The sequence below is a fragment of the Cyprinodon tularosa genome, unplaced genomic scaffold, assembly GCF_016077235.1.
Source record: "Cyprinodon tularosa strain WSP-4 unplaced genomic scaffold, ASM1607723v1 ctg590, whole genome shotgun sequence".
Classification (NCBI taxonomy): Eukaryota; Metazoa; Chordata; class Actinopteri; order Cyprinodontiformes; family Cyprinodontidae; genus Cyprinodon; species Cyprinodon tularosa.
Genome location: NW_024039330.1, coordinates 269848 through 341936, shown reverse-complemented (window position 1 = coordinate 341936; position 72089 = coordinate 269848). Strand labels below are relative to the sequence as shown.

The window sequence follows — 72089 nt, the reverse complement described above, 5'->3', positions numbered from 1 at the left end:
GCAACAAAAATAAATTAATTTTCTTTGGAGAAACATGACATTGTTTTATCACAATCTTTTTTTTTTTTTTTCTCCTTTCTTCCCCAACAGCCACATGCTACTAGTACTTACGCATTCTGAAACAGGAACTAAATATCAATCCACAACCAAACCTAAAAAAGAAGTCACTGCCTACATTTCAGACTTGCTGAGCTGTTTTTATACACAGCTGGTGCTCCAACTCAGTCAGGTGATGACAATTTACAATTAGCCCAAAGATTTACTACCTAGGGTCATTACAGATGACCAGGTTTTACAATAGTATGAAAGCTGTAGAAGTTGTTACTTGTCCAGCAATGAACAATATTACAATATATTACATACATCAAAAATAAACTACAGACTATAAGTTACCTTAAAATAGATTTTTTTTTTTTTATATTTTAATGTGCTGAGCATTATTTATGCACTCTGTCAGACCTTGACTGATTCTGACTGACAGTATGACCTTTACTGTATAAAATGAATGTTGATTTCTTTCTTTAAAAAGAAAAAAAACTAAGAATGAAGCAGAATGATGACAAACTATCTTTTAGCACTGAGGTCTTCAACAGGGGGCCTGCGACCCCTAGGGGGTCTACAGAGGTACTGCATGGGGGTCGCGAAAATTTTGGTTGATTAGACTTTCTTTTATATTTCCCCCTGCAATTTTTTCCACTCATTGAAATGTCTTTAAATACACATTAACATGAATTCAACACACTGTAGTAAACTGATAAATGGAGGAAGATGTCTTTCAGTCATCAATGCACACATTCAGCGACACACAGGAGCTCTTTCAGGCTGGGCACCATTTCACTCACAACACCTGTCCCATCAACCAGGAATACGAATCTGAACCAGAAATAATCCAATAATCCCAGGAAAAAATTACTTTCGTTACATGACTCCATCTGTAATAAGGTGACTATAGGACCAGTTTGATATAACACAAATTCATACAATATATATAATTAGGGGGTCCCCGCTCCATCTCACCATCAGTTTTGGGGGTCCTTGGCTGAAAAACATGGAAGACCCCTGCTGTAGCAGCCTAAGCCTATAGCAGCATAAATATAGAAATAGCTCAGCATAACCTAACTATTTTGGATAAGGTATGAAATAGAGCCACAGTGAAACATCTATGTAATGAAATATATAACTTTGAAATTTAAATTTATAAAAACAGTAGCAACCCATTCCCTATTAGGGTTGTTTTTATTGAGAAAATTACCTCCATCCATCCATTTTCCGTCACGCTTATGCCAAGCATGATGCGAGCTGTGCTGGTGCCAATCTCCAGCTGTCTATGGGTGAGAGGCAGGGTACTGTACACCCTGGACAGGCGGCCAGTCCATAGCAGGGCAACACAGAGCCATCCACGCTCAAACTCACACCTAAAGAGGATTTAGAGAAGACAATTAACCTACAGTCATGTTTTTGGAATGTGGGAGGAAGCCGGAGTACCCGGAGAGAATGCTCAAGGAGGATATATGCAAACTCCATGCAGAAAGACCTGAATCAAACCAGGCCCGGGAATCGAACCTTTTGACTGCAAAGCAGCAGCACTACCCACTGCCCCACTGGGCAGCCTACAAAGAAGGTAAAAATTATCAAAACATTTTTTTTTTCTGTGGCAAACATTTCTTTATTAGTCTATATTAACAAAGTGTTGTTTGATTAAAGGCTATGGTTGGCAAGAACCATACAACCTTTCTTTTTGATATTTCAACATCTTGCAACTTTAATGTATATATTTACAACTCTAATTTCTGAGTAAAAGAGGAGTCCATAACTAAAATCCATCCTTCAACCAAGCATGCAGTGCCAATGACTGAGATTATTATTTTTTTTTAATACAGCCTTAACACTGCTAAACACAATTTTAAGCAGCAGTATAATTGTTGAAAAAAATCTATAAAGAGGTTGGAGCAGCATTTATGGAGATGCTGCATGAGAAAAAAACTTTTTTTCTGTTGTTGTTTTTTAACTTTCCCCTGTTCCTTTACTTTGTACATCAAGATGCTGAGTACATGGAGTTGGTGGAAATAATCATCTGATCCTGAAAGCAAAAAAAAACATGGAGATTATTTCAAATTTTAGAGGAGCCAGAAACATGGGAAACATTAACATCATAGAAGATGAAGTGGAGTGGAGTATACAGTTAATACCTCAGTGTTGACCTGGACAACGGATTACATTAGAGACACTACTGTGAGGCCGTTGACGAGAAAGGACAAAGCGGGCTACTTTTTTGAGGAAGCTTTGGTCCTGTTGTTTGCAGCAAGATGCTACATATCTCCTTTAGGTATGTTGTGAGAAGTGTGATCCTTTCTTACATCATGTGCTGGAATCATACCAGTTGAAGAAAGGAAACAGTTGAAAGATGTAGGATTGAGCTCCAAGCACAAGAGTGTGGCACCAATTCAAGAGAGTGACATAAAAAAATACATACTTGGAATATGATTCCTAGCAGTACCTTATACTGCAACAGCTACAATATTTAAATAGCTTTTTATACAGACGTATGCAAATTTGACATCAGAAATATGAAAACAAAAACTCTTTTTAACAAGAAGGAAATCTGTGACAGGCGAGGATCTCCAAAGCTAGTTTCTCCTAGTCCAGCTTTCATTAGCACCTTTCTACCACTAGATGGAGACTGTGCATATGTACTATTAATGCCACGGTGTTAATTTAATGGTGCAGGGCTTAATCACTGCCTGTATCCACAAAGATTAATAGCCATGCAGATGTTGAGATATCAATTCTATCTACACTCTAATGACAATCATCAATGCAAAGATGCAAATAACAACCTTTAAAAGATTAATGTTGCTGATCTAATCACCAGGATGACCCTTACATAAACAGTGATGCAAGATTTACTGCAAGACTTTTGGCTTTATGTCAACTGGGCCACCTGGCAGCCATACAAATAAAACTGGCGAGTCACAACAAAGCAAAGTTTTCACTTTAAACTAAAATCAATTTATCTATTTGTTGTTTAGCTTCAATAGTTCTTTGATTTCACCCTTATTCCCCTTTTAAATACCTAAAATTTACATAAGCTGTTTGATTCCTCTATATTCATCTGAACTGTGTTCACTTTGAAGCCTTATATGTCGCATACATTAAATGTATAATATTTGTTTTATTTTATAAGTCCTAGTTTTCTTATTTATTTATTTATTTGCTGTTCAGTATGTATCCCCAAAGTCCCTTTCTTATAAACTTGTTATTAAATTTATACAATTTCAGATGTAAAAGCAGAAAAAGTGTGAGAAGAAGCAAATTATGGAGACAAACACTCAGCACTGTATCCACTTCAAGTGACTCACTAAATTATATGATCTTGCAAAAATGAGTCCTTAGATAAGAAATTAATTATTAGCCGATACAGTGACTTTCTGAAAATGATTTGAGTTTTTATTTTTCCTAGCTACACCATAGACTGCTTTGCTTATTATAAAGAGAAAATGTCATGAATGTAACAGAAGTCACAATCGCAAGTTCATAATTGATGTATATAGTGTATATATATATATATATATATATATATATATATATATATATATATATATATATATATATATATATATGAAATACATTAATAACAGCAACTAAAATGTACATGACATAAAATGTTAAATCATAAGTTGATAAGTATGTTGCCAAATGCAGAGGAGAGCCTTATAATTTATTATCACTATCACATTCTGAACTGTTGGAGCAACCAGTAAACCCCATCTATTGAAAACAACAGGTCTGTGTTTTATATCAAAACATAAAAATGTAAAGCTTTTTATATGTCAGGAGAAGTATTATGATTTATATCCTCAATTTAAGCTACCCAGTGAAGGGAATCTAAAATAGGAGGAAAAAACTGTCTCATTCCAGTTTTTTTTTTTTATCATAACTCCAATTTTTAACTGAAGCAAGTTAATTGACTAATTCCTCTGCATCACTGAATTTTAGGAATATTCTAGACTTTAAACGTGTTAAAGCATAATTTACAAAGAATCTATTAAAGTATATGTAAAGATTTAAATTGTACTCATTCAGTATTTTTACAAAATTTTGGAGATAAACTGAAAAGTACCGTGTCACATGAATTGATGTTTAAATTATTAGATTATGTTTAGCGTCTATTTTGTCTCTTCATATCTTTAAAATGTGTTTTTTTTTTTTTTGTTTTTTTTTTTATTTAATGTCAAAATTATGGTGGTGCTGCTCTGTTTCTCTCAGGATAATAATTTACTCAGTGTGTCACTGAAGCCGGCTCTCCTAAGTCCAAACCCCTGCAGGCAACGTAATGAAGAGATGTTCACTGAACTGTGACTGTGCCTAAGAGTGAGACACTGCTTTGCTTTGTTAAGATAGTGTAGAATCCTGCATATTTTGATGTCACAACAAAGTATGTACCTATAAGACCACATCAACAATCACATGAATGCATTTTTCTTTTTTTCTTTTTTTACTTATCCAATCAAAGCAGGTATTGAAAGGATCCCCTGTAACATTAAACACTTGGATATAATCCCTAAATCATGCTAATGCAAATTTACCTTGCAGGTTGTTAGCATACAAAAATATATGTGGCTTCAGAGTCAGAAAAAATAAATTGCAGTCTTTCCTGAACAACTGTGGAACTTCAACTAAATCAAAATGACACTTATTTTTTTTACCTTTCAAGAAGATTCTGAATCATAACTGAGGGAACTCCTAAATGCATGGGTGCTATAAATATATTTAAAAAAGTATATATAAAACTAATGTTTTATATTGTTGGATAGATGATTATTCTAAATATTCACCTTACTAGGTAGACAAACACTAGAATAAAGAGAGAAACAGCAAACACACTTACATTGAGATCATAAGTCTTTTTTATTTAAAGCAAGGAAATTAAAATACAGTTTATACAGGTCACTACAGTTGACAGTTGAACCAGTTAAACTTACATGAGACATTAATAAATCTTTAAGTCATATTTACTATCATTTTTGTTCCCAATTCATCAGATTTTAATGTTATTATGAGGTAGTTACTCAGAGGAGCTCCAGTTTTATAAATATAGCTTCGTAAATTGATTTTATTTTGTATATATTTTGATTCCTTGCTAACTTTGAGGCAAGATATGTATGTTGTTTTTTTTTTATTTGAGATGGAAAGAATAAAATGCTTTATTATTAAATGCTCAAGTTAAATATTTTAGTAAAATATTTCTATTTTTTAATCAGTTATTGTATGTCCCACTTTCAGAAAATAGTTAATACTTTTGATTGAGAGCAGTACTTATGGTAAGACAAAATACCAAAAGGGGTACACAATTAAAAAAGTGTCTGCCTTATTGGTGAGTTTTCCTCCATCCTCTACACACTGAGCAGCCCTAGAGTGCCTCCAGTTTTTCTTTTTCTTTGGCCTCCCTGAGAGCATCCTGGAATCCTAAAGCCACTTAGTTACTAGTTCAGGCCATGTTAGTTAACCCTTTCTACAAAAACCCACCTCTGTATATAAAAACCCACCTTTTGTTGCTTTTTTCCCAACACACTGGGATTCACATACCTTACCTTACATTTAGTAAGACAATCTAATCTTAGCACTTAGCAATAATCTAATCCTTCACTTCTTATGGAAACTTCTTGCTCTGCTGCTGACAACCAACAGTTACCAAAGACATTTAAACATCACTTAGTTGTACAACTTATTTCTTTCTATTTGAGTTTGTGGTTCTTGGCTTAAAGTACTTTCATTATGACACAAACATGCTCAAAGATTTCTGAGGCTTTCATCCCCCTAATGTTACAGTTAACAGCTGATGATCCAATATCCCTAAATGGCAAATCTTATGAGATAAAATCACACTGCAGCTACTGTTGTATCCACTGAGAAATGATTGAGGGAGGTTGAAAAATGAAAGGATTGTGTTAAACATATTTTATTAGCTGTTTTTACACACTGGTCTAATAGAAGATGATATATGGGCTTCAATGGGAACAAATTTAGTTATAGATGCACCCCTTTTTAGAAACTCTGTGCAGATGATTTGTTCTTAGAGTATATACCCATGAAGTCAATAGTAAATGAAAATATGAGGCTTTCTCCTTTCAGACAGATGGTGTCTAGACTGAGACAGATGACAAGTTAAATTCAAAACTCCCCAGAGGGAAAAGAGGAGGGGAACACAAGGGGAGAAAATATTGAGTCTACAAACAACACATGCTTGTTAACACTACTGCTAAAGTTTTCCAAAAGTATTAATGATTATAATGAAATTTCATGCTGAAAATGTTCATAGAATCAGAGAGTTAAAAATAACACATTGAAAAAGTTTTTTTTTTATTGCCATTTTATTTTTTTAGTTACAAGCAGCTTATTGACATTAATTATCATTTGAAAAGACACAAAAAAGTGTTTCCGTAAAAGTTTTTAAAAAAACAATCCACTGGACTTGGTTTCCAAGATTGGAAGACGAGTCGGTTTCAATTTGCATGTTTTCAAGCAATACAAGGCCTTCTTTATATAAAGACTCAAATTCATTGCAGATCCAGACATTTGAATTGAGAAAGCTTCCTGGAAGGGAAGCGAAACGTCCTCAAATCTTGGAAACCAAGTCCAGTGGATTGTTTTTTTAAAAACTTTTACGGAGTGACTATGACCTGGATGACTGAGAATCTTCATCAACACACAAACAAGTGGTTTGGGGAGACAGTTGTTTGTGTCTTTGTGATGCAAAAGCTGTACCTGCTGTAGGCTACATGATGGAGTCATTTCTCAAAGAGCTCGTTATAAGGTCTGATGACATATTTTCCACTAGCTGTGATTTATTCCCAGTGATTATGTGTGGAATGATTTTCGCCCTTCAGAAAAGAGCTGATAAGCAAAGTTTATCAAAGCTTATTGGTTTTAGATATTATTTTTAAATCCTCAACTATTTAACTTTTGTTTTTTCTCGAAATTATCGAACAACAGCATGATTTCTTATAAAAGCCAAAGTTAAGAACATTTCAAATAATTATTAGATGTGGAATTATAAAGGCTTCATGTCAACTGATCTTTAACCAGTCAGTCCAATACATTTAAATTGTTTTTAAATGCCAGCATCTTGCCTGCATCCTATGAATTTCTCTGTCTGTGGCTCATGAGTAGAAATAGGTGTGTCTTAGTGAAAGTAGACAGATGAGGCTTTGGAAGCAAACAGATGCTCTTACTCAAGTGAAGGACGAAACAAGATGAGGATCAATGTTTACCAGGTCCTCAATTACACCTTAATCACAACTTTTTCTCTTAAAATAATTCACAGAGACAGCCTGAATCTTGGGGAAATATGTTTTGGTGTTCTCTGCCTCAACTTTTCTTCAACCATTTACTAGTGGATGCTTGAATGTGCAAGGTGAGTTCATTTAATAATTCATTTAATAATTGAATAGTTTGATTTAATCTTTTCCCAATAATGTTTTGTTCTTAAATTGTTTTGTTCCTACAATAAGAAAATGTGTAGATATAATACAAATAATAATCAGTATTATAATAACAGCCGGCTTTTTCCAGCAAGAAGGGTCTTGTTCAAATCCAAAACACAGATTATTTTCTTGTTAAGTTTGTATGTTCTCACGATTTATTAAGGGTCTATGCATTACTCAAGTTTGTTTCTGTACTCCAAAAATTAATTATTCAACTGGTTTATTTATTCCCCTGAATTCCCCTTAGGTATGAGTGTTTGCATGTGAGATTGTAAAACATGTGAGATTGTAAAACGGACTGGTGACCTACCTCAAACTTATAAAGACATGTAGGCATAGATAGATAGATAGATAGATAGATAGATAGATAGATAGATAGATAGATAGATAGATAGATAGATAGATAGATAGATAGATAGATAGATAGATAGATAGATAGATAGATAGATAGATAGATAGATAGATAGATAGATAGATAGATTCTTCATAAAATGTAACTCTTTCTGTTTTTGTTTTCCTCTTCTGCAAACATGAACCCTGTAGGGCAGTGATTTTCCGTGGGGGACGGAAAGATAAGGAGACATCTCTACTAATGTCCATGCCGGTGGACAGAGAGGACCGTGCATGCGCCAGAGAGGAGAGGAGGCGCAGGAGGCGTGCAACTGTCAAATATCGATCTGCTCATGCATCTAGGGAGCGTGTCCGTGTCGTGGCCTTTAATGTGGCCTTTGCAGAGCTAAGAGGACTCCTGCCGACTCTCCCACCTGATAAAAAGCTGTCCAAAATTGAAATCCTGCGACTTGCAGCCTGTTATATTTCCTATCTTAACAATGTGCTGGATGTTTGAGGGAAGATGGCACAAACGGCAAGTCACTAAATCTATAAGGAATTTCCAAGTAGGTTTATATTAACAAGAGTTTTCTTTAAATAAGACAATAGGCCACAGTGTCTGAGAAAAAAAAAGTGTAGGATTGGAGGGTTAAAGAATGGCCTTTTATGAACTATAAGTTTCTTAACAAAATGTTTCAATTGCATATTCTATTGTAATGGAGGCCAAAAAGTAAAGCAAATATTTTAAACAACTATTGATAATAGAAAGTGAAATTAATATTACAACAATATTTTTCTAATTTAAAAAAATGTGTCGTTATTAGATTGTTTTTGGAGAATAAATTATCAAATTACGATAATTTAACTTCTTTTTTTTTTTGCTCTCTTTATTGTCAGCAAAATAAATTAAACATCAGTGAGTGAGTTAACAGTTTTCTTCCCAAGAAGAACATGTCAAATTAAATGTACTTATGTTGCTGCAGATCTTAGTTTGTTTTGTAAGCAAATGTTGAAGTTAAACTTGTCTATTTTTGACATTGTTTTAAATAAATGTACTATAAGCTCAGTTTATTATGTTTACATTATTTTAACTCGACATTTAAACATATTTAAATAAAAAATATTTTTATTGATCCTTCTACTTTTCAACTCCCCACATTTGCCCTGAGGAAAAAACTTTTTTTTTTTTACTTTTCATATGATTTAATATATACATTTGATAGCTCTTGGTGGATCTGTTCACATTTTTGTTATTAGTAGATAAAAAAAAAAAGATTTGGAATCAAGATATCAAGGTTATGGATGCTCTACTACACAAATCTGCACACAGAAAAAACAAAAAATCAATACTTTGAAAAGAGACAAAGCCTTTTATCATCACAAAACGATGCTGCAAGAATGTAGATAAAGAATAGACAAAGAGCTGGCATCATACCGATTTTTACAATTTTTTTTTCACATTTACCAGGAAGTCCCTTGAGATAAAATCTCTTTTTCGAGGGAGACCTGGCCAAGAGGCAGCAGTACAGTAAGACATAGACGTAGATTTAAAGTATCTACATTTGCCAAAAGTCTCAGAATTGCTTTAGGTTTATCTTTCTTTAATTAAAACTACAAATGGTCTCAGACAATGTCTGTTAGGATTTTGTCCTGCAGGATCTCCAGGCCCCGCTATTCAGGACTGACTCTAACATAATTACAGATGAGTACAGAAATAAATGAATATTTAATAAATACATTAAATGGGCAAACAATACATCAAAAAATTTATGTAAACAGCAATTAAATTATGCAATAAGAAATACATATATATTTAATTACCTTATTAATTTATTCATCTTCATAAAAATTACCATATTTATTTAATATCATTATATTTTTCTGTGTTCATTTACTTTACTCCTATTTAACCATATAATTCTGGTATTATCTTTTACAGATTTTGATTAACCTTTCTCAGATTTGTGTTTCTTCTTATCAGGATTAAAACATTTTAAATGAAAATGATTTAAAATCTAAATCAATTATTTGGGGCAGATACATGTTTAACTCCCAGTAAGTGGAGCACTAGCGCTTGCCTGCTCTAGTTCTGTACTGTTTGCAAGCAAGTTTTGTTGTTGTTGTTGTTGTGATTATTTTAGTTTTGTTCATGTTCTCCACAGCACACTGAGCAAATATGGTGTTACTGTCAAATTGTTTGAAAGTTCGAAGCATGCCAGCACAGGCTGCTTCCAAGCATTAAAGAAAAAAAATAAAATTATAGATGAAGACATAGTAAAATGTGTTCAATAATGTTACGACATACTCCTATATAAATTTGTAAAGAGATTTTAACTGAATAAACCCATGTGTTTTTTCTTTATGCTTCACTAGTAGGCTTTGTGTCTTTCTCTAACATTCAATTTCAATAAAATATGTTCAGGGATGTGTTTCCATTGACTGAATGTGAAAAGGATCATTGTATGAACACTTTCTGCTTTTTATTTTAATTTTACAACCATGAGAAACTTAGTCACAATTTAATTCATGTCAAGTGAAAACGCTTTTATTTGAATTGAGCCTAAATGCATCAGAATGGGAGAGTTCAACCTAATCACAAAAAAAGACTTTAATTACAGTTAATATTTCAATCTGAAAAACTCACACAGAGAGAAAAGATAATTAGAAGAATTTATTGATAGAAAGTGTAGTCTTTGGCGCTCAGACCTCGGCAGGAACATTCATGCTGAATTATGCTTTAACATGCATGAGTAGATGAATGTGAATAGGGATGTTCTCCCCGGGCCTGAAACTGGTGGTGGTTTAATCCGAGCTGGTTGACAAGGTGATCTGCTGGGGAGAATTGTGGGACTAGAAGACTGAGGGAGCTGACGCCGGGGCATCATTCAGACTCGGGATATAGAGGTCCTGCTCGGTGATGCAGGTACCGTGAAGTGTCCATGATGAGCAAGCATGAAGCGACAGTGGAGAGGAAAAACTCCCCTTTGGGAAGAAACCTCTGGCAGAACCGGGCTCAACATGGTGGTCTTCTGCCGGACCAATGCGATGAGACGAGGGATGGTGACAACTGGGATTAATACTCTCTGATGAGGTTGAGGTGAAGTCGTGTCATGGAGGACGATTCAGCTGCGATGGCGGAGAAGGGGATGGAGGTGGGTGAATTGTCGTCTGGATCGAAATCCGACATTGCGATTGCAGGATAGCGGCTGTGGTGAGACTTGAGGGAGTTTATAAAGTGGAAGCAGGACGCTGATTGGGCTTCGTGGTGGAGTAGTTCAAAGCTGATTGGCTCGCTTCGGAGACGGATCGGCTTCTGATGATGTGAGGTAAGTCAGAGTTTCTTCAATTGAACTTTCGCTAGAGCTTCATTTCAATCTGAAAAACTCACACAGAGAGAAAAGATAATTAGAAGAATTTATTGATAAGAAAGTATAGTCTTTGGCGCTCAGACCTCGGCAGGAACATTCATGCTGAATTATGCTTTAACATGCATGAGTAGATGAATGTGAATAGGGATGTTCCCCCAAAAAGCCGAGGTCGAGGCCGGAGAGTCCGTATGCTCGTAGGGCATACACTAGGGACAGAATAAAGAATGCGTAATGAAATGCTGAGAAGGTTTGCAAACAACTTACCGAGCCAGGTTGTTGATGAGGATGGCGACCACGGTTGACGCCGAGAACTTACCCATGATGATGATGAGGATGGCGACCACGGTTGACGCCGAGAACTTACCCATGATGATGATGAGGATGGCGACCACGGTTGACGCCGAGAACTTACCCATGATGATGATGAGGATGGCGACCACGGTTGACGCCGAGAACTTACCCATGATGATGAGGATGGCGACCACGGTTGACGCCGAGAACTTACCCATGATGATGATGATGGCGACCACGGTTGACGCCGAGAACTTACCCATGATGATGATGATGGCGACCACGGTTGACGCCGAGAACTTACCCATGATGATGATGATGGCGACCACGGTTGACGCCGAGAACTTACCCATGATGATGATGATGGCGACCACGGTTGACGCCGAGAACTTACCCATGATGATGATGATGATGATGGCGACCACGGTTGACGCCGAGAACTTACCCATGATGATGATGATGATGATGGCGACCACGGTTGACGCCGAGAACTTACCCATGATGATGATGGCGACCACGGTTGACGCCGAGAACTTACCCATGATGATGATGGCGACCACGGTTGACGCCGAGAACTTACCCATGATGATGATGGCGACCACGGTTGACGCCGAGAACTTACCCATGATGATGATGGCGACCACGGTTGACGCCGAGAACTTACCCATGATGATGATGATGATGGCGACCACGGTTGACGCCGAGAACTTACCCATGATGATGATGATGATGGCGACCACGGTTGACGCCGAGAACTTACCCATGATGATGATGATGATGGCGACCACGGTTGACGCCGAGAACTTACCCATGATGGCGACCACGGTTGACGCCGAGAACTTACCCATGATGGCGACCACGGTTGACGCCGAGAATTTTCCCATGATGGCGACCACGGTTGACGCCGAGAACTTACCCATGATGGCGACCACGGTTGACGCCGAGAACTTACCCATGATGGCGACCACGGTTGACGCCGAGAACTTACCCATGATGGCGACCACGGTTGACGCCGAGAACTTACCCATGATGACGACCACGGTTGACGCCGAGAACTTACCCATGATGACGACGACGATGACGATGACGATGACGATGATCCCATGATGATGATGAAGATGATGATGATGATCCCATGATGATGATGATGATGATCCCATGATGGTGATGATGATGATGATCCCATGATGGTGATGATGATGATGATGATCCCATGATGATGATGACGATGATGATCCCATGATGATGATGACGATGATGATCCCATGACGATGATGATCCCATGATGATGATGACGATGATGATGAATCCTGCGGATGATGATGACGATGGTGCATCCCATTATGATGACGATAATGAATCTTGCGGATGAGTCTGATAATGAATCTTGCGGATGAGTCCATATAGAACATATAACATGACGGGATACAGACATGACGAGACGCAGACATGGTGCATATTGATGCATTGGAAATGCAAGCAAAATGGCGTAAGGGATGCATGACAAGACACGACGAGACACAGATAGGGAGCATGTGATGCATGGGGAATGAATCTTGCGGATGAGTCTGATAATGAATCTTGCGGATGAGTCTGATAATGAATCTTGCGGATGAGTCCATATAGAACATATAACATGACGGGATACAGACATGACGAGACGCAGACATGGTGCATATTGATGCATTGAAAATGCAAGCAAAATGGCGTAAGGGATGCATGACGGGACACGACGAGACACAGATAGGGAGCATGTGATGCATGGGGAATGAATCTTGCGGATGAGTCTGATAATGAATCTTGGGGATGAGTCTGATAATGAATCTTGCAGATGAGTCTGATAATGAATCTTGCGGATGAGTCTGATAATGAATCTTGCGGATGAGTCTGATAATGAATCTTGCGGATGAGTCTGATAATGAATCTTGCGGATGAGTCTGATAATGAATCTTGCGGATGAGTCTGATAATGAATCTTGCGGATGAGTCTGATAATGAATCTTGCGGATGAGTCTGATAATGAATCTTGCGGATGAGTCTGATAATGAATCTTGCGGATGAGTCTGATAATGAATCTTGCGGATGAGTCTGATAATGAATCTTGCGGATGATTCTTGCGGATGGTTACATATATGAAGAATTGATGCATTAGGGAATGCATGCTAAATGGTGTCAAGGATGCATGACGAGACACAGACCAGACGTGACGTGACACACAGGAGAATGCATATAATGCCTGTCATAAAGGTGAGATTGCATGAATGCGAGCCAGAATGAAGATAGCATGAATAGCCAGGAGACAGCATGGAAGACTGCATAAAGCAGGGAATAATGAAGAAAACTGATAAGGAGTGGGAGTAGAAAATGAGTTAGAGGATAGTCGTGATTAGGTCAGAAAATTATGAAAATGAGTTGAACCACCACCAGTATTTGAAATAGTGTTACCTAGAGGCAGAGAGCACTGAGCTGAGAATTGGTGATGTTCTGGGCGGATGAATGAGGTATAGGCTGGTGAGCCATCGGCCCAGAGCTGAGGGAAGCCTCAGAACCCCGCGAGTAGCTGCAATGCAGCTGCTCGGTCCAGAACGAATGCCCAGATTACCTACTAGAGGGAAGGCCACGTGATTCTAAGAGTATCCTAAGGTGGTGAAGAACCATGGTGGACGTAGGGTAATGCTTGGGCGAATAAAAGTGCTGAATGCCTAAACATAACGCACTGAGATGATGAAACGTTAGTGACTGCTGCCAGTGATGCTTCTGATGAAGGCATGAGAGACTGGGAGGAGTAGAGACTTATTAGTGGCTTCAACTACTACGAAGTTATCGCAGTGGGCGGACGCGATTCCTTCCCAAAGCCCCACGATGCAAGCTAGCTAGGGTTAGACCTCACACAAGCATAATGGGTGTGAATAAAAGAGGCCATGAACCACCTGTCCTGAAGAACCCCCCAAAACCTACGGATGCAGCATCCGAAAAATTTTGAAGCATGGCAGGAGATAGATAATTTCGACATAGAAAAGAAATTTGTTCCAATTAGAAGCAGTCAGACCAGGAGATCCGAACGGCAGCCTACGTTCAGTAATCTGACCAAGGAGAGGGACGGAAATTGCCGGATCAAGCAACTGGGAATGAAAGCGCGGCCTTGAGAAATAAGCGCATGGCAAATTAGCTGATCTAGCAAGGAGCGCAATTGGCATTTAGAAATGACTGATGTAGAACATCAGTTTGTGTTTTTTTTTTTTTTTTTTTGAAGAAGAAGAAGACAGAACGATAATCAGAAGTAATAATAAGGGGTGGTAAGATGACGGGCTGCTAAGACTGAGGTACGATATATATGAAGCGTGCACGGCGGGGACAGACTGATCGGATGGCCTCCTGCAGAAGCTCTGAGTAATCACGATAGATGCTGAATGCAGCCAAAATTTTGGCCAATAGAAAGATCTCTGGTAGACGGAGATCGGATGATTTAAGAAAAACGGTGACGTCACCTGCTGATCGACTTCAGGGGAGGGAAGAATAAGAGACTAAATTAAAATATTACCCTGAATAATTTAGAATGAGGCTAGGGAAAATATCAGCATGTGTGTAATATAAGTATGCCTGATAGAGGCAGACGAAGCATAAGAGCAAACTCAAATAGATAGAAAATTATGAATGAAAACATGGTTGAATACGTCTTACCCTAAGGCTGGCCCGGCGGGCGTTCCCTAATGTGAATGAGGGGAGGGGGAGGTCCGTCTGAGCAGACAGCGGCAGGGATGACGTGGCAGTGCAGGGATTCCCACGTTTGGAGCGTGCGGACAGCGTCGAAGGATTGAGTGAGAGAGTCCGGTGGAGCGGAGGGAGGCTGAGAGCTGTTAAACGCCAGAAGGACTAGACGGGGGAGCTGCTATGAATCAGGAAGCTGGAGAGGTCCAAGGCTGCATCGAAACGATGAGAAGGAGCGGGCGTAGTGGTGACTGCTGCTGGGACAGATCCGGGAGGCCTTCTGCGCCTGGCGAGGGGAGCGGAGGACTTGCATGACTTTTGCGGCCAGGAATCGGAGCGGATTGAAGCGGAAGGCGAGGGAGATGAATCACGAAGAGGTAGGAGAGAGGCTCGTTAAGACATCTGAGCAGAGTCTAGGTCGGAGCCTGGCAATATACCCTTGGAGTGTAACGCGGAAGAAGGAGATGAGAGCGGCTAGACGGGAGTTTCTCCGAGCGGGGAAAATTGAATTGTCGTCTGGATCGAAATCCGACATTGCGATTGCAGGATAGCGGCTGTGGTGAGATTTGAGGGAGTTTATAAAGTGGAAGCAGGACGCTGATTGGGCTTCGTGGTGGAGTAGTTCAAAGCTGATTGGCTCGCTTCGGAGACGGATCGGCTTCTGATGATGTGAGGTAAGTCAGAGTTTCTTCAATTGAACTTTCGCTAGAGCTTCATAACTTTAAAACATATTAACTGTAAAAGCTATAAATGGGAGCCATGTCTCTGTTTTTCCCTTTAGTTCTTCTCCATTTCTCCAATAAACTTTTTATGTGAGTTTTTTGTGAACCAGAGAGACTGAAGGACTGGTATTATGAAGCAACACTAGTGTTTCTTTTATTGTTAGAAGTAACACTGCCATCTCCTGGATGAGAATATTACAGGACTTCACTTAATCATTTAATCCAATAAGGTGTTTTTTTCTACTATTGGATTAAATGAATGTTTTTTTTTTATTTTGTATTTTTTATTTACATTCATGTTAATGTTTTGAGACCAATACTACACAATAAAAAAAATCCTGTTGTTTTAAAATCCTTTTTTGGGGATTTTTTTTTTTTACATTTATTTTAATGTTTTTAGACAAATCAAATTCTTGATTATTGTCAGAGACATATGCAGAGTAGGCTGTACAGTAATGCAACACAGGAGGTTTGCTACGTTGGTGTAGCTTCTAGCTCCTGAACAGCGGAGGGAGAGAGGCAGTGTCTGTGTCATGGGGGGCTCTGGTCCTTGTTGATAAGGCTGGTAGCAGATGAGAAGAAACTGTTCTTATGGCCAGAGGGAGGTGACTGAATTAGTTTGTGGCTGTGGCTGCACCTGCAGGTGTCTGAATCCACCTGCAGGTGAATTCAGACAGACTCAGGTGGAAGAGCTTCTCCTTAAGCAGAGCTGGGATGATTGTACTGAAGGCAGAGCTGAAATTCACAAACAGAATCCTGGTGTAGGTACCGGTACTGGAGGATGTAGTGAAGGGCCAAGCTGACAGCATTGTCTGCAGACCTATCCTGACCTATCCTGCTATCAGGACACATATATGTCTTTATGAATAAAACAATTTAAAGAAAAGTATATTTATTTTATTAACTGATGGAAATGCCAGGTTCAATTCCTCAAAATAAAAAATTCTAATGATTATATGAGGAATTTTACTAACCTGACGGCAGTCATTTACTCCTTATCCAAAAGTAATTCAGACAGATGCTGGTTCAGAATATTGTATCCTCACATATTAGTTCACAATTGCAGACTTAAGGTGATTATGAAACAAAGACTAATCAAAAGCATGGGGGCATTTAAGTAGGTGTGGACTGTTACTGGATTTACTGCTTCAAGAGCCTCCACTCACAGTATGACATGGCCAGAGGTAACATCTATTGTTCTGATTCATTTTTGAACCAGAGCCACAGGTATTTAACCTGAGCTGGGGGTAAAAAAAAAGACTCTATATAGCTTGAAAAGTATAATTTCTCACAAGGGCTCACAGTTTGCAATTCATTTAAAAACTAAACAAGGGCGAGCTTCAGTGGCAAAATGGTTAATCCGTACGACCGCTCTATGGAGGCCTTAGTCCTCGATGTGGCTGACCCAGGTTTGAATCTCACCTGTGGTCCTTTGCCACGCATCTCTCCCCCTCTCTCGTACCCCCTTTCAAAAAATTAGCCACTAGTGCCATAAAACCTTAATAAAAAATAAAAAAAAATCCTAACACAAAACAAAGCAGAGGCCACTATTAAAGCAACCAGGGCTTTACTTTTTCTAATTTTACATTTTAAATTCATTTCTAATTATAATTTGAATTATAAGTTGCATTTTATGATCAATAAAGGCAATTCCTTATTTTATTTCCATTTGATTTTTCACCTCACATTTCTGAATCTATTTTGCAGTTTATTATAATAATATTATTATTATTATTATTATTATTATTATTATTATTATTATTATTATTATTATTATTATTATTATTATTATTATTATTATTATTATTATTATTATTATTACTAACATTCTGGTCCCTGAGCACAAATTCAGTAAAATAGATCAACGTTGCTCCTCTGATTTTACCAGCTCTCTCATTGGTTAGACTGCCACACTTGGCTCACGAAATGACCAATAAGGGAGCTAGTTACTGTGGACCAACCATCATCTGTGGAGTGAGCACTTTTGGTTTAATGGGTTTTCAGTGTGCTCAGCTACCAAACACATAACTTTAAGGGTAAATGAAGAGGCTGAATGAAAAGAAAAACTACAGAAAGGATTTGACAGAAGGTGAAGAAGAAAATGGAAATAGGATGAGGAATACCCTTTCTAAAGGTGTGATTTATGATCAGATATAAGAAAATATGTTTTTTAAATATTAAAATATATTTTAGTCATTAATCATCTATTAATTAATGATGGATTAATAGATATAATTTGCTATTCCTATCTAATATTTCAATTTAACATGTTTATTTTGTGGAAAATATGTTTTTAAAACACTGAATTTTTAAAAGGTAAACTGGTTAGGGTGAAATCCATGTTAGGGTTATTTAAAAGTGAAGATTTTTTAAAGTTTTTTCTTTTTTCATGGAGGACATAATAAAAAAACGTTCTTTAAAAAAACGACCCCTTGTGGCCTGCTGTGAAATGAATCTCATTACGGTGCATTAGAGAGATTTGTACATCCATTCTGCCTGCTTCCCTGGTCCACCTCACTACAATAGCCAGGCTCTGCTCTGCAGGAGCGCCTCTGTCGGCTCAGACTGACGCGCCTTAAAGCAGCGCCACACGCATCTTTACCGCTACCGAGACGCGTAAAATCAGGAATATGGTGCAACTCTGAAGGTGAGTAAATATATATTGGTTATCGAAATGCTGTATTTATGGTAATGGGACTAGGGTGGAGGCTCGTTGCCAACAGACAGAGAGGAAAAACGACCTCATAGGAATTAAGTTCACTGCTGCAGCGACGAGGAAGGACGATTTAAAAATGTCCCTCTTACCAAACAGATGTTCCCTCCTAATCTCTTTTATTTTAAATATAGCTTCTAATCAGGGCAGCGCTATAAAAAAAACGCACCAATAATGACTGATCTAATGACTGCACATCACATAGGCCAATGAACCAGGTTGGCAATAACGCAGTAATAGATCAGTAACACCCTCCTCTCAATACACAGGCTGTTTGGAGACGAGGCAGCCTCTGCAGGGCATCGCCATCACCAGCAGCTGTCTGTAGGGCTGCACAGCTGGATGAGGCGCTGCTGTGTGTCTTCTCTGGTGCTGTCTCTCATGGAGGGATGCTGTGAAAAAGGGGCTACAGTTATTTATTATTGAGCAGTGCTGATAGGAGAGTCTGGACACTGTGAGAAGAGGGGAACTCCTGATTAGATGAGTCATATCAGCTCCTGCAACTAGAGATCAAAAGAAATGGGGTTGCTTTGCCTTTGTTCTCTTTAAAGCCAAGGTTTCTGACTGGCTGGGCAGGATGTAAGAAGAAACAGCATTACCTTAAGGCTAAAGTTCCGTCAATGTGATGCAAGATTATTTACAGTGGTCTACACAAAGATTTAAAAGCACTTTAATGAGGGCTGGATGGGGCTTCTGTTCTCCAGCGATGGCTCTTCCTGCTTCTTCTCTCTACTGTACTTTAACTTAGTTCCACATGAATGGATCGAAGGGGGGCTAAAGTTTGCATTCCTGAGAAATGTGTCAGATCTTAACTTTCTCCTTTTACTCTGTGGGTGTGTTTGGGAGGGGGCGTTGCAAAGTGAGGTAAGACAGGAGTCAATCAGAGGTCAAGGATTGGCTTTCTGCACATATTTAAGAAATATTTCTGCAGCCGGAATGTTCAACAATGGTTACTATATAGGATGTGAGGACAGGAGGAATCAGGAAGAAGGCTTGTTTAGGTTTGAATTGTAAAAGTATTAATATTTCCTAATCTCCACGTGTTATCACAATGAAGACATACATTCTAGTGTAATTTTCAGAATAATTGTGACAAACCTAGACATAGTATCACATGATTGTGAAGTGGAAGTGAAATGTGCAAGAGCTTTAAACATTCTTTCAAATAAAAATGTGATTTTTTATTTTTAGCAACATTTTCTCTGAAAGTCCTAGATACATCCCTCAGCCACTAAGTGCCTGGTGAAAAGTGTTGTAATTTATTCTCAGAAGAAGATCCAACCATTAATGGAAGGCATAATAGGTTTGTTAGAGAAAATGAAGGAATGCAACAGCAAACCTGCCAAGATATGATGCCTTTCCTAAACTGACAGGCCATTTAACCAGAAGTGGATTAGTTAGAAAAAATATTGCAACTCTTAGGAGCTGCTGAGGTCCCTATCCCAGGAAGGAGATTATTACAGTATGATGGTGGCAGCATCATGCTCTGGGGTTGCTTCTCTTTAGCAGGGAAGATAGTCAGAGTTCATAGAAAGCTATAGAGCCAAATACAGGACAACCATGGAAGAAAACCTGTTGGAGTCTACAAAAGACTTGAGACTGGAATTTACGTTCACCTTTCAGTGGCACAACAACCCTGGAATGGTTTAAAACAAAACATATTCATGTGTTAGAATGTTCTCAGTCGAAGTCCAGACCTAAACCAAATCATGAATATGTTGGAAGATCTGAAAGCTGCTGTTCACAAATGTTCTCCGTTTTATCTGACTGAGCTTGAGCTGTTTTGCAAAGAAAAAACAACAAAATTTGTAGTCAGTTGATCTGCAAAGCTGGTAGAGAGATATCCCAAAAGACTTGCAAATGTAATCATAGCAAAAGTTGCTTCCACAAAGCGTTGACTCAGGGAGGCTGATGCTTTTGCACAATGCCTCTTTAATTTTCTTTATTAGTATGAATTTCTCTGTTCTTCATAATTGTATAACACATTTTGTTTATTGTTTAATGTGCCAAAATGTGGGAATGTTCACTGGGTATGAATACTTTTCCAAGCCATTGTAAATAGTGGAAAAGGAAGGTAAAACACCTCTATAACAGCAAGAAACCTGAAGCAAAACCAGGCTGTTTGATGCTAAAAATCTGTTATGTGTGTAGCTGGAATATAATAAAAAAATATGTAAATACTGTAGAACAAAAACCTGTTTTACAATATTAAACCTGTCTATCATTTTCTTTTTCCTTTACATTTATAACAATGATTTTTGTGGCTTAATAGTGACAAAATTTGAAATAGAAAATCTCAAGGGGTTTTAATACTTTATCATAGCACAGTGTAATTTGTGTGCTTGAATTCCAGCAGGAGTGAAATCTGCTAATGAACAGGTGTCACTCTGGGTTAGCCAAAGTCCACAGAGGGATTGGAGATTGTATTTACAATAAATGCCACTGGCAAACCTCTACACATACACACAGAGAACATGTCAGCCTGTATTCGATTCAACAAACTCAACTATTGTTTTTTTCTTCTTTGTTTTTGCTGCATTTTTTTACAGAATAACACTAAAAAAAATCCAATAGGCAAAGGTAGTGATGCACTGCAGTATGAATTGTGTCTTTACAGATTGGGAATTTAGTCATTTGTTGACTGCTTAGGCTTCATGAAACAGTCAGCTGCTTCATCAGGCCGATTATGGTGTTGTAATACCACCAGAGCAGGGTGTGCATGAAGGAAGGAAGGAAGGCACAGTGGCTAATGGGTGTGAGAGGGAGGGCACAGATGCTATGGTAACCATGATTCTGCAGGAGCTATCAGCCATTTAGGGTGCCAAGACAGTGCTGGATACTTTGATGAAATCATTTTCTGTTTCACTCATCATCCTTACTGGATAACATCTTATATTTAGAGGCTAAAAAATTTATTTAATGGTCTGTTGCAGCTTTAATTTTGAAAGGGCATCGACGCATCAAGAGTCAAGTCTGGGTTTTTTTGGCAAAAGGAAGCCTGTAGCATCCCATCAGCCTGCATGTGGTTATTATATTAACTCCTGCTGTGCAGCAGGCCCCTTCCATTAAACAAACATATTAATGAATGTTTGTTTTACATTAGTGTCGGTTTCTGCCCTTGTGACTCCCTTAGTGCAGCCAAGCGGAACGATGTGCATCGATGCAACTTCAGTGCGCTTGAGGATATATTTTCTACACTGGATGAAATCCTAAATGAGCGCAGTTCTAAGAGTCAGTTTAAAAAAGTATGCTCACATGCAGATTTCATTTTTTTTTTCTTGCATATTTATTGTTATGTTTGACTTGTAATTGATAGTTTTTCTTAGCCTGTGGCTTCAATTCTTCCACATGCCCTGGTTCACATGCCTCCTCATCATTGTCTCGTGCATGAGTGGGCTTTTCACTGGTATCCTCTTGGCCCACATACGACAGCCACGCGCTCAGTGTTCAGCACTGAAGGGGTTAACAGCTTTGATTCAGGCTTATTCATTTAACCATATGGGTTCTAGAGGGGATGAAAGACTATTGTTTGCTGTTTGGGTCCTTTCCCTACGCCATCCCCCACTTAATAGAAATATATCAAAATAAATTCCTCTTGGCAGGAGAGATTGATTTGTGCTCTTAGAAGGGGCCTTGAGTGTTGGGAAGGCAATTGTGGACGCTGCAGATGTCAGTAGGAAAATTTGATTTGAGATTTTGTTTTGGAAAATTATGGCTGTTTCATAAGGTTTGTCTTCATCATTGACAAGCTGAAAGATATGCAGTTTTAACACTGTTTACCCTGCTTTTAGATTTAAAATGCACACAAAACTGAAACAGATGTGTTTTAGTTCTGAATAATAAAAGGAATAATACATTTTGGAGGGGAAAAGACCACAAATGTTCAGGTTGGTTTATTCGTCCTGCAGGACAATCCTTACATTTCAGTTTTCACAAACATTTTTCTAAATCAAATGACCAGAAATAATTTTTCAGCAATAGCTGGTTTCTCTTCATCACAGTGATCTCCTCCTGCTGTGTTTTATGAGCTAATTTAGATAAGCCATGCATCATTGGCTCTAGAGACAACCAATAGCTTGTAAATGATGTGCAGAATAATTCGAGTTATTAGAAGGAGGTGGTGCTGGTACTGACGGCTGGTTGTCAGGACAACAGCTGAGAGACAGACAGGGCGTAAATCTAAATGAATGGTCATGCATGGTGAGGCAGTAAGGTATCACGCTGCACCATTTCTGGGCCAAGAGTGTTCCAGATACAGCCCCCGCTTATTGGAAAATGTTGAAGGCATGATGGGAAGTCAGAATTGCTTTAATATTTCATTTAGTACAGAACATTCCATAATTTATTTGTTTTGGGAGAAACAAGACTTTTTTTCTGTTTGTTGTTTTATAAAAAAGCAATTTGTTTTAACCACCAGCAGGGAATTCAATGATGATTTTTTTTTTACAGTACTTTTTTTTTTCTTTCTTGTAAGCAGTTGTTTTAGTCTCAATACGAAAAAAGCAAATCGGATATTTCAGACCTGTAAAGAAAATATTTATTACAAACCTGAGGTTTAATTTGAATAAAACAATAGAAAAAAAATACATTTTTCAGATTTTTGTCCTGAAGTTTTAGTGTGATTATCTAAATAAATGTTATATGTTAACATAAGGCAGAATTTGATAATATATTTCATTAATTTTAACCAAATGCACTAAATACACAATTTCTTCTGTTTGCACAATATAATCAATAATCCATATTTATTTAAGCAAGTTGAATGCACAATCCCTCTATATTCTCTATATTTAGTCACTTTTCAGCCATTTGTGAATTAAATGTTGCTTTCATATGTCAAAATGTATATCCTAATGTTTGTTTGTTTGCTTGTGATGAATGAATTAATGAATGAATAAATACTTGAATAGATAAATGAATTAATAAATGCATTACAACTGAAGCATCCGATTAGATTAATAGATTATTGAAATAATCCTCAATTCATTCACCAATCAATAAATCCTTAACTGGAGTATACAGACTCTAAGACATGTGATTATCTGACAGAAAAACCTACTCAGAGCAGTAATTATGCCTTACACCTTTCAGGCCTCCATAACTATACGGCCAGAGCTACAATGAACCAGTTTAGGTCAAATGATATTTATTATTTGATGGGACCAATCAGAGTCCAGAACCAAATCCAGCTAAGTCTGTGGCAGGATTTTAAAAAATGATAATAAATCTGACTGTTCTTGAGCCAGTTTGCAGTGAACAATGAATGAGCAATACATCTGTAGATGGATATGTTCCTTAAACCAGCTGCAGCTCTACTCTTGAAAACCACATATAATTTCCCTTCCAGTTTACAGCTATGCACAGCCTTGTGATGTCTATCTGCCATACAAAGTCCCAATAAAACACATCACAAAAATATCAAAAGATGCAAACGTATTTGTATAGCACTGTTAGTATTTTTGAGAATAATTTTTAAGCAGTTTTATTTGTTCTTGTTTTCTTTATGGTTAAAGGTTTTGCAGAGAATTGTGTTTTTTATTTATCAAAGAAAATAAGCTTTAAACTTCTAGAGTGTTCAAAGCAGTCTTTGTTGTGGAACATTTCAAAGTGTCTGTTTTTAGGTCGGGTTTTAATAAGTCTTTCCACATAAAGTTTGTCTCATAAATCGTTCTTTGCTGAGTGTGCAAACTGAGAGTGGAAAAAAAGTCAGTATATACGCAACGCAAACATTACACCCAAAAAGACTGGTTGGAGTAAAAAGGTATTTTTAAACATAGATTTATTTAAAGTTACTAATATGTAATACAAGGAATCATAGATTGTATCTGAACTGTATTTGTTAGATGCTAATAGCGGGTTGGAAGCGCCCCTCAGACTACTCTGTGTTTATCTCTCAGGTTTATGTGGCATTTCGGCTCTTTGGGATAGCTCTCAGTCGCCGGGGATTTCTGAGGCCAGCCTTCAGAGACCGCATACCTCGTCTTCCCACTCCATCTCGCAATTCCTTTCACGTGACTAGCCGCTGCTCATACTCCTACCCCACTGCTGGCACTGAACTCTGCAGGGATGGACACTGAGTCGACCCACTCTGGCTACTCCAGTCGGTCTGGGAGGTCAAACCGCCACGGGTATGTTTCCTGTCTGTCTGTCTGACCTTCAGTTTCTCTGTTGGAATGTTTTTATTTGATCACAACAGAGCCTATATTAGATAAGCTTTTCTAGTTTGTTTTTTCATTTGTCGCCCAGCAGATGAGATTAGAGACTAAAATAGATATAAACTAAGCTGGAGATTGATATGTACAAAGCTTGAGGATTAGGGTTATCCCAGCTGTGTGGCCCAAAAATCTTTTTCATTAGTAGAATAAGTCTAGTTCTAAATGAAGGAATATTTTTTATCATTACTTTTACAGCCCAAGTCCATACTTAACTATGATAAGTTTATATATTTTACTAGACGCATTCTTGTATCTCTTTTAGAATAGAATAAAATGGAATAGAATAGACTTCATTGTATTGTCATTACACTGTCACAAGTACAAAGCAAAGAAATGTAGTTTGCATCTATCCAGAAGTGCTATAAAGATATGATTATTTATTTACATGTACACAGAGACTATGAATGTATTGACTATAAATGGTATGTATAAACAGAGAGTAACTGTAAGAGGCTATAAAATAAATAAACATGAAACTGTATACATCTTATACGGAAAAGTTAGGATATGGATGATAATATATGATGATGATTATAACCCCACTTATTATATATATATATATATATATATATATATATATATATATATATATATATATATATATATATATATATATATATATATATATATAAAAACCTAGATTTAAGTTTATACATATAGGGCCTAATCTTCAATGTTTCCAAATAAGAGCCGCTAACTTGTAATTTTTTTTTAGTATGTGCAATAAGTTGGTGTGGTGAAAGAATGTTGTGGTAATATTAAGACATGAAAAACAATTTGGTTCGTCCCATTGATGTAAGCAGACTGTTCGTTCTACAGGCATTTTGAGAGTGCTGATAAACTAAAAAAATAAGGTTGAAAGCCATAAAGATTGAGGTAGCATTAGGAAAATACAAAATGATATACAGAATAGAAAATTATGTTATTAGAATTCAAATATAGCCAGAACAAAAAACATATCTCTTACACTCTATATGTCTCTTTGCAGGCTCTTTTGAAGCTAATTTTTTTATGAATATGCCACCACATTTAATTTCTTTCTTTTTTTTGTTACATAGCTTAATTGTAAAAAGATTGTCTGCAGTTCCGCTGCATTAATTTGTGCCACCTATATACACTTCATTTTATATATATATATACTCCTACAGTAGTATTATTTTTGACAGTCCAAATGTGTTTACATGTGCACGGGATATCTCTTCATTGTGGCAATATGACTGCAGATATTTTTTCATGTCAGTGAGCACCTCAATTTCAAAAGTCCTTAAAAATGCACAAAGTTTCTGATTAGCAAAAACCGTTTTGAGCCTGGTTAATGTTGTCATTTGCATATCCTTGTCAAAATTGCTTTCTCTAAACGGATATAGACAATTAACAAATCGAACAAAGAAAAAAGGAGCAGGCCTTTAGAATTTGGATGGATGGATGGATGGATGGATGGATGGATGGATGGATGGATGGATGGATGGATGGATGGATGGATGGATGGATGGATGGATGGATGGATGGATGGATGGATGGATGGATGGATGGATGGATGGATGGATGGATAGATGGATGGATGGATGATTCCACACTTACTAAAATTGTATCCATTAATCAATCTATATCAGGGGTCTTCAACATTTTCCAGGCAAAGGACCGCCTAATTATATATATTGTATGAAATTATGTCATATCAAACTGGTTCTATAGTCCCTCTATTACAGATGGAGTCATGTAACGAAAGTTATTTTGCCCTTCGATGATTAAAGTATTTCTTAATCCTCGTTGATGGGACAGGTGTTGTGAAGGAAACGGTGCCCAGCTTTGAAAGAGCTCCTGTGTGTCACTGAATGTGTGCATTGATGACTGAAAGACATCTTCTGCCTCCATTTATCTGTTTACTACAGTGTGTTGAATGTTAATGTGAATTTAAATGCATTTCAATTACTGGAAAAAAATTAAAGGTGGAATATTAAAAAAAGTGTAATAAACCAAAACTTTCGCTACCTACATGCAGTACCTCTGCGAACCTCCTGTTGAAGACCTCCGATCTATATGGATATTACATAACATTTTCCTGTCTGTTATTCTTGCTTGCCTAATTTCTAGAGATCGAGGCCGAGAAAGACACAAAGGTGGCAGCAGCAAGGACAGCACTCGCTCTGAGAGGTCAGTGGTCATCAACCCGCCTGATACGCCATCCAACGAATCCCCTGTTCAGAATGAAGAGCCACTGCCTGGAGAACCATCAGCAAATGCGGACCCTGGAGATGAAGCACAGGTATCTGCACTTATTCCACCCTTCCTTAGATCAGTAAGCAGGATTAAGCTGAAACTAAAGAAATATAGCAACACCAAAAGAAGTGGAATTTATTTTTTTAATTACGAAACATGCGTTCTAAAAATGTCCCCATTGTAATCACATTATTTTTAGAGCAAATCCTGTTAATCCTCATAGGAACTTGGTATACTGACCCAATAAACTCATGCTACTAACACAGCTGGCTGCCCACTGCTTTATATAAAACAACAATGGTCCTGTAAGATCAAATAGGTCAGCCGATAAGCATCTCTCTTGGAAGCAGAGACGGATTTGTAGTCGGCGCTGGGTTGCACTGTGAATGCTGTTGATGCCGTGTGAGTTTGGCTCTATAAAAAGGACATAATGAAACCAGCAGAAGTCGTTAAGTGAGGCCGAAGCAAGCTGATGAAATTAGCTTTTCATTTCCAAACAAGAAAATAAATCCCTGATCATGCTCTTATAAAAGAGGATTGGAGATGCTTTAAATATGAAGATCATGTTGCAAAGAAATTATTCAAATTGTTGGCAGAGCCATATATAAGAGGCTTAATGGCGGCTCATTGTGCCACAGAGTTAGAACAAAAACTGGAAACAGCCTGTCTCTTTTCCTAAAAAATGACTTCCTTTTTTCTTTATTCTCACAGAAGCACCCCCCGTAAGAAAACAGTCTGTTGTTTTTACATATTAGGCTACAGGTGTTTCCCAAAATCTCTCACTGTTTTGCACTAAAGCTAAACGAGTTGCAAAGAGAGGAAAAATATGTGGGTAAAGAGAAGTCGAGTTTCTGTTTATCTAGCACTTTCCAATGGCCTTCACAGTGTCTCTGACCTACATTAAATGGATTTAAATATCAAAACTATTTTTCATTTTATGAGTTAACATTTATATTAGAGAGCTGTTGAATTCATATATAAGCTATTAAACTGGCTCTAAGTTTGTCTTCAGTCTCATGTTTTGATATTTCTTTAGAGGTTGTAGATTTTCCCTCTCTGTGTTCTGTGTGCCCTTCTGGCGGCATAGTGACATTCCACACATTCCCCACTGGCATGTGATGGTCCGCTTGCGGCTCCTATCCTTTGTCGATGGTGTAAGGTGATCAGCCATTGTGCTGCATCTTTCCCAACAGAAAAAATGTGACCAAATGGAAAAGCAGAATTCACAGCCCTTTCGTTACTATCTACCAATTTCACCATATCCACTCTATCCTGGACTTTTAGAAGCAGCGAACGTCGGCAGGCAGAGCTGATGAAATACGAACTGGTAGCCAATGGATTTAGACTGTTATTAGCCTGGGTTTCCTGCCAAATGCCACTTTGGAGAAAACTGATATGAATAATCCTCCTTTTTTGTTGCATGCACAGCATAGGGATATGCTCTTAGAGTGGAGTTATAGTGAGTCTGCTACTGCTGAGCCTGTCCATGCTGCTTTGTGAGAGACTTTGTGCCAGGAGGAAGCAGCTTTAGTTTCCTCGCACTGTTAACTCAAGCAACACCAAAGCATATGTTACCCTTATAGGGTTTGACTATTCGTCTCTTTTGCTTTCTGCCTGTAGAAGTCAACATCCCTACTCGCAATCTTAAGACATGAACAGCTTGTAATTTGATGTCAATAAACATACCTAAACATTAAAGGAAGGCAGTCATTTACACAAAAGAAAAAGCACTCTATCATATGTGGCACTGAACCTTTTCCAACAAAAACAACCGACATGTAGCGCTGCATCCGGAGCAGCACAGGGCTGAGGCATTGTGGATGGCAGCATTAGAGTATTTGTTCTGTTACTGTGCTTTAATGGTGAAAGTAAGCTGATTTTTCACTTTCACTATCTATCAGATTGAAATATTCTATCTTTATCATTAAAACCATGCAGTGTTTGACAAATTAACTTGTTACACCATAATCATCAATAGTACTTTATAGTGATTTGTACCCAACATACCAAATCAAAGATGTGCTAAATAGTTAAGTGTAATTATTTTTATTTTTTTCAAGTTTCTCAACTAATGTAAATCTCAAAAAAAAAACAGTCCACTTTTGCATAAAAGCAAAATGAATCTTACAAAATTTTGAACAACTTTTTTTCGGCAGTTACTGCAGCAAGTCTATTGGGATGTGTTTCTATTTAGAGATCGAAATTGTTGCTTAACCTATTTTTACAAAATGACTCCAGCTTACTTTGATTGGATGCAGAGGGTTGGCAAATGACCCATCCCCTGCAGAAGGCACCACCCCTGCCTGCCCAGAAAAAACTATGTCCACTTTCTCTGATCAGCAATTGGCTGATGTAAGGCAAAATGTGATAATTTCTTTAAGCACCTAGTCTGCTTAATGATATCAAATGTTCATTTTTTGGCTACAGAAAATGTCTAAGTAACGAAAAAGTGATTTTGGCTACAAGTGATCTCAGACTTTTTTTTCATTCAGCCTAAAGGCAAGTTGATAGTCTTTCTTCCAGGTTAAAAAAAAACAAAAGACAAAAAAAAACATATTTCCTACGGTAAATATGTCCACAGCTGCCTATTGAAAGGTTAAAAAAAAAGGTTGTTTTTGCAACTTCTTCAGTTTTTTTTCTCAGAATTGTCCTCTAGCCTCACCCATATTCACATCAACTCTGATCTACGTCTCCATCTTTGTTAAAGAAAATCATCGCAACAGCATCATAATACCACAACCATGTTTAACTATAGAGACTGTCTGCTTATAGTCGTACAGAGCATTGCATCATTTGGTCAAACAGTTCAGGTTTGTTCAAACAAACCTGTTAATGTTTGCTGTTTCTCATTCCTTGGCTGAGAGGACATTTTAAAATACACCTTTGTTTCAACACCTGTTTTATTCTAGCCTCCTTTAGAGGAGTTGCAGAGGTTTACACCTCTGCAGGTTACTGCAAACCTCTTGTTCGCTTCTCTGAATAATTGCTATCCGTGCCATGCATGCAAGTTCAGTTAGAAAACCATGTCTTGGAAGGTTTGCTGTTGTGCTTACTTTACCTATATCATGTGGCATACTGTTCTGTCCTAACTGAGACATCCTAAGCATGGAGAACAGTTTTATGACCTAACTTCTCCACGACGGTGTCCATGACCTGTCTACTGTTACTGGCTCTTTATGATGCTGTCTGTTCAATAATGTTTTCCTGCAAAACTCTGAGGCCTTCACAGATCAGCTGCATTTACAGGTGCTGGTCATAAAATTAGAATATCATGAAAAAGTAGATTGATTTCAGTAATTCCATTTAAAAAGTGAAACTTGTATATTATATTCATACATTACATACAAACTCATATATTTCAGATGTTTATTTTGTTTAATTTTGATGATTACAAATGACAACAAATGAAAATCTCAAATTCATCATATCAGAAAATTAGAATATTGTGAAAAGGTTCAAAATTGATGGCCCCTGGTGCCACACTCTAATCAGCTAATTAACTCAAACCACCTGCAAAAGCCTTTAAATGGTCTTTCAGTCTAGTTCTATAGGCTACACAATCATGGGGAAGACTGCTGACTTGACAGTTGTCCAAAAGACGACCATCGACACCTTGCACAAGGAGGGCAAGACACAAAAGGTCATCGCTAAAGAGGCTGGCTGTTCACAGAGCTCAGTGTCCAAGCACATTAATAGAGAGGCGAAGGGAAGGAAAAGATGTGGTCGAAAAAAGTGTACAAGCAAGAGAGATAACCGCACCCTGGAGAGGATTGTGAAACAAAACCCATTCAAAAATGTGGGGGAGATTCACAAAGAGTGGACTGCAGCTGGAGTGAGTGCTTCAAGAACCACCACACACAGACGTATGAAAGACATGGGTTTCTGCTGTCGCATTCCTTGTGTCAAGCCACTCTTGAACCACAGACAGCGTCAGAAGCGTCTTGCCTGGGCTAAAGAGAAACAGGACTGGACTGCTGGTGAGTGATCCAAAGTCATGTTCTCTGACGAAAGTAAATTTTGCATTTCCTTTGGAAATCAAGGTCCCAGAGTCTGGAGGAAAAGAAGAGAGGCACTTCATCCACGTTGCTTGAAGTCCAGTGTAAAGTTTCCACAGTCAGTGATGGTTTGGGGTGCCATGTCATCTGCTGGTGTTGGTCCATTGTGTTTTCTGAGGTCCAGGGTCAACGCAGCCACATACCAGGAAGTTTTAGAGCACTTCATGCTTCCTGCAGCTGACCAACTTTTTGGAGATGCAGATTTCATTTTCCAACAGGACTTGGCACCTGCACACAGTGCCAAAGCTACCAGTACCTGGTTGAAGGACCATGGTATCCCTGTTCTTAATTGGCCAGCAAACTCTCCTGACCTTAACCCCATAGAAAATCTATGGGGTATTGTGAAGAAGAAGATGCAATACACCAGACCCAACAATTCAGAAGAGCTAAAAGCCACTATTAGAGCAACCTGGGCTATCAAAACACCTGAGCAGTGCCACAGACTGATCGACTCCATGCCACGCCGCATTGCTGCAGTAATACAGGCCAAAGGAGGCCCAACTAAATACTGAGTGCTGCACATGCTCATACTTTTCATGTTCATACTTTTCAGTTGGCCAACATTTCTATAAATCCTTTGTTTTTATTGGTCTTCAGTAATATTCTAATTTTCTGATATGATGAATTTGAGATTTTCATTTGTTGTCATTTGTAATCATCAAAATTAAACAAAATAAACATCTGAAATATATGAGTTTGTATGTAATGTATGAATATAATATACAAGTTTCACTTTTTAAATGGAATTACTGAAATCAATCTACTTTTTCATGATATTCTAATTTTATGACCAGCACCTGTATAACGATGAAGTGAGCCTTATAAATGAAATCTTACTTACTAAGATGTTCCTGAAGGAATTTAGTTGCAAGGGGATAAAAACCCTTAATGCAAATAACTTTTCAGATTTACTTTTTCAAAAGTTTTGACCCAATCATAGTTTCTCAATTATGTGCAACTGAATGGGAATGTAATGTACTATCCTATACAATCCAACTAAAACACATTGAAATAAAAACACTCTTAGTGTTTCTATAACATGACAAAATCTGAAAAACTTTGAGGGACACCAATACTGTAGCATGGCATGGAAAAATCACATCCAGTACAACAAATCATATTTTATGCTAATCTGTTAGCTTAATCAAGCACACAGTACCCCATTAGTAGCAAGGCTGAGATGGTTTCTTGCAAATTGAATAAATTCAAGAATAATAGACGAGGAACTCAGGGTCCAAAACTAGGAGACACCAGGGAGAAACATAAATGAGGAATGAAGAGAATCCAGCAATGAGGAACTGCAGAGGAGGACTATACTGTATACTCTGACTCTGACACTATCAAAGAGAACAAAGAGAAGAGTAATCAGTTAATTGGGAGCAGGTGTGGACAGAAACAGCTAGAAAGGAACTAAGCATTGTATCCAGGGTACATGTCATTTTATTTTACATTCCTGATAAAGAATAACATTTCTTGTTTCTATTATAAGACCCTACTGAAAATAGGATGACTGGAGAAAGAAACAAAAGAAAAAAGCTTGAAAGAGAATGGATTTGGTCTTAAAAGACGCCACCGTTCCAATGAAAATGTCTGTTTCATTCATTAGCCTTACAGACACTACAGGATGTAATACATCTGCACCCCACTCTCCCTCAACCTTTCCTTCTTTCTGCTCTTCTGCACTTGAATTGCACCGTACCAACTGCCATCCCCCTCTCTGACTTCCCTTCCCTCTGTATCCTTTTTTTTTCATGCTCATTTATCTTCTAGCTCCCGTTGGCATCCCATCCTCCAGCAAGGCTGAGTTAATTGGCTGTTAACTGCAGAGAAGAAAATAATCTCTACTCATTTGGTGTCTTTCTGCAGTTGTAATTTAAGATTTCACCTTCTAAAATTAGGACTATTGCTTTCTTCATTTGTAACGGTTAATTCAACCTCTTAATGACCTAAAATGACTCTTTATGCAGAGGTATAAACACCCCCCAGACAGATGATCATTTAGGTGACCGTCTGTGGTCTCGTTTTCCAGCAGCTCCGCAGTGATCTCTGGTTGTGCGTGCAGCCTGATGTGCTTTGGTGTATGTGTGAGTGCAGACGTGTGATGATATGAAGGCTGTTTTGTTCGGTTTGCCATTTTTTCCAGCCCTCATCCATCCGTGCCTCTGCAGCTGCTGCTCCAATGAATGGTTGTAGTTGGCAAAACACAGCAGCACTCTTGGGAACAATAATTAGCTGCCTGAATCAATGACAGACAAACAAAAAAAATACTTCCTTCACATTTACTCTGCCTGTCTCTTTGCTGGTGTTGGAAATATATTTGCCTTAATACAGCTCAGCTGTTCACATAGTTATTCATATTTAGGGATAATAATTTATAATGATGGACATGCAAATCTGGGGCATTTGTTGTTGTCATGCATAGCCATGCTTTATAAATTAAGCTGCATTTGAATCTTCCTGCATACCCTAATCTGTTTATTAAGTTGATTCAGATAGATTTTCTAAGCCTAAAACTATAAGGTGAAGAAAATAGTAACATAAACATTTTTTTATTTATGTCTTATGGATTATTAGAAGAAATATTCCTGTATTCCACCTTTTCAAAACAGCTGTGTGTCCCATTTGATCATGAAATGGCAGTAGATTCTTAAAATCTCTGACACCTAGCTGCTGCTGCTGGGTTTGTCAGCTCGATAAAAATGTTCTATCTTTATGTTTACAGAATATCCAATTAAAACTCTAGTTTGAGCTACAAGATGGAACACAGTGTTGAAGGAAAAACCTGGAGTATCTCAAGTTATTTCAACCTGGAAAGACTCAGACAGAGAAAAGCTGTGATTAAAAGGGTTTTATTGACATGAATGGAATAAGTTCTTTGGCGCTCAGGCCCTGGCAGAAGACCTAGATGCTATGAATCGACACTTGCTATGATGATTAATCTAGGAGAAGGATTAGAGTAGTCTTCATCCCGGGGCTTGGACACTGGTGGTTGAATTAACAGAGAATCAGTGGGACTGAGAATAGTCTGAGAGTAAAAGATGGGGCGGAGGTGGGTAAAAGTTTGCAAATGTGCAGGAGAGAGATGCTAGGCCAGGAGCTAAATAAAGGCTTCTGAGAAGCTACAGCCCTGAGTTGATTGGCTGAGTCTTGAATGTGGGACATCACAATTGGTTCATGTGAACCTGATAAGAGTCTTCCAGATTTAATTTTATGATGGTATATTAGCTCAGAATTTAGATCTTAGAGCTTCAGTAGGAAAGCGGATTGCTGTGCTCTGGCTAAACAAGATTATAACTATGGTTGCAGCCCATCCTTTACAAATGGTACCCTAGATTCATGAAAGCAGATTACATTTGGTCTGTCCCTGTTCCCTGCATGTTGTAATCTTGTAATTTCATTGTTTATTATGAAATATTTCCATGACTTAGTAAAAAGCATTTGAAAATATTTGAGCATTTCTCCAAATATTCCACCTGCCACTTTTAATGCAGGGTGTATTTCAGCAGACCTTTTCTGACTTTGCATTCATGACTTCCTAGTAGAAACACAATTATTAGGTATAACTTTTAAGTTTTATATCATTTGGGGAAACAGTAGTTTTTCTCTATGAATGTGCTATTTTTACACTTTATACTTTTACATATTATTTTTCTAACATTGGAAACTTATGAGCAGTGTTTATTCTCTTCGCTCTGGCAAAGCAGCCATGCACTGTTTGGTTGTTGCTAATGCTATGATCACATCTATGTTATTCTGATGTTTCCATTTATGCACTCCCTTGTCAGGTTGGATGCCTCTGTTTAATTGGACGCAGCTGATAAATGTATTTATATACATCCTATTTCAGACCTCTCTGAAATTAGCATTTCATCTGTATTCCTTTATATTAATATTTATTTTTTTCTGAACTCAGAAATCAATGTGTGAAAGTTTTTTATAATACAGCATAAGGAATGAAAAAAAAAACAGGTCAAGTTTTGAACATTGAAGCTATTTCATAGCTGTGATGGACCCTGATTTATTTACCATGTTCTCTGATTTCTCATGTAGGTTAAATAAACGCTGTTCTTCTTTATATTTGTGTTTAAAAAATTATTTGTTAGCTGTTTATAAAATATGCAGGCAGAGGAAAGGAAACGATTGTAATGAAACTCTTAACTGTTTGGGTTAACTGAGTCAGACCATTGCTGATTCGATCTGAAGCCGGCCCCCGCAGAAATAATCTTCCTTTAAAAAGGTCACCAGCAAACATCCAATAACTGGTTTTGAAACCAAATACAATATGTGGGGTAGAATAAGCAGAATAAACTTGACCCGATTAATACAAACATCTGTTTCCACAAAACAAAAGCAAAGTAAACCAATTTATCAATGTTAAAGTGCAGTTAAATTAGCTGTTTATCAAACATAGTATTTTTCCTCTGTGAACCTGTTTGTTGTCAGACCTAAAGAGTTGATAAACCATTTAGATAGGACTTGTATGATAATGCCAAGTCAGCTGAAATTATTTCAAATATTTAGTTTTATTCTAAAAGATATTCAAGAAAAAGATGAGGCGTTTATGTCTGTCACCCTAGAAAAAGCTCTCAGATTAAATTCTAAGCTATTGGTGCTGCAGTGACCAGTAGTGGAGCCAGAGCATTTTTATAAGGATGGCCGGGTGCCAAAGCCAGTTCAGGGTCGAGCTCCACTAATCACACTGTACTAAAGCAGAAAATGAACCAGTATAAATTACTGAAGACAGACCAAATTTTCATTAGACTCTGTCAAATAAATCTACACCCATATGAACATCTGTGCTGTCTAAATGAATAATTTATGGTGCCCACATTAAATGAGCAGTTGTTCCTAGACTACAAGATGACTTCAGGGACAAATCACTTTCCCTTCTCCCCCACAACACACACAAACCAGTTCTCAAAAGAGTCTTAATTCTGTATTTTTTACCTTAAATCTTAGTATACTTATGAGAATAATTCATTGTCACATTTTTTTTTTTCTCATTTGGGGTGAATTTACTCATAATTGAAATGGCAGAGAGAATCACTGCTGCCACCCTCTGGTTTAGAGAAGAACTGCTTGTTGTGAATGCGGTGAATTCGATTCATCATGAAACAGCTATTCATCCAGTAAGGCTGGCCAGTGATTGGCTTTAGGGGGCCACGGCCGCCACTCCCTAGCTCCACCCCTGGCAGTAAGTGAGAGCCATTTTTCATACACAGAGAACACTTGGAGCAGCAGTGAACCTCTTCAGAAGTGCCCAGTCTATAAAGACCACTGTGAGTGCACAGTGATAGATGCTGCAGGAGCTCACTACAGAACCCAGAACAGCTAAAGGATTGCACATCTCATTTAGCTCAGTCAAGGTCACAGTAATTAAAAGAAACATGACTTTGGCTCCTTTACCAAAAATCCTGAAGCAGAGTGCTTTGCCATAATCTCTTAATCTTTGATTATCCAACAGATATAAGCGATTTGTTCACATGACTTTATTATGAAATTAGATGTATTAAAGGATTGCAATGACTGTTAACTGTTTATAGTCAAGAGTCTGATGAATATCTTCCCCTATCCTTCACTTATTTTATTTTATTTTCTTTTAGGATGATAACTGGGGAGAAACCACCACAGCTGTTACAGGAACCTCTGAGCTCAGCATCTCCCAGGAGGAAGTGGTTGGCCTTGGAAAAGAGATCCAGGATCGAACCCAGGGCTTCCGGCGCTATCTCCCCCTGGCAGTTGGCTCCTGTGTGGGTCTGCTGGTGCTGGCCACACCTTTGGTCTTCCTGCTTCTCCCAGTAGTGATGTGGCCTGACAGACTGCAGGCTTGTGGCGCAGCTTGTGAGGGTCTCTTCCTCTCTATCTCCTTCAAAATCCTCATCCTCCTTGTTGCCGTTTGGGCCTTGTTTCTGAGGCCGAGCCGGGCCTGCCTGCCAAGGGTATGTGTGTATCGGGCCTTCCTCACCACTCTCACACTGCTGCTCACCATGTCCTACTGGCTTTTCTATGGAGTCCGGATCCTAGACGCACAGGTAGGCTTTAGACTGAGCAGTTATCTTTACAAGTTTCAAATAGATATTCATTTTACACTTTATCTCGTTTTAAATAAGGATTATCCAAAATGTATGTGTGTCATTATTCCATGTATTAGATAGCCACAGTGTCTGAGAACTCTAGCTATGTCAAAATATATAAAGATAAACACGGTGCATATTTGATACAGGGAAAAAATCACAGTCAATGCCCAGTGCTTTCTGTATGTTTACAATCATCGAGTATTCGTCATGCCATGGTAGCCAGCCAGGGCCTCATGCAGCGTGAGGAAGTGCAGAAGGAGACGTCGTAAACAAGGAAAGTGGGTGTCAGCTTCTGGCAGGCAGAACTGTTGGCACAGGAAGATAATCATATCCATGAACACTTACTTTAGAAAAATATACACTACAACTAAAAATTAATTGAAGAGTTGTATTGGCGTAGACTTAAGAATATGCAATTAAAAAGTTATTTGTAATTGAATATATATAATATATATATTTGTCATAAATTACATCATACTAACTAAGACACTGTTCCCACTGACATAAAGTAGCTTTTGTTGTTAGTGTACTTTAGTAATATGACAAAGATTACTTATCATTATTATTTTTCACATACTTTTTTTTACAATTATTTGTTGCAAGTGATCAAATAATTGTAAAAATTAAGACTAGCATAACTGTTATCCGTTTAAATATTATTAAAACAGCTGGAATGCTGTTCATAAAGCTTCATAATTTACACAACAATCTATGAATTTAAAGTGGGCTTTTTTATTTTTTTGCTTTGTATTATTGTCATTCTTTCAAACCCAAATCTGCTTGAGCTTGACGTCAGGAAATTATGGTCCCATGATCTGCATCAGGTTTTCTGGTAAAGAGCAGAGTTTACGGTTTCAATACCAAGTCGTCCAGGTCCTAAAGCAATAAAGCAGCCCCAGATGATCGCACCAACATAAGCCGTCCTTTGCTGTAGTTGAGCTTTGGGTTCATCTTTAAGGAACTTTAAAATACTGTCTAGTCTCTGTAAATAAAATTAATGGAAACATCAGCACCCAACGTAGGAAGAAAATGATAAGGATTTTTATCACTGTACTTTCAGAAGTGTGTTTCAAAATCTTTTTGTTAAAAAAAATGTCTCCATTTATATTTATTTGACCTTTTCTTTTTTGGTTCCCTCAGGATGAAGATTACCACGGTATTGTCCAGTTTGCAGTGTCCCTGGTGGACTCCCAGCTGTTTGTACACTATTTGGCAGTCGTACTGCTGGAGCTCCGCCACATCCGACCCTGCTACAGTGTGTGTGTAATCCGCTCCACAGACGGAGAGACACGCCACTACAACATTGGGCAGCTAAGGTACGGAGTGTTGCTAGAACTGTAAAAATGACCCTCAGTCCACGCTAAGACGCATGCCGTCTAGTGGGTAGACTCTTTATGCTGGAGTATGAGTGCAGTTAGAGGGTCAGGAAAGACTGACAAAGGCTGAAAGCGAGACACGAATCTCAGTTTGGGTGAGGGATTAGAGTGCAGTACATGGCACGCTTTTTGTGTATCTATAGCTTTTTAAGATGATTGGAAATTATGTATGAATCATGAAGATGACAATTACAGTGTTACTGGACCTAATTGATTCTGAATGGTTTTGAAAGATGGTACAAATGGACTGGATGAGAAAACGGATTGAAATATGAAATAAAAAGGAAACTTGTAAACATATTCTTAATGTTTTGTCAGATATGATATAGAATGGTGCTGATAGAAAAAGCAGAAAATGCAATCCACTGAGCAGAGAATATATTCGTCAGACACTGACTGCAGCACATTGACTAAAATGTGTCTCCATACAAGTAACAATCGTATTCATTCGAATTTATCTGTGCAGCAAAACTCTCAATTTTAGGGCATCCATGCATAAGAAATATGAAAACATTAAGAATATGTTTAAAAGTTCCCTTTTTGTTCATATTTCAATCCCTTTTCTCATCAGTGTACCACAGGGGAGGTAATTTCTGCAGCCAGATATTTCTCGGCGTAGGTTTAGGTGAAAATGGGGACGAGCACGTAGGACGGCCTTATGAATGATTGATGATTAGGAGGACCACTTATTTAGATGATCCACCCGGAAATAAAAGATCGTCCTCAATACCTTTAATGTTTACTGTCTACTAAATAGATATTGAGAAGTGTTTCCTCTGTCGGAGTCTATTGTCAAATAACTTTTACATTTGTATAGAATTCTGTCTTTGTCTTTAAAAGCAAAGGAATTTGCACATAAACTTACAATATGACCTGTCTGATCATATATTTCAAATAGTAAAAAAGTTACTCAGTACATAAGTAGCCTTTCCAAAATACAGTTTTAACCCGGCTAATTTTTGCTTTTGTTCAAATAGAATTATGTTGACTTTGTGATATTTGAACTTGAGTACAGTTTTGTGGCACTCTATGCACCTTTGCTTTTAAAAAAAATGTGTTTTGTTTTGTTTGTTTTTTGCATAATTAATCACACATCAATTTTACAATATGGAAAAATAAATTCCTTAATAGGAGGAATCCAAATTACTCCTTTTTTCATTGTTAGAAAATATTGAAGAAGAAACTTTAAAAATGAAAACACATAATTTACAGCTAAATACATGAAAAGGAATTTTCTGCAGATATGAGGTATAACGTATCTGCTAAAATCAGTCTTCCCCATCACCTTTACCTTCCTCTACATCCATTTTTGTTTAAAGCTTTTAGAGCCAGTAGAAGGGCTGAGGAGGTCTGAAGCTGCAGGCCATAGACTCCTTATTTACCTGGATTGCCATGTCATGCTTGGTTGGTGGATTTGCCATACCTATATTTTCAGTCTTTGATGATCAGTAAAACATTTTTAATGAACTAAGCCTACTGCAAACATATCTATCACTTTATCCAAGACCTGTCTCCTGTTTTGCTTGGTCAATGATTGATTTCCTTGAAGGTCAATCAGTTTCTCTAAGAAGCTTCTTAAGTATTCGAGGATATTACATTTCCACAGAGGGGTTTTATTTGTATTGTAAATAAATACAAAGTGCTAAAACTGTAAGTGATATAAGTGGCAACAATCAAAGATTTTTTTTTTTATGCAAAGTTAGAAAACCAGGTAATATAGAAGAGTGTGTAGATTTCATACTAAAACTTGGAAGTAGGGAGAAATGTTGAGTCTTGCAGTGAAAAAAGATCTGGATGAATAAAACAGTTTGTAGATTTCTCAGTGCGAACCTTTCCTTTATACATCCCAATTTGCAGAAATTTAAACACAGCTGGAGGAACTGCTTGGCGTGGACGTTTACCACCAAAAAATGAATACAGATGCGATATGTATAGCTGGAAGGCACCCACCATGTGTCAAAATAACCATGGAAACAATGCTGTCAGGATGTCACAGACAGACTTTGTGAACAAATGTCAGGGGAATTTATTACAGGCAACCAGCAACTTATTAAATGATATCAGCAACTCACTAAAAAGTCTTTTAGCTCCATTTTGTGTCGGTTAAAATCCAAGAGACACTTTCTAGCTGCTTAACTGTACTATTGTGCTGATTGGACTCACCTGGTTTAATCGCTGGGCATTACAGATACATGGCATAGAGATGACATAGTGCCTCCCACCCCTGCTAAAAACTAAACAAACTGAAACCCATCACCCTAAAATTATGGTTTCAGCTTATTAATTTATTTTTTTTCTCTCTCTAATTTCTCTACTGTAACAAAATGTTTTGCTCCTATTGGATTTTAGGTCAGTATAAAAAATCTTGCTGTCTAAAAACTCTAATTATATATTCTCATTCTTCTGTCATGCAGCATTCAGCGGGCCGCTCAGACCATTCTGGAGTATTATTACAGAGATTTTCCCCTGCACAACCCTGCTCTCCTGTCTGCCTCTAAACACCGTACTGCCAAACACCTGGCCGGCCTGAAGGTCTACAATGTGGACGGTTGGTCAACTCATATGAAAAAGGATGATTTTTTCTTCTGTACAATAATGGCAATAAATCTAGTGTCATCCATAATGTCTCGATAGATCATATGCAGGTTGAGGTACAATTACTGCATTTCTAATGATGAGATTCTAACATGGTTTAGAAAATCATCATAGCTGAGTAAAAGAAAAGAAAAAGTACTAAAAAACTTTGACAAATCCCCATGACCATACCTGTCTAAATATGTTCAAGAAATTAAAGTTTTAAAGATTACCTTCAATGTCACACAATGCCCTATTTTATAGTTTAGATGCATCATCTGTACTATAGTTTCTACTGCCAGTTCAAAGAGTATTGCCTGCTAAGCTTTCTGCCCCATGCCTTACATTTTTCCTCCCCACAGCCACGTGTGCCTGTTCTTTAATGTCATATATTGTACTCTTTGCTTCGTCTAAAAGGATCTTCGGCTCACTGCCCATTAATCCTCAGACCGCTGTAGATTTCTTTATCTTCAGTATAAAAAAACAGTGCACCCTCTCCCCCATCCCTATCACATCTCAGCGGAAAGCCCTCTAGGGGGCCATGGAATTTCATGCCTTAAATAATTCATCAGAGAAATGCTAGTTTCTCACATTCTCCCACATCTCTCCTTCCTCCCTCTCAGCCTGTCTCCAGCTCTGCCTGCTCTGTCCCTTTTTCCTTTCCTGTCAACCCCCACCCATGCTTGTTCTTTCCTTTTCATTCATCCACACTCTTATTTTAGCACATATATGTAGGCCAGGAGGTAAATTGGCTGTAGAAAAATAATCTTTTTTTAGAGCAGCATTTAGTCTCTCTGACATACTGATGCATAATAACACATATATGAATAATATATATTCCCACCTGACCTGCAGCATTAGCTCTGTACCTGCATGCTTAGAAATAGCAAATGCACCAATATTGAAACCTCATGAACATGAGGCATGCCTCAGCATGAGCTCCATTAGTCAAGTCATTACATGGACTATGATCTTTGATGTGCAAAATTATGTTTATTCTCAACAAGCCACACTCAGTGAGTTTTTTTTTTTTTTTTTTTTTTGCCACATACTGGTGAAGATTCTCAGTATGTGGTATGCTCATTCCAAAAAAGCTAAAAGGGTAAAAAAACAAATCATTGGACTTTGTTTTCCAAGTTTGATTCCTTCCCGCTATCATCTCAACCCCCATCGCTATGCAAGGGACCAAAATATGTCGCCTGCTCAGCCAGGCCAACAATGACCCTAACGACTCATTTTTCAGAGGCATAGACCAGTATCGGGTATTGCAGGCCAACAACAACCTCAATGACTCCCATTACTAAGGGGTGGACCTGTTCTTTGGTTCAATTTGCATGTTTTCTAAGCCATAACAAGGCTTTGTTTGGCTACTCTATAAAGCCTGGGACATGTTTTGAATTGAAAAAGCTCCCTGGATGGGAAGGGAAACATCTTCAAACTTTAAAAAAAAAAGTCAAGTGGTTTGTTTTTTACCTTTTTTGGAATATTTGCATCATTTAGAAAGAAATTTACCTTAAAATTTTTGCTAAAAAACTGTCAATTAGACAAGATTTCCATACTATCAATCTCCTATCAGAGACTTTCATACCTCAAACTCAGTTTTTCCCCAAAACAAGTGAACCTAGATGGTTATAATCCTGAACTGAAACATTCCTGCTCATTAGTTTCCCCAGTAATTAGATCTGATTTCTCTCCATGCTCATTCATCACTAGTGGTATATTCTGCTGCAGGGTCAGGAAGTTGCTTTCCTTCAGGTCACACTGATATAATCAGTTTGCCTCTGTTCTGTCCTGGATTTAGCCCCAGGGAGCACGGCTGCAGCTCAGCCCACTAATGGAAATCAGTCACGGTCCATGGTTACACCTGCTGCAAAACGCAAAGACAATGCACACAGCGAGCTGTACTATGAAGAGGCAGACTATGAGAGGAGAGTTCGCAAACGCAGAGCCAGGTGGGTCACAAAGTCTGCATGGACTCGGATACACAGGAGATGGGAAGATACATCTTTAATTTACACTTGAACCTCATCGCAAAGGTTTTTTGGCATGTATTTGTACTTTCACCAGAAATTTAAACCCATATAGATTTCTGTTACATTTGTAGCAGATCAGACCCTTGGGTCAAAACCTTGTTAAAAATCTTCCTAATTGGAGTCCTGGAAGTCAGGTTAAAAAGAGAAGAACACTGTAGGACATTCTCCCTGTGGTGGCATGGATTTTCTAACAGCCAATTCCAAATCCATTGTCACAGATCCACTGAGGCTGAGCTGCTTTTCACAGGAATGTAACAGGATTTATGTTTGGGGGGTTTGGGAAAAAGGGATAAGGTAGAGCCTGCTGCTAATGAGGTCAGAGAATATACTACAATGGCGACGGTATCTTTTTTTTTTTTATGAAAATGTTCATGGAAAAGGGTTTAAGGAGAACCAGACAATTTTCTGAGAAAATAAACACTTTTAACATGTATGTATCATCTTTACTCAAAGTTCCTTTCATCTAAACTAAGCATCATGTAGGATACAGATGTATGAGAAAAATTAAAGTATCAGCAGTGTCTTTGCTATAATTCAAAGTCAAGTCAAACTGAGTGCAGATTAATTTTGTTTTTATGAGCTACTTGAATTCATATTTAGAGCCATGCCTATTGGTCAATATGGGTTAAAAGCACACAAAACCAATCCACTCTTTTAAAATCAATCTTTTATTTAATAGAGGATTAAACTTACCCTCAGTCAGCCAGCTGTTTTTTTCTTTTAATTTAGATCTAAGAGACCATGTTTACAATTGAAGAACGTAAATTCTTGTGTCTGGTGAATTAAATCTTTTTTGATTTAACCATATTTTTTATTTCGTTATACTGTAAAAAATCCAGTTCTTTTAATTAAAATCTGGTTTTTCGAAAAGATTCTGATGTGTTTTTTACAACTCCAGGTTCTGTGATTTTTATTATTATTATTTTTGATCTGGCTGTATAATTTTTTATTAGTGGTAAATAATCATTTTAAATGCTATTTGTGTATTAAAGATTGTTTCTGTAGAAATTGTGATTTTTCTTTACTTTTCGTATGAAACTCATTTGACACAAAAAATAAAGCACTTATGCGTTCCTGCAAATCTTTTGTTGTCACAAGTACCTCAGATTGGATCAATATACAAATGTCCAAACTGAACGGTAAATCCTGTTTTTGTTGTTAATCAGGCTGGTGGTCGCCGTGGAAGAAGCTTTCACACATGTGCGACGCATGAAGAAAGAAGACGAGAACGCTACACCGTCCGACATCATGGATGTGCGTGAAGCCGCCCTTGCTATATTTCCCTCAATGGCTCGTGCGCTGCAGAAATACCTCCGCACCACCAGGAGGCAGCATTGCCATAGCATGGAGAGCATCCAGAAGCACCTGGCTTTTTGCCTAGTCAATAACATGAGTCCTAAGGTAAGTCTGGCTTGTTATTTATTATCATATTGAAAAATACTTTAGAAACATTTATTTAAACGCCTGTTTTGCTAAAAAAAAAAAAAAAACTTTATGAATATTTCTTTTTCATGTGTTTAAAATCTAGTTATTAATGTACATCCTGAGTATGACTTTAACCTTTTTACTCTGTGTCCAGGCCTTCCTTGAGGCCTACCTGGCACCCGGTCCAACCCTACAGTACGGCCCTGAGCGCTGGATGGCTGATCAATGGACGCTGATCAGCGAAGCCCCCGTCACCAGTGGGGTTAAGGAGGGGTCAGAGTTCCTGCTAAAGTGTCTTGATTTTAGTTTAGCAATCACAGTCAAGGGCATCCCTTACATCCGCTTGACTGAAGAGTACATCGACCCCAAGTCTCATAAGTTTATACTGCTGCTCCAATCAGAAACCTCCGTTTAGTAATAAGACGGTGGAGTGGCGCTGCCGCTCGGTCAAAACCCAGAACTGTGACTGATATCTGAACTTTTCAAAAAATCCCTTTTTGTACCGTTTTTTGTACTTCTGCGTGTTGTTTATCCAATTAACTATCTTGTCATCACGAGGGACTGGATCAATTGAAAAGCATTTGTTTCAGCAGACGTTTGCAGGGCTCCGTTTAGTTATTCCTCTATGCACTACAGACGACCCTCATAAACATCTGCGGTGCCTTGAGACGCATTCCTTTTGGATTGTTTTAGATTTCTTTTTTCTTATAAACCACAATTTTTTGTGTATTTTATGGGGATTTCTTTAATGACAGACAACATATGGCACAGCTACTATCCTGCAACTTTTTGAGGTACCCCATTTTTAACACACCTGAAACAAATGAGTGGATCGTTATCCTGCCTTTGCTGAGCTACATGATGGGATTAAACCTTTAGAGTCAGGTTTGTTAGAGAGGACTTGACATATGTACCCCTTATGTAAAAGGAAACGCACCCGTGCTTCATTTTTTTCTTTTATCTGTAAGTCTGAAATATTTATAAAAAAAATATTATAATTGAGCTTTATTGATCTCACACTGGAGAAATTTACCTCTGCATTTAACCGATCCCCTTGGGAAGCAGTGGGCTTCTTCCCAAGTTTTAATCGGGAAATGCATTTGAATTAAGGTTTTAGACCTTTCAGGAAATAATCCCCACATCACCTCTGACAAAGCTTCCCTGTCCCTCAGGTAGAAAATCCTCCTCATAGCATATTGCAACCACCACCATGTTTCACTGATGGGATGTTTTAACACGGTGAGATGCTCCATTAGTTTTCTAGAACAAACTGGTGGCCTGTAGAGAAGATTTTCTACATATTTGCTTTGTCCCCTAGAAATCAAATAATTTCTTCTTACCTCTCTTGCCGATTTGTGTCGACATGACCAATATTTGTGTTGTCGGGACTGACCTGAGTGATGGATCTCTGCTGATTGGCTGATTCTTTCAATTTCATAAATAACATCCTTTTAGTGATATATTGAAGGACAGAATACAAATGCATGCTAGCTTTTTTGAGTCGTTGATTTTTTTCAAATATAGAAATTCTTTTCCTTCCACTTAACAATGATTCGTTGCCGAGTGTTTGTCTGTCGCATTACAGTCCCCACAACAACACATTAAAGTTTGTAGTTTTGTAGTGATAAAATGTAAAGCCATTCAAGGGGTGTGAACATATTTTCAGGCCACTGTATCTTTGATTAGTTTGCATAAGTCATTGTGTGCCTAGGTGCTGCGAGAAGGTTTCTCAATAAGAACAAAAGAGGAGTTTCTCCCTGTCCTCAGCATTTTCATAGAGGTTTATTTCATGTTTTTCTCGGGTGATTTCTTTATAAAATGATTTATTTTTACCAGAACTGTACTTTACTACCCCAAAGTGTTAAGCCATGTCTTATTTTTAATGTTTTACTTAGACAGTAATCTTTTAAAAAGGGTTGCTTCCTGCAGGTTTTTTTTATAAGCTTTCAATGTTTTGGTGGGGTTTTCAAAGTCCAAAGGAAAGGTATAAACAACCATCACAACAAATTTAAAAGATCACAAAGTAAACATGACCCATTTAAAAGAAAATATGAAAAATGTGCTGTTCAATACTTTTGGACAGTACTTCTTTTTTAATTGTAGCAGTTACCATGTATTACAGATGTACAGTATTTATATGTAAATACACTTTTCTCCCATTTTACTTTTTGTATAACAGTTGTGGTTTGCTTGAAACCTTTTTTTATTTTGTGATATATATCTTTTTTTACTTGTGCAATTTTTCATGATATACCTGGACTATAAACATGATTAAAGTCTTAAGAACGGGATAAAAAAGCACAGTACAAGTGAACATACTAACATTAAAGTCAGATGGTTATGAGCGCTCTCTCTATTCACTGCTGTAAACCAACAAAGTTTGAGGGAATCTATCAACAGCTGTTTTTTTTGTTGATGTTAAGAAACATTTTATTCTGGAAATTAAGAGTTTGAAAAATGGTATGGTAACTGAAGCACAAGGCAGCTCAGGACCACAGCTGAAAAGGAAACAAGGGACTTGAAAAGTTCATAAATAAAGAACCCTGCAGTTCAAAAAGACTGAAAGAACCAATGGCTGCAAAAAGGTTTATAATCATGTTACAGTATGCTGAGCCCAGGGACGGATTTACCATTAGACAAAATTAGGCAACTCCTTTTACACGTATGGTTAATACAGCTATTACTTATTTGTACACATTAATTATGTTTTTGATTAAATTGCTTTTGTTAAAATGCCATCAGAATGCTAATATTATGAATTGTGTCTTGGGGACGCCCCTTCAGTGTCCACCACATTGGATGAGTCTGTTTGCTGTGCATGTACAGAAAGGTCACAACAAACAGCTGCAAACCATTTGAAACCAAACTGCAGGAAAAGCAGTGTTGCCAACTTAGAGCTTTTGTCACTATATTTAGCAACTTTTCAGACCCCTTTAGCCCTTTTATTACAAAAAAGTGCTTAGTGCCAAATCTAGTGACTTTTTTTCTGTTACTGAAAACTTTGGCAACAGCTTATAAAAGAACCAAACTCTGCTCTCCAGAGTAAGTAGACTCGAAAGCCCGCCTCCTAATCTCCTCTATCTTATCTGCTGTTATGATTCATGCAGCTATAATTTCATTTAAATGAAACATGGAAAACAGATAAGCAGATCATGGCTTGTCTACAGTTAAAAAGAATTACTTATTTACTTTTGCTGTTGCCTTTTTGGAAACAGGAAGAAGCAATCAGCTAAGTTAGAATGGGCTTAGTGATTGGAAAATGTTGGATTGCTTTGGAGACAGCATGGAAAGTCAGCTGAGTACATTGCCAATATGAAAAGAAAAAGGGACACAAGAAAACAGAGCGGAAAACAACAATAAAATGAATAAGAGGAGAGCGACACAAGGTAGAACAAATAATGTATATTTATTCTATAAAAACTTCTTTATTAGTATAATGGCTCTGTTTTATGTGTTTTCTTCTAAGTTCAAAGGGCCCCATGCCTCTCATTGCCTAGGGCCCCACATTTCCTAAAACCGCCCCTGGCTGAGCCCAGTCTGCCTGTTATTAAATATAATGGGAAAAGGTAGAAACCCGGTGTTCCAGTTCTGACCAGCACTGTTACTCTGATGCATTTAAGTCATGTCAGTATTGCCACTTCTCTCAAACCAGCCATGTCACAATTTATATTTATATTGTATTATGAAGCTTTTCAGTACTTTTTAAAATGATAGACGCAGTTAATAGAAGGAGCTGAATGATGATCTTTTCTAAACATAAATGTTTCTCCTTATGGTTGAACTGTGCTACAATTTTATCATTTTAAAAATCTTTTGAAAGAAGCTCTATGTTGGCCTACGGTTTTTTCAGCAATCTGAGTATTTGGATAATTATTATATAACAGCCTTTTACATTGTTAAAGAGATGAAAATTCAGTTTTGTTTGGTTTGGGGTTTTTGTCCAAGTTATTGCCCTGTTTGGTTTTGAAACAGAAGTTATGTTTAATCTATTTATGATTTTTCAATATTAAAGTCTCTAAATGATCTAGGTTTGGAAAATAACTTTTGCTACTTTAGAATCAGATGCTGGTTCACTACTGTGATGTTGCATGATTTTAAAAAAATCTGATTTTACCCAAAATCCGTTTTTGCAAAATCTGGAAATAGGGATCAGAAATCGCCGCTGGCAGTAATGATTGCTTTTGATCTATAAATGTTGCTGCAAATGTTTTGTTTTGACAGATATCTGAAACAGTAGAACCACTGAAAAATAATTCATTTAATTTACTGATAAACTGAATACTTTTTCCACAACATCCCCGCTGCCTGTATTAATTGCCTCATTGGCTCTCAAAGCCATTTAATCAACTGTGCCCTTGTTCCTCTACTTCTTATTTGCTACTAAACTTGAACTTATAATATCCATTGTTTTATTAATTTGTAAGGAAACGACATCTCTATTGAGAATACCTTTTTTGGGGGGGTGAGGGAAGAAAAAGCACCTACTCCATCTTGTTGTAAAGCCAATAAGTAGCCACAAATTTATTGAACATATCTTTTTCTGAAATGTCTTCTAAATCAAGAAATGTCGTGTTTATGTTGTCTGTTTACCACAACAGGTAGTTGTACACTTGGGACCAAATGACCCATCATTATCAATAAAGTTTGGTTGTTTAAATATGTCTCAAAAACCTGACCAGTTTAAAAATAATAATTCAAAGACTAATTGTGATTTGTTCATACTTTCTGCTTTCTAGATTTTTAAGTTAATGCTGGTTCTAAAATATGGCAACAGTTGCTACAAATCTTTATACTTGAACACCGTATACTTTAGTTTAAGGCTCCCTGTAGGGAATTTTTTTTTTAAGCTTTTATTTTTGCCCAAAGCCCTGTACTGCTTTTTCTTCTTTTACTTAAAATGTTTGAAAAGTATGTTTCATGTTTTTTTTCTTCAAATTTCAAATTTATTTATTTTTTTTATTATTATTGGCTGCCAACTGTGTAAGCAATTATTGAAAATTGAAAATCAATTTTGAATTGAACAGAGTACAGTGCCAGTAATATGTTTCATCTGCCTCACTACTGCCACCTGCTGACAAATATTATAAGAGCATTCTGAGTATGTTTTGCTCAACTGATGATGTGTGAGGATACTTGATCTGTTTTATTTTATTTATGAGGCCAGTAGTGGTGTAAAATCTTGAAGTGGTCCTGTGTTCAAAGACAATGTTTGTTTAGGTGTTTTACACACGTGCCTCGGTTATCTGATATGTTTTTAGAATCTGTACAAATGTGTTTATGTTAATATTGAAAAAAACCTACGTGAAGAGAGACTAATTTTACCATATTTATGCAACTTACATGTCATGAACTCTGTTTTCGCTGTCCTGTTTTTTACAACAATTATGTCAAACAAAGACGTGTGGTCAACTTTGTAAAAAAAAAAATAATATTTGTACCAATCCCTAAGGTGATCAAATGGTTTTGCTTTTTTTTTTTATTGTCTTTTTAATGGTGACTTGTGCCTTAAAGGAATAGTACACCCAAAACATGATTAGCCTTCATTTTCTACTCACCCCCATGCTGAACAACACTCTGGAGTACTTTTTTGATATCTGAAATGCATCTGGAGATCTGGGAGGCTTCTTGCTGTCTGCTGACATTCAAATAATGGAGGTCTATGGTGCCCGAGACAGAAAGGTCCATAAAAGTCCACAAAAAACGTGTCAATATTCCTCCATACTGCTCGTCCAATGTATTCCAAGTGTCCTGAGTGGGTAGCATCCAGAATTTACTCGAAACAAAGTAATTTAGAATGTTTTTAGAGCATAAACAGTGGTGTATAGGATTTCCTGAAAGCGCGCACATGCGCGTTCACGACGCTACGGAAGCCGGCAGACCAAACCAGATGAAAGTGCGCATTCAGCGTCTGCTCTGCCAATAATGCAAGCGTAGAAGAAGAAATGTGCTGTTTACCTGTGCAAAGAAAGAAACAACAAAAGAAAAATGTCTGAGGACTTCAGTGTTGAGGAAGAGCATGAGTTCTTTGCCGAGCTTAATGCGCTGGTTTGGTCTGCCGGCTTCCGTAGCGTCGTGAACGCGCTTGTGCGCGCTTTCAGGAAATCCTATACACTACTGTTTATGCTCTAAAAACATTCTAAATGACTTTGTTTCGAGTAAATTCTGGATGCTACCCACTCAGGACACTTGGAATACATTGGACGAGCAGTATGGAGGAATATTGACACGTTTTTTATGGACTTTTATGGACCTTTCTGCCTCGGGCGCCATAGACCTCCACTATTTGAATGTCAGCAGACAGCAAGAAGCCTCCCAGATCTCCAGATGCATTTGAGATATCAAAACAGTATTCCAGAGTGTTGTTCAGCATGGGGGTGAGTAGAAAATGAAGGCTAATCATGTTTTGGGTGTACTATTCCTTTAAGGACAGTAAAAAGACTAGTGTTCTCTTCATTTTACGACGGATTCATTTAATGTCATAAAACCAGAGTTTTTCAGCTCTTTAATTCTCTTCCTTAGATTTTACCTTATTTATTTTATTTTTCCAAGATATCAAGCAAGGAAGGAGTTCTGGCTTCAAGTAGGCATATGCACAGTTTTGTTTGTGGTGTTTCACTGAAACAAACTCACTCTCAATCTTCCGTTTGGCACTTATACACTGATAATTTTAGTAATTGTTTTAGGGTTTTTTTTTATGCTGTTTGTTGCATAAATTCTGGTCTCTGCTGCGTATTTATACAATTAGTGTGGCACTTGGTATGATGATAATTGTACCTAGTTATAATTATTTGTGGAAATGTCTCTTAACAATCAGCTGGTATAGGAAGGCATGGTTCTCGCATTCCTCTGCGCCATTTCTTCTATATTTTCCACAACAAGAAGAGATGAAAATGTCCTGATTTGTACTGTTTTCCTTTTAACATTGCAAAAACTCCAAGAATAAGGAGGAAATTACACTGTTTAAAACTGCAGCTTATAATAGAAGAAATTGACGTCACCACCTTTCATGAGCAGTTGTATTGTTATAGTTTGAAAATATTTATTGCCACATCCTTCATGAGCATTGTCTATAACATTATATCACAGAGGTGTGTTTGAACCAGTTTAAAAGCCCAGCAGGCAGAGATTCAGATCATTCAGTCTTTTTTTTAAGTTGTTCAGGAGGACTGAAGTAGGAAGAGGCAACTTCAAAGAAAATTACTCCTCATCATCATCTTCCTCCTCATCCTCTTCGTCTTCATTATCGTCATCGTCGTCATCATCGTCATCATCATCCTCATCATCGTTGTCATCATCTTCAGTGTTTACTTTCCCAGAAAGGACATCTTCAATCCAGTCCTCCAGCTGCTGAGCCGTGGGCAGGTCCTCCTCATCCTCCATTTCTAACCACACGCTGTCCGCCTGCTCTCACATAAAAAAGGTCAAATAGGGTAACGTGAACGTGTGGCTTTGCTCTGCAGATCAGGTAGAACCGTAAGCTTTGGAACTTACATCTGTAACATTGACGACTCCAATCTGTGGCCTGAACAGATCTACCTTAAACGTCTTCTCCCAGTAAGGAATCAGCTGGAAAGGGTCAGAAAGAGGAAACGGCTTCAAATCTCCATCCGTTAGGTCGTTATCTCTGAGTGCCCTTCTTCTCTGACTGTTACTGTTAGAAAGCAGAAGTCAGGCTTACCAGGGGGAAGTCATCAGGGTCGATCCAGATGATACTGAGGTCAGGAAGGTGAGTGTTGTCTCTGGCTACTTCCTTCAGGATCTCTAGGAATTCATAACCATCTGCAAAACAAGAATTTTGTTGTAGGGGTGTGTTGATGTGTTTCGTTTTATTCTTATTGCAGATTTTATACGGAGCAGAGGTCTATATCAAAATGTTGAGATGTACTTTCTACCAATTTCGCATCTGAGAGAGAACAGATGAGAAACAAACATGTCACGCTTATCCCTGCTGGGGTCACAAGGGGTGCTGGTGCCTATTTACAGCTGTCTGCGGCGAGAGGCGGGGTACACTCTGGACTTTGTACTTGCTATATGTTGACGTGTTTCAGCGTTCTTTAGCATCCGTCAGCATTTTCAGCATGCTCATAACTTATACAAAACAAACATATAACTCATTCAATAAATTCCAGTGCTTTTGCCAGATTTTCCATACGTCCGGCATACGCTGGTCTAAATCGTCAAGGTGTGACAGCAGCATTAAAAGAATCACCTCCCCACAGTACATACATTTCATTAAAATGCATGAAAAAAGTCACAAATAATTTAGCTAACTTAATAGGAAAAAAAAAGAATGAAGAACCGAATATATTGGAGAGCAAACATTTCCTGATCATGTTAAAGGCATAGTATAGGACAGACATGGGCATACTACGGCCCCCGGGCCGTATACGGCCCGTTAGGCTTTTTAATCCGGCCCGCCGAACTTGTCCAAATTACCCTATTTTCACGACTGTAAGGCGCACATAAACGTCTTTTTTTTTTTTTTTTCCTCAAAATGTGCGGTGCGCCCTATGTGTGTTGTAACTGCGACTTTTGAGACCACCATGCACCATGCAGAACTCCTCATCTCCTCATTGAGGAGATGATGAAAGCGTGGCTGAGGGAGGTGAATGTAAGGAGACCAGGTGTTTTTTTCCCACTCATCACCATCTCTGGTAATCTGTGACTGCATGCGTGCCCATCTCACAGCTGATGTGAAAAACATGGTGAAACAAATTAACGCTGTGCTCGCTGTTATTCAACCGCTCGACATCGGTGCGCTTCGGGAGCGCGCCGCCAACGCGCTGCTGCTGCTCGAGATGGAAAAATTTAAGTTTTGCTGCTGGAAGCGCCGCATCAACCAATCAGAGAAGCTGATCTGGGAGCTGACAGCGAGACAGGTGTATGAGGAGACCAGGTGGTTTTTTCCACGCATCACCATCGCTGTTAATCTGTGACTGAATGAACGCTGTGCTCGCCGTTATCCCGGGAGGTCTGACAAAGGAACTTCAACCGCTCGACATCGGTGTGAAGAGGTCTTGTGCGAAATTCTGTTTCCCCGTGAAAATCTGTTCCCCCTGTGTCGGGAGCGCGCATTGCAGCCAGAGAGGCGGATCTGACCATTCTTAAGGCGCTCCTGATCATTTTTCGGTAAAAACAGCTCATATAATCATCTCAACTTTGTAACATCCATTTTAATCGGTTGCTCTTTTTAAGAAATTGTAAAATAAATACATTAACGAGGTCCTCACGCTGTTTTGTGTTTTTTTTTAACGCCAAGAGAATCGGTATTTCTCCAACTTTTGTCCCTTCAGCCTGACAGAAATAAACGTCAGTCACCGAACACAACAACACGTAGTGTATTTTTCATTTTTCATTGCTGATATAAGAGGATGGAAACTGGCTGATAGCAGGGCACACAAATTAAGACGTCCTGCGAAGATGAGAGTAGAAATCACCTTCTAATGTAAAATATGACAGATTACTGGATTAAGGACATTTATAGTATACCACATCACACATATCAATTTTAGAGAAATTGGAAACAGTTGCTCTTTATTTCCCAAAGATATGGGAGGAGGAGAGGAGATAATGGATGTTTCAGTTTACTGAAATATTCTGTTCCCCCTCCATAACAGGGGAAGAAATTGATTTACCTGCAAGTCTTTAACTGTGCTTATTCATCTCACCACCGAGAACAAATCCTGTGGATTTGGTCATATTTACTCTTTATTTGCAAAAATTTTAAGGGGGGGAACCATATATTTCAGCTGCCTGAAATAATCTGTTCCCCCTCCATAGGGGGCCTCTGGGCCGGGTCTCCTCCGGGTTCACCGCAGCGGCTGGCAGGTGTTTTTTCATCTAAATAATCTAAATCTTGCAGCTATATTTGATGTGATCAGTGGGAATAAAGTAGTTTTAATATGTTTTTAAGTGAGAAAGTCCACCTGAAAACTTAATAATTGCAGTCAGTTCATCCAGATTTCTACTGTCGGTGCACCACATACCAGCGGTACACTGACAGTAGGAACCCCTTCAACAGCAGCCTCTAGGCCGGGCAGCCTCCGGGTTCACCTCGGTGGCTGGCAGGTGTTTTTCATCTAAATAATTTAAACTGCAGGCACCAGGATACCAGCAATAAAAGCGATCATATTCTGTCGGCAGGTTTCAGGATTTTAAGTTATTTTGGAGTCATCACAGCGCTCTGTGTCATCAGCGACGTGTCTGTCTCAAGGCCAGCACGTAGGTTTGATTAATACTTTGTAATAAATAAATGAATAAAGCACAATCATACTCAGTTTTGCCCCTGCTCTATTTTTAAATACGCAGTAGAGGTATCTAAAGGTAGTAGAGGACATGTACCTGTATATAGGAAAACCCTATAGTCCGGTGCACCTTATGTGTGTGTTAAATACAGAAATGGCACACATAACTGAGACTGCGCCTTTTAGTACGGTGCGCCTTATGGTCGTGAAAATTGTCTATTTTTTTTATACATTTCAATCCCCAGGTTTAATTAATTACATTGCTTGTCCAAATGCTCCTGGCCCGGCCCTTCTGTCAAATTTTAGAACCCATTCTGGCCCGCAAGTCAAAAAGTTTGCCCACCCCTGGTATAGGACATTCTTTTTCCGGGTGGATCATCAAAATAAGTGGTGCTCCTAATTGTCAATCATTCCGCTGATATGGTTACTTAAGGCCCTCTTAAGTGCTCGTCCCCACTTTCACTTACCGGTGGTGAGTCTGACATAGTCGATATATTGCAATTCTTGTTTTTGGAAACTTGTATAAGCGATGCAAACGGCAACTTTTAAACAGAGCGTGCACAAGGAGAAATGGGCACGTGTTTAATAGGCGTTCCCTCTCCTGAGCGGGAACAGGGTTGTGCATGTGCATTTTTTTTTAAAGTGGAGAGGGCGGGTCTTTTAAAAAATTTGAGAAAACTCCTCCACTATACCTTTAAACTTTCAGTTTCCCTTACATTGATACCTTGTATATATCAGTGTTCTATAAGTATTTTCTTTATTTGTTTGATTGCTTTTAATCATCAATATTCCTACAGGTGCATGTGTTTGACCCTGAGCAGCTCTTTCATAATGTTTTACATCCTCACCAGGGTCCTCTTCCTCTGCAAAGGCCACAATGTGTATCCCCTCAATGTCATCCTCCTGAAAAAAAAGGGTGAAAACTACCAAAGTGCGAAAACGGTTTTTGAAAAAAGAGATAAATAATAATGTTTTGCAGTTTTCTGACCCAAGTTTCAAACATGTCTTCTGCACGCAGCTTCCTCAGAGTTGGTCTAGTGGCACAGAAAACACAATTAGAATGTCAGATATGAAATTATTTTTAACAGTATGGGGAAAAAAATTATTTGTTTTTTTAAATAATAAATAAATGAAGGTGTGTCTGTAGTTTACCGTCTGTGTTGAGTAATGAACTCCACCAGTTCTTTCTCAGAGTGAGGTCTTCCTGGGATGGTGACAGGCTCCTCCATGAAGGGCTCATAGAAGTCCACCTCATTCAGCTTCAGGGTGAGCTCCTTGGCCACCTGAGCCAACAGAGACAAATCAGTCATATATATAAAAAAAGATCCCAAAATGTTTTACTTAATTTTCAACTTACAGATTTTTCAAATGTGGCGAAGAATTTAATGTATGGCTGAAAGTTTTCTGCAGCTTCTTTAAATGCTTCATAATCTGAAAACAGAGGAGTGAATGAGTTATGTGGATCTCAGTGCTGTTGATAAACATGCGTATCATAGTTGTTTCTTCTGTTATAATGACTCAGTTTGTCCTTTGTGCATCAGGGAGCGGAAACATCCCATCCTTGACCTCCATGCGGTTCTCTCATGGATCACCAGATGGGATAAAGTTCCTGTGCAGCACTCTGAGTATACAGCAGATTCAGTTTCCTCTGTTTACATTTCACATTTCTCTTCTCAAACATTATTCTTAGGCTGCATTGGTATTAATGGGGTTATATTTTTGCTTTTCCGAAAAACAATGCTCCAAATAAGTCGTTTAGTTTTAGTATAGACTTTCTATGCAAATACTGAAATCGTTTATCGTTAATCAGAGGCTGTAACAAAACTATTGTTTACATGCTACATCTGTGATGCATTCTAACATTATTTAAGTGAAACAATTTGAAAACAGGATCAAGTACTCAAATGTTTTTTTGACTTTTTTAGGATATAAATAATTTGATTTTAAATGGGACACGGTGTTCCACTCAAGAGAGGTTGTTTGGGTCAGGCTTCATTTTTCTATAAAGGCTGTAATGGCTGTAATTAAGTGATTATTGGACAACTGGAAACTTCAAGTTGACTTTATTCACATTCAAAGACAATATTTAACCAAGTAAACCCAAATGTCACAATAAGCATCATTATAGTTCCTCTACTGTATTTATTTCATATTCCACTAAGACAGCCTAAATGAAAAAAAGGGATCTTTTAATGTCTATAATTCCCAGAGCCTGCTAGGTGCTGTGCCAAATCAACCTTAGTGCAGTTTTTATACTTGTAATATTTTACCTAATATGCTCAGAAATCTATGTGTTTCTGGCTCCACATTAGAAAAATCTTTTGAACCATTTCAATTGTAGCATATACTGTACACTTTCCCTCCCTTATTTATTTCAACATTTTATGCAAAAAGACTTTTAATCCACTTCAGATCCACCCTGATCCACTGATTCATTCTGGTAACAGACTTTTTGCAAGTGATAAAAATAAACAGTCATTATCTTCCAATCTAAAAATACTGTGACACATGAGCTTAACATTTTTCTCTTCCTGTAAATATGCCAACTCTATTGTTGTTTTTGCACTTTTAAAGCTTTTTATCCCTTTTCTCGTTATGTTTTGAAGTTGTTGTTTTTTTTTCAATATTTTGTACTATAACTTTTTAATATAGCTTTAAAAGGTGTTTATATAGATAATAATAATAATTAGACTATAAAAAAATTATTTATTTGTTGACTCATTATAGTCTTTAATATTGTTAAGGCTACATTATTTGATTGAATACTTTAAATATTTGCACTTTCTGTTCATTTTGAAAAAGTTAGAATTTGAATATTGATTCATTCTAATGCTTCTATTTTCCTGTAATATTGTTGTAATACGAGGGGCGTTCAATAAGTAATGCCCCTGGCGCACTTCTAGATGTTTGATCGAGCTGAAATTTTGCATGTGAAGTATTTTAAATCTCTATAGATTAAATAGCAAATTACAGCTCTGATCTAATTGTGGTTTCTGATTTACTGGTGTTAAAACTGAGTCAAGTCTGGGTTTTTGCATTTGAAAGGAATCACACAACAGCAGACTTTTGATCAAATTAAGGTAACTTATAGTGATAATGTTCCATAATATAACCTTTTAAAATATTTTGCAAGGTCATATAACAGGCATCATCACCGTAAGTTACTTTAATTTCATCAAAAGTCTCCCGTGGTGTGAGTCCATTCCAATAGAAAAACCGGATCACTGCTAGACACTCAACAGGCTCCGTTTCAGACTTTACTCAGTTCAAACACCTGTAAGTCAGAAACCACAAATAGTTCAGAGCTGTAATTTGCTACTTAATCAATATAGATTTAAATAACGTCACATGCTAAATTTCAGCTCGATGAAACATCTGGAAGCATGTCAGGGGCATTACTTATTGAACGCCCCTCGTAAAATAATGTGTTGTTGAGTTTGCTCTCTGATGCCTGAGAGAAATTCTTCCCCATTCGTTGTGTGATGAGCAAAGGTAAAATTGGATCTGTAAATCCATGGAGCTGATGCTCTAATCAAGGTCATGGAAACTTATCTCCACCGGCATCTAAACAAAGCAGGTGTAAAGGCAGCAGAAGATCTGGCATTTTACAAACTGAAGCACTCACGCTCAGAGTCTTCACTCTTGAAGTAACCAATGATACGAATATCCTCCTCCATTCTATCAAAGGCTTTAAGCTCCAAAGCATTTTCGATGATCTCCACCGGCTCCTCCAAAAGCTAAGGAGAGAAAATATTGGCAGTCATTGTAGCTATGTAGAGTGTTGATTAAGGCTCGGAGATGGAAATCTGCTTTAGAAATCTACTCACGTCTAACAAGAACTCCACCAGAGTGTTAGCAGAAAGTAAACCATCGAACTCGATCACTCTGTCATCTTTAAAAACATATACGCTTCCCTCCTCCTCCAAGTCTGTGATTAAAGGAAGATGGATGTTCATTTTAGAAACAGAAGGTTAAATACTTTTAATTAACGAAGACGTGTATCTGTTCCAACCTAGTTTCTTTGCAACTTTTGCATCTTTGAGCGAGTCAACCATACCAAACCCGATGTCCTTCTCCTCCATAACCTGAGCTACAAGCTGAAGTCAAGGAAGAAACAAAATCAGGAGTTACAATGCAAGAAAAATAACTATAGTTTCAAATAAACCTCCAAGAACATGCAATGTTTGGCAGCATGACAGGTGCATAGGCTACCCAGAGACACAGAGATAAAGTAACATAATCACTCAGTCTGCCTGCTTCTAAATATAACTACAGCCAGGGTACACAGTATATAATTGTTCAGGCATTTGTTGTGTATAGTAGAGGAGCTTTTTTGTATTTGACCTTTCCTGCAAGACAGAATATTGTAAAAGATTAAACTTAAAAGGGTTAAATAATTTACAAAATCTGATGAGTTCAATTTCCTTCCTTCTGAAAAATAAAAGAAAAAAGCCAAATAGATAACACATAGATTTGTTCTTTTCTCCAAGTGGTCAGCTTCAAAGTTCTGAACAAAAACTTCCCACCAAATACCAACAGGTCTGCTGAAGATCCAAATCATATCCTGGCTAGATAGATTACATGTTTTTGAATCATTGGGTAACATGGACATATTTTAGGACAAAATAATGAACAGTTAATCAAAGTTAAATTATTTTTCTAAATATTACCAATATTTGAGAAGTCTAAAACAAAGTGCTTCTACTTAGAAGAAATGATCATTTAAAGCAATGAACTGAAAACTGCTCTTATACTTTATAATTATTGTGCTTAAGTGAACATAATTTTTCCATTTTGATTTATGTTATTCTCCGTTCTCTTTTTCATGGGTTTGCTTCACATTTTGTGTATTTAAGCAGTCTTCTATTTTCTGAGTTGCTCTTTGTTCCCCTCTGTTGTTCTTCCCCTTAGCTCCTTCCAGTTACTTCTGTCTTCACCTGCTCCACATCAGATAATTAGTCCTCCCATTGTTCTGTCTCCCATATATACACCTCCTGTGCAGTTCTCTTTGCTGTTTTCTTATTGTTACTTGCCTTCCCATGTATGTTTTCCCCTGATGTCTCTTGGTTTTTGGTTTCCTGTATTCAGTTCTTGGGGGGTTTTTTCTCTTTCCCTTTCTGATTTGATCAAACCTGGAAGAACTAATCTCTGCTTCACTCATCTCTGCATTTGCATCCTCAACCAACCTCCACCCTACCTGACAGAGGTTGGTTCTTTTTTTTACCACTGTTGCTAAAGGTCATTTAACAATGCAAATGCACTTTTCATGTTGTGACTCTATGCATTTCCATGACAGCTTTTATTCCAAATAAATATTCAATTACAAAAAAAATCCAAGCTAGCAGCCAGCAGCAGTAGTTAAAAAACTGCATAATTAGCCATGCTAATTATTTTGCAGATCTAAGCATTTCCCCAATGCTGAAATGAGCTAAACTTTACAAGTACTATCAAAGCATTAGTGTAATAGGAGAATGAGTAATCTTATTTCTTGGCATCATTAGATTAGCATGACTTATCAATGAGTGGTGCATGTGTGCAGCATGCATTGTGTCTCAGTGCTGCAATGTTCATGCTATATAACGCTGGAGAACACACAGTTCCAACAAAGTCATGATGAATAAAAAGGTGATGCTACATGGGATATGATATTAGATTTTGTCTAAAAAAAAAAAACAAAGATAAACAAACCAATTACACATTTAAAATAGCAATATAGACCTTTTAAAAGCTGCAGGTTAGCGTCATGGACCTTAAAGCAACTTATTTCTAAATGTAGATATTTTATTTTTATTTAACCTTTACCTTCACAGCTGCTATAACGGACATCCCTGTGCTGAGGGAACAGAAAGGATAGTTTTATTCTGTTTTAGACTTTTTGTTGGCTTACCCTCAACCTGTTTGAACACATGCATTCAATTCATGCACCTCATGCTGTTCAACAAATTCTTTATATTAGATTCCATGAATGCCTGATAACAGCAGATCTGTCCACCTGTGCAGGAAAGCCTCTAGCAGGAGCTTAAAATACTTCCAGCAGGTCAAAGAGGAGCTCAGCTTCAGCTTTGTGCAAGGACAGGCAAAGCCATTTGGTGTTGGAACATTGAGAACAATTTAAGAACCAGCAAGTTTGTAGTTGCAAGAAAACAAACTAGTTTGTTTATTATAAGCTTTTTGTAACCAAGGAAAAAAAGTTTTGCTCTTTATCTGTGAAATTCTGCAGATCTCTTGGCATGTATCAGCTGACAGGGGAACAACGTGTGAGGAACAGAGCTTAAATACTTCAATGGAATGTAGACACTGTGAATTAGGCTGAAATAACCTCTAGTGACAGCAACTCATCTTAATGGATAACTGGGTATTCCTACAGTACTCACTGACCTCCAACAGTCCCCATCATATAGACGTTATTGTTTTAAAAAGAAAGCTTGATTTTATTTCCTATCCTTTGGTTTTGCAGCTTACTGGAGCACAAACATTAACCCTTACTGTAGATATCACATGTCGTTCAATCCTGCAACATTCTGCACGACAAAAAATTCAAATCTAATTAATTTTTTAATTCTTTATTTCCCTGTATTCATCCTCTACCCTCATACTTTACCTCCAGCACCAGCTCAGTCATCTGGTGTTGTTTCTGCAGCTCCTTATTGTCCGCCACTGGTTCATGGTAGAACAAGCACAGCATACTATGCTTCTTCAGGGCCTTCTTGTAATTCTTATCATTGATGTCGATAACACGGTCCTTCCCGTCATACCTAGGGAACTCTAGCCCCTTTTCAGCCGACGACACACTCACAAGGCTCAGGCAAGGGAGTAAAAACAACCAGATGGAGACCATGGTCCACGGCTAACCATCCACTCCCCACAGGATGTGGCTGGGTTTCAGTGGATGAAACTGCACCCCCAGAGAAGTAAGACAACTGCCTGGAAAGGGATGGAGAAATGTAAGATGTTCCTGCAGGAGGATTTAGTGAGCAAAAAGAAGTCGATCAGCAGGAAGTTTTTAGCATGCCCGAAGAAATCAAAAAACTTCTTAGGAAACTCTCTCCCCCCGGGGTGATTCCTCCTCCTCGCCTTCCTGTGGACACAAAGCACAGAGAGGAATGGGATCAGGGCTGCGATGAACTGTGGGTGGATACCATACATAGTCCAGCTTCTCTTCCCCTACCAGAGCAGCACAGGCCCTTTTTTAGACCAGTTGTTTGAAAACTAAAAATAGAAAAGCAAGCGAGAAAGGGAAACAGCAAAGGATGACATTGGAGGCTTATTAATAAGATTACTCTCTCACTCTGTTTCTTTTATGCAGGAGAGGAGGGGAAAATGCTGATAAGATTAGCAAATATTCATCTACAATATGGTGTTTAAGCATCTGTTTAGAAGGGGGGGGTTAGCTGAAGTTTTTGAAGTGACAGTTCCCAAGAGCATCTGCCAACAGGTGTGAAACAAACATTTCAAACAATCAGCTCCAAACCTTTGATCTCCATGTGCTCCCATGAGATCATTACCGTATAAGGTACGTTATCTGACCCATAACTAACAATCTTGCTGTTCTCTATTAAGCCAAATGTGGTAATACTTCACAAGACTTTTAGAACAATATATTACAATAAGTTCCCCATATTAAAGGGATAGTTCGGGATTTTTGACATGAATCTGTATGGCATCCCCATCACCAGTGTCATGCAATCACACTGACTTACCCCTGGCAGCATCCTGTGAGCAGAGTTCTCGTCCAGCTTTGGTCAAGCCGAAAGTAGTCCGGCAGGTTTGCTAGACCCAGCGAAATAAAACGTTTCTCTTCCCAAAACATTATGTGTTCAAAAGAGTGATATTTTTGCATCCCAAAAACATTGTAGTGGAAAAAGTCACACGTCGTTATCACTTGGTCCTATTTTCTCTCTGTTCGTATCAGTGCGCGCCGTCATTCAGACAGCGAGCTCAACTTTTCCAGCTCATTTCAGTGCTGTTGTTGTGATGCAGACAGCAGCTGCTGCAACTCCGACATCCTCATCAATGGAAAGGTTCTGTATCTCGGGCATTACTAAATCCCACTCGTGGCAACAGTAGCATCCACCTCGGTCTGCATTAATTCGCACTTGAAACAAGTGCACCATGATTTGTCGGCCACCCTGGATATCGCAGCTCCAGCTGAGGCTCCTGCGGCTCCGGCTTCAGCTTCCATCACTTCTCTGTCCGCCCTCTCTCTTTCTGCCCGATCTAACTCCATTTGTCGAAGTTCATCGTCAGTGTACTCGGGTTCATAAAGATATCCCTTTGGCTCTAAGTGGAAGTCGATGTTTTCCTCGTCGCTCTCGTAGTCAGACATCTTCCCCAGTAGTAAACAATCGCGAATCAAACAGGTAGGCCCTTAACCTGACAACAGCCAGATGCATGCCTCGCTCCGCCTAGCTCCTAGCTGGGCGGAGCGAGGCATGCATCTGGCTGTTGTCAGGTTAGTAGGCCCTAGCTGTCAGGTCATGGTGTCGCGCGCACTGATACGAACAGAGAGAAAATAGGACCAAGTGATAACGACGTGTGACTTTTTCCACTACAATGTTTTTGGGATGCAAAAATATCACTCTTTTGAACACATAATGTTTTGGGAAGAGAAACGTTTTATTTCGCTGGGTCTAGCAAACCTGCCGGACTACTTTCGGCTTGACCAAAGCTGGACGAGAACTCTGCTCACAGGATGCTGCCAGGGGTAAGTCAGTGTGATTGCATGACACTGGTGATGGGGATGCCATACAGATTCATGTCAAAAATCCCGAACTATCCCTTTAAGCCAAAAGTGTGCGCTAAAAAGAAAGGGGTCTATTCAAATAATATTTTTATTTAATACCAGTGTTGTCATCTGCAGGTGGAAGATGGACACTCATACTTAGGTTAGGTGTTGCTAGATAGTTTTCTCCTGATAGTTAAAGGAAAGTTGTTCTTCTCCACTGTTACCAATTTTGTGTGCAGAATGATTACTGATGCATGGTAAATAACTCCGTGATAGCATTTTACCTCTTGGTATTATATGATTAGCTAACCTTAATTGCAATGTGTACTGTATGACAGGAGTTACACTCCTTAGTGCAATGATTGGTAGTAGTGTCGTTTTTAGGCTCCTGGGTTTAATTTCCAGCTCTCTGCATTTTCTCTCTATGCATAAGTGGGTTCTCTCTGGAAGTTCTAAAATTCTCCCTCTGTCTAAAACCATTTAATTATTGGTCTCTCCAAAATGACAGCAGGTAAGAGAATGCACATATATGGTTGTTTTTTGTGTGTGTGTGATGATTTACTGGCAACCTGTCAAGGGTGAACCCCACCTCTTTCCTATCAACTACCAGAGAAAAGCAAAGGTTTCCCCTTAACCCTGCAAGTAAAGAGAGGATAGACAACAGATAGATTCTGAATACGATTGAATAGCATTTGAATGGAAAACTGTTCAAACTTATCTGTTCTCATTGAATTCATGGTAAAAATAATCTAGATCCACCTCTGTTGTAAAGTAACTGGAGAATAGATTTATTGTAACATGAATTAAAAATGTACTCACATGCACAACCCTGTACCTGTCCCCAAAAGAGAATGCCTATTAAACGTGTGCGAGAGCGTGCACAAGCCCATTTCTCCTTGTGCATGCTCTGTTTAAAAGTTGCTGTTTGCATTGCTCATACAAGCTTACTTCTCAAAAGAATATTTGCAATTTTTCCACTATGTCAGACTCACCACCAGTAAGTGGAAATTAGGGTCCAGCACGTAGTCTGGCCTTACGTAAACATAACACCAGGATGATTGACAATTAGGAGGACCACTTATTTTGATGATCCACCCGGAAAAAGAACATCCTCCACTATACCTTTACCTTGCAATTCTCTCAAGTCTGATCCAGGTGGCGGCCTTTGAGGTTCTGCTTCCCTCTGCAGGAATAAATACACATAGCCTGTTTTTCTACACATCTCTGTGGAAGCAGCTACCCCCAATGTCTCCTGGAGCCACTAGATGGCAGTATAACATAACTGCTGTAAAACATTTTTCCTCAGTCAACATTCATGATTCCTTCTAATAAAGTGGACTATTACATGGAGTTACATACAGTGAGTTTTAGTATGCATCTTTTTTGTTTGTGCTACATTTTGTTTAAGTGCATGTATGTTTTTGAGTGGTGATGTGTGTTTTTTTTTATCTGTTTGTTTTTTTGGGGGTTTTTTTTTGGAGGTATAAAAAAAGAGGTTTGTGTGGCAAACTCTGCTACCATCTCTGAAGTCTCAGCAGACTTGTAAGTTCCAGCCAAGAATTCCACAGATCCATTCCCTTCAAGAATTTGTATACTTTTAATCTCTTTCAAACTGTTTAATGTACTTATCAGTCATTGTGATTTTGGCAGCTGGTAAAGGATGAAACTGTATTATGTGCAAAGCCAAATTAAAGATTAAACTGACAGCAAAGTGAGATAAGTCATGTCATGTTTCCTTACAAAAAGAAGTGATTGCATATGTTTAATGTACAATAACACTAAAATGGGACTGTTATCTATTGGGTACGTGGAGTGCTGTCTTGATATAAATGCTACAAATCTTTATTTTTCAGCAGATCGGAACTTTCCTGTACCAGTGAGATAGAATAAGATCTCTAATGCTAAAATATTCACACTGTGCACCTAACTGCTAAAATCAGCCTGGGATTTTTCCTCTGTTTCTTTTATCCCTGGTCAGTTTCAACAGACTCTGTGGGACAAAACCTCATTGCAACACAGTGTGTTGTAATAAACTGCAATAATGGTCTGATTCATCAGATTTTCATTTCTTTTTCGATGTAAATCGTGCAGCTACTGCAAACCAAACCAAACTAAAACACTGGCAGAATTTTTTTTTTTTTACTTTGTACCTGAAGTAAAGACTGTGAAATGACCACTTGGCAAAAGGCCTCTGCAACCTCTAACAGGGTTAATTCTAGAATAAAAAGAATGCAAATAAAGATAATCACTTTCTTTCAACAAGGACAGATTTGTAAATTGTACAATCAATTCCATCTCCATGAGTCATCGAGTGGCATGGTACAATCCTCCGGGATGAACATGTGGTGACAGTATGTGTACACTGAGCATGCATCCAGCAATAGTGAAGAGGAAATACTCCATTTTAACAGGAAGAAACCTCCAGATCCAGACATACTTTGTAACACTGGTTACTGTCATCTGACCAAACACTATAGTCAACAAATGCACAGAGTTAGTTAGAATGATTTATTTAAAAAATAAAAATCTTGCAAAGTAAACTAATTAAAATGGGAGAAATTTAAGGGTCTGGGTGTGCTAAAAACTAGTTTATGGGAGAACACATGAAGAGGCAAAGGAGCATTCATTCAGATCTGTTACTTCCAGGCCATTGTAGCATACAAGAGCCCTACAGTCAGCCATCCATTATCGCTCAAGCTGTGGTTAGGCACCCAGAGACTAGTGTACCAACCCAGGTCTGTGCTGCTCCTCCTCTGTCCCACCACACCTGGACAAAGTGTCATCAAGTAGAGAAGAGGACAGAACATGCATGTCTGTGGCTTAGATAGATAAGTGCTCCCCTCACTGAACACAAACACCTGGTCCAACACCTGATTAACCGCACCCACACAAACCCTCCAACGATGAGGTGAAAAGGGGCAGACACAGCTCTCCTGGGTTACAACTTTCTATTTTTGAAAAGGTAATGGTAAACTAGTTGCATGGGAGGCTCTGTTTAGGAGCAAAACAGTTAAGCGGACCAGCTCAAAGCCAGTTTTCATGTTAAATGGATGAAAGAGCACATAGAGTTAGTCACAGTAAAAGCTGAACCTCTTAAAGAAAAACAGCAGTTAGCACTAAAAACAAGAGTTAGCGTTAGGCCAGTGGTGGCCTCGTGGTTAGGGCATAGAGCTTGGAATCCTGAGGTTGTGAGTTTCAAACCCACTGCCACTCTTGGTCCCTTAACCTCACACTGCTCTCCGGGTGCTGTAAATGGCAGTCTCAAGGGGAGAAGTTAAATGCAGAGAGTGAATTTTGTTGTGCTGTACTTGTGAGTCATGACAATAAAAAAGGGAGAAAAGGAAGCCCAACTCATATTTCTCATATATATCATATTTCCAGCATGGTGTCACAGCTAATCAGGAACAGACCATATGAAACTACTCTGACAAGAAAAAACAGAGAGAACATAACGTTTGGTGTTGAACCAAGAAGTAATGCCGCATTGGAGAACAGAAGCAGTATGATGACATGTGGTCCCTATGTCCTCCAGCTGTCTAAGCGTATTGCAGCATAACTATACCGATAGTTCAGGATAACCTGAGCCACTTAAACTATAAGATTTCTCAAAAGGGAAAGGTTTAAGCCAAGAGTTCAAAGTAGACAGGTTGTCTGCCTCAGTCTAAAACTGGTAGTTGCTTCAACAGGACAGGAGCTTAATAACTAAAAGATCTGCTTCCCATTCTACTTTTAGCAAATCTAGGACCCACTAGTAACCCTGCAGATTGAGAGCAAAGCTATAAGGAACATAGGGAATGTTCATGTTACATGAGAAAGAGGATTTTGAATTCTCAATTCTTTAAATTAAATTAAAGGCTGTTTCATCAATATTTTCCCCCACCCCTGGCTGTTAATCTTTGCATCTCCTCCAGAGTTTGAATCCTCTCTGCTGCTTAATGCATTAGTTCACTTGTTTGAAATAAAATGAAAATTGTGGTTAATACCTTTCTAAAAAAAATGCAAAAAGCAAAAAACAAAAATAGTACTTCATTTACTTAATTAAAAGTTACTTTTAATTCATTATTTAATAATTACCTATCTTATTTGTGATTCCCTAGGTCCCCTAAAACATTCCCAGGGATGGGGATTTCTGGATGAGCTTCCTGATCCTGATAGCTTATTAACATGGGGATTGAGACGATATGTACTGCTTTAAAATTAGGAGATTTCTTAACCTGATTTTAATCTGTGAAACCCATGCATAAATCTGTTATCCGTCCATTAAGTTTAATCACGTTAAAAGTGTGTGTTTGTAGTGTGACAATTAATAGGGAAAGATCAAGGCCCGTGTACAAATGTAAAAAAAAAAAAAAAAAAACAGCTCTTAATGAATTTGCAGTGCTATATGAGCTACTTTGGGATCGCTCCTAGGCTGTGTAAAATGTGCTGTAAAATGTGTGGTAAAAATTAACTCTCCTGTGGTAAATGCTGTTAGGTAGACATCTCCTAAAGAATTTGATAAAGATGCTCTTTAACTAAAATAATACAGAGCTGGAGCCTGTATTCATCTTTTAAAGAAGAGTGGAAAGTTTTTTCTTGTTCTTTAAGGCTTGAAGGATTTACATTTAGATAATTACTCATCCAGAGCTTCTATGTGTAAACAAAGATAAATCAAACAGAGACTTAAGTCCCAATCCTAGAGACGCTATTCAGAGTCTCTACAGCTGCGCCTCAGGGGAGACTCATACTTAAACTGATCCTTTTTTACAATAAAAATCTTCATCTGATAATATGTTGGTATTATAATAAATAAAATCTAGCTTAACTCTTAGTGACTCAATCATGCTTTAACATCCTCTTGAATGCTGAAGTCACGTCAGATCTAAGATTGACGTTGACTTTCAGGTTAGCCTTTCAGGGTCCACTTTATCAGCAGTGGAAACCAGCAGACAGTACACTTATGTTTTTCCTTTGTAATGGTAATTCAGATGAATGCAAACTAGATTTTTAACAAGTTTATGACACGTGAGCTTGAAGATGACTTTTAGAAAATATCCATTTTAGGCCTATATGATATTATGTTTGAGTTCTATATTGCATCTTCTACCATTTAGGATACACAGAGGAATCATTGGATGAACAGAATCTTTTAACTTTCAGTTAAAATGGCAACAAATTTAAAAATCCAGCATATTCCCATCAGTGACCTCACTCCGAGGGCTTCCAGGGGAGGATCATTACCTGTTTTCACTATTTGTGAAATATTTAAAATGATCCTGCAGGAATCTTAAATATAATTCTTAAACTATTTACTGTGTCGTGTCTATAAATGACAGTAGTGCTTTAAAGCTGCACCCTTAGAGAGGAAGTTGTATTAGTCTGTTTATTTGGCAAATGTTTGTTTAAAACCCTGTTTTATTGTAACTGTTTCCTCACATATGATGGATTTATTTAATGACTGCTCACCTCTGAAGACCATTTTGAAAATTTCCATATCTTTTCTCCTATATTCCTATATTATGTGTTTCAAATAGATATTAGAATCAGTAAAAATTGTTTCAGCTAATATGAAGCTCTGTAAAAAATAAAAAACAACAGAGATTTATGCATCCAAATTGTAAAGTCTGGAGCAGAAGTTGCGAAGTCCATCTCGCCCTGGGCATAAACAAGCAATGGACAGCCAAGCAGTGACTACAATGACCACGAGCCATCTGACATCATCCCGTGCCTGGATTAAGCATCAGGGGTCAGCCAAAGCATCCCCACAGCGAGGGTGACATATGTAAAACATCCTCAAGAGCCAGTGAACAATATAACCCAGGCCACGCTTAGTTGTTATGTAAACTTCAAAAGGCAGATTTGCATACACGCTTGTTGACACATTTCCACTTGCATTTGTTCAGTTTAGATGTTTTTCATCTTAATGTTCTGTGATTCAGACACCCTGATTACATAATCACCAATCTGAACAATTTCAATGTGGGCGGTGCTGTTTTAGTTGGCTGGGAAGCCATTCACCTGGTCTGAAATTCAGAGAAAGAGTAAGAATGACTAATCCTCAAAATACAAACAATATATAAACCAGTATACTCATTCAAACATTCTCCTGTTGTGACTTGCATGTGTTGGGAGTTGCTCTCTATAATCTTTTCCTTGTTTGTCCTTGAGTGCGGTGCCACAGTATTTTTCCATATGCACTCATGAGGTTTCTGGAGTCACCACTCCCTCTCCTTGCCACAGGTCAGAATCCCTCGTTTAATATCGCTGACCTGCTGCAGTGAAAACTGCACCTGAAAACAAACACTGTAACAAACCAAGCCTAACCGTCCGTTTGAGCCATTATGCTTTTGTTTTTTACAGTCAGCAAATCTGGCAGACGTCATGGAAATGTTTTTTACAGTCCTTTCGGAGAAACTAAATCCATCTAATCTTGTGATTAAAATTTAACTCAATCCCTAAACAGTCCAAAATACGTCCTGTATGATAAGTTTGTTAGACTTTTTACCCCTCATGAAAAATGGTAGTTTTCCATCACAATGGAAACTACTTTTTAAAATTTTACCTTGCTTTTTACCACAAACCTCCGTATTCATACTGGGCATGTATGAATTAGGCCAATATAATTGTAACATAGAATAAACACACAGATGTAAACAAAAATGTTAACATTTTTACCTTTTCAAATAGAATACAATCCAATAACCTACTCCAAAATTAGTCTAATTTGTTGGTAGTGTAATTAATCCATATACTCTGTTAAGGCCCGAGAAGTTTGTTAGAGAGCTTAACTGAACAAACAGTGTCATGAGGACCAATGTGCACAACTGACAGATCAAGGAGAAAGTTGTGGAGAACTTTAAATCAGAGTCACATTGCAAAAAAATGTGGATCTAAGTAAGTCACTTTTTTCTTAAAATAAGTGCATTTTTCCTTAAATTGAGCAGATGATACACTTTACAACCGGTATTTAAAATAAGAAAAAAAAGAAAAAAAAAACTGCAGTCTCTTACAGTATTTCAAGTGCATAGTAATTAGCTTATTCTATGGGTAAAAATGCTAATTCCATTGGCAGATCACATCCTACACAAATTAAGGGTAAATACACTTAATTTAAGACATTTTTACTAATTTCAGAATGTTTTGCAGTGCAGAATAAGGTACATGATCCCAAGCTTTGAACATATCACATTGTACAGCTTTATACAAGCAAGAGCACTGCTCTGCAAGCATACCAAGCATCCCCACCTCCAACTGAGCTGACAGGCCAGATAAAGAAAGTATTGATCAGGAAAGCAGGCAGTAGATCTACAGCATCTTTGGAGGAGCTGCAGAAATCTATAGTTCAGGTTGACAGGGTTATTAGTCATACACCAAGCTTTATTATAGGTTTTATAAAGAAAATAACAGGAGGTAATGTTTGCAGAGCTCTGCAGCAAATGTCTGGAAAGAATGTACTCTTTCAAATGAGACAAACATGTAACATTTAAGCCTTTGCTTCAAACTGTATGTGAAGTGAACAAAATATCGCTGCACATCCCTCTGAACAAACAATCTCCATAGCATGGCATGGCACTGACAGCATCATGCTGTGGGGAAGCTTCAGGAAGAGGCTTGCGTGTTGGGGATCACTGATTTGATCTACTGCTAGTGTTAATAACAAGTAGGGTAGCATTGGACAGGGCTCCATCATAGATGTCAAGTTCACCATCAAAGGGCTGTTATATGTTTATGAGGAAGAAAGTGAGAGTAAATATATATAAATGGATTTCGCTAAATAATTGCAAAGTTAATGAGCCCAGTAGATTATACAAAGAACCAGGATCTGACATAAAACAAAAATAAATATAAATAAAACTAACAAATAATATTTGCTAAAAAAAAAAAGTTGTGGGTGACAGTCTGCTCCTGATGTCTATTATCCCTAAATCTGTGGTTAATTAACACCCAAGCTTAAGAAGTGGTTCAGTTTCCAGTCACAATAACTAAAACAAAAAATATACAGAATGTTTTTGGGCTTGATTGAAGTTTGTAACTTAATTCCTCTACAGGTTTTGCATTGCGCACTGAACTGTCAGAACACAATCAAATGTTTCTAAAAGATGTCTGCCATGTGGATCCCAAGGCAGTCATAATGCAGAAGGATGACCTCGGGATAGACAGCTATACACCATACAATTCAGTCATTACTACTACTTCTGTCAAGAAAAGAGTTCCAATGTTAATCTTTAGGTTAAATATGTAGATTCTGTGCTGCAGATTAAATCAATTTTTTAGCAATATGGTTTTGATGAGTTTTTTTACAAATTATATTTTGGCAAGTGTAAAAAAAAACAATGCCTGCTAGTGTAAAGAAGAAGACCGGGCATGCACTAAATGAAGGTGTTTGTTAGTGAGTTAAAATTCCTTCAGTAAACTGACCTTGAGCTGAGAACAGCACGTAGACACCATTAAACAAGGTTTTATGGGAGCGCTGCTGAAAACTCAGTTTGCCTGCTTCAGGAAAGACAATATCCATCCTACTTTCTGTGCTTCTTTATCGTTGGAGGGTTTT

General features: G+C 38.0%; 4 protein-coding genes across 4 annotated transcripts in view; 2 read left to right on the top strand and 2 right to left on the bottom strand.

Moving 5' to 3' along the window:
- Positions 1-172, bottom strand: part of LOC119797633 (ribosyldihydronicotinamide dehydrogenase [quinone]-like) — a 1326-nt gene extending 1154 nt beyond the window's left edge. Inside the window, exon 1 of the mRNA XM_038306783.1 lies at positions 112-172. Coding sequence (XP_038162711.1) covers positions 112-115 — 4 coding nt within the window. The 5' untranslated portion in view covers positions 116-172. The remainder of the gene's footprint in view (positions 1-111) is intronic.
- Positions 173-7230: 7058 nt separating this feature from the next.
- On the top strand, positions 7231-8566 carry LOC119797615 (helix-loop-helix protein 1-like). The gene is made up of 3 exons (XM_038306765.1): positions 7231-7297; positions 7335-7414; positions 8028-8566. Exons 2-3 carry the CDS (start codon positions 7398-7400, stop codon positions 8329-8331), a joined length of 321 nt encoding a protein of 106 aa, XP_038162693.1. The 5' UTR covers positions 7231-7297; positions 7335-7397; the 3' UTR covers positions 8332-8566.
- A 9822-nt stretch (positions 8567-18388) lies between these two features.
- Positions 18389-50038, top strand: LOC119797629 (vang-like protein 1). Its single transcript, XM_038306778.1, has 9 exons — positions 18389-18549; positions 24513-24743; positions 26925-27096; positions 36709-37137; positions 38323-38498; positions 40973-41106; positions 42934-43084; positions 44332-44566; positions 44745-50038. The coding sequence occupies exons 2-9, from the start codon at positions 24682-24684 to the stop codon at positions 45003-45005; spliced, it is 1620 nt and encodes a 539-aa protein (XP_038162706.1). The 5' UTR covers positions 18389-18549; positions 24513-24681; the 3' UTR covers positions 45006-50038.
- A 1554-nt stretch (positions 50039-51592) lies between these two features.
- On the bottom strand, positions 51593-61957 carry casq2 (calsequestrin 2). Its single transcript, XM_038306780.1, has 11 exons — positions 61436-61957; positions 58847-58931; positions 58662-58762; positions 58460-58571; positions 56192-56265; positions 55987-56117; positions 55823-55868; positions 55683-55737; positions 52269-52369; positions 52082-52156; positions 51593-51991 (listed from the first exon to the last, which is right to left on the bottom strand). The coding sequence occupies exons 1-11, from the start codon at positions 61670-61672 to the stop codon at positions 51788-51790; spliced, it is 1221 nt and encodes a 406-aa protein (XP_038162708.1). The 5' UTR covers positions 61673-61957; the 3' UTR covers positions 51593-51787.
- Between the last annotated feature and the right edge of the window lie 10132 nt (positions 61958-72089).

What these genes read in the sequence shown, in the direction of transcription:
- LOC119797629 (XM_038306778.1), top strand. Translation starts at nt 24,682, where the DNA reads ATGGACACTGAGTCGACCCACTCTGGCTACTCCAGTCGGTCTGGGAGG. An exon ending in TCCGGATCCTAGACGCACAG is followed by an intron (nt 37,138 to 38,322) that starts GTAGGCTTTAGA and finishes TGGTTCCCTCAG; the next exon opens with GATGAAGATTACCACGGTAT. An exon ending in TCAATAACATGAGTCCTAAG is followed by an intron (nt 44,567 to 44,744) that starts GTAAGTCTGGCT and finishes CTCTGTGTCCAG; the next exon opens with GCCTTCCTTGAGGCCTACCT.
- casq2 (XM_038306780.1), bottom strand. Translation starts at nt 61,672, where the DNA reads ATGGTCTCCATCTGGTTGTTTTTACTCCCTTGCCTGAGCCTTGTGAGT. An exon ending in TGGTGGAGTTCTTGTTAGAC is followed by an intron (nt 58,572 to 58,661) that starts GTGAGTAGATTT and finishes TTCTCTCCTTAG; the next exon opens with CTTTTGGAGGAGCCGGTGGA. An exon ending in GAGTCGTCAATGTTACAGAT is followed by an intron (nt 51,992 to 52,081) that starts GTAAGTTCCAAA and finishes ATGTGAGAGCAG; the next exon opens with GCGGACAGCGTGTGGTTAGA.